Below are 72,089 nucleotides of genomic sequence, written 5' to 3' on the forward strand. Positions count from 1 at the left end.
CCTGGAATGCTCTCAAGCATCAGGCAATTCCCTAAGCTTAATTCAGGTACATATAGTTCCAAGCTCATAAGGTTTTAGACTTGGTGTCATAGAATCAGAACAGAAAATGAAAATACTGCCATATAAACAGAGCTAGTGTTTCAGCCACACATCTCCCTTTTAGGAGAGTATATGGGGATGTAGAGAGGAGAACAATTCTCAGATATATAGCCCACCTAGGTAAAGCACTTTCAAATGTACTTCATTTATTTATTTTAGGCCGTTTTTGGCTTAAAATTATGCAAAATTACTGTCTCTAGTTTCATTCTGCTCTTTTGAAATACTCCAGATTTTGTGCTAAGAGTTTAAAGCCACAGCGAAGAGCTAGGCCAAGAGGGAAAGCTTTTGAAGAGTTCTCACAGCTGTGAAAACACAGGCCTCAGGCTGTGTGTAGAGTTACTTCAAACAGCTGCTTCAGGTGACTAAACACCTTGAGTCTCATTCATCAAGTGTTGTTTATACTGGCTGACAGACCAGACTTGGAGAATTAACTCAGAGAAAAAAGATGTACTACATACCAAGTATGGGAAAGGAACCTCAGTTCTTTAAATCTGAAGCAAAGAAAAATAATAATAACTTGAGTAATTTAAAACCAAGAAGAACAGGAATTATTTTATTTTATATTAATACTCCTTGTGATATCCTTTGCATCTTTACAGTCAAAGGGGAAATAAAACCAATGGTTTGCCACTTTTTGATTCTGCAAATAAAACTGAGGAGGAGAGTCCTACACACTGGGAAACACCTTGAATACATGGCCACAAAACTTCTCATTAATTATCAGTGAGCACAATATTGAAACAGTAGGTAGAAATAATGCATTTTCATTATTTTTAAAAAGGAAAATATGGTTTTCTTCTTGCCTGTGTTCACTGCTTATCACATACATTGTCTCATGAAGACTTGGCCATAGGGTTCATCAACCAGTATTAAAATATTCTTTCATCTGATCTAGTCAAAAAGGTGACATGATAATATATTTTAAACCATGTAACTATTTGCATGGATCAAAAGAAGAATGAAATAAAATGACATGAGTCAGTGTCAGGCAAAGTGTTACTAGTTAAGTAAGCTTTAAATATTGAAAGCCAGTTTTAATATTTCCTTTTAATCTAGAAATATGTCACTTGGTAATTCTTTCTTTATAACATCAGGTGGTTACGAACATCTACCATGGCTCCATTTGGCACTAAGCTGGAAATTCTAGCCTAGCCTCTCTTTTGTCATGACCAATGTTGTTGACTGTCTCTTCTACTGGCAATTTGTCATTTATACTGTGGCAGGTTGCAAAAGTTAGACTTCTTTTTCAGCACTCCCATTCACTAGTTTAAAAGTGATATTTAAATATTGCCTCTATTTTTCTGATTTTTAGTTCAAAAATGACTTTCAATTTTTTTAATCAATGTGCTTTAAAGCATTTCTTTAGCTTTACTGTACACACAAAGGATCTGAGGAAATGCAGATTCTGATTCACCACATCTAGGGATGGCCTGAGATTCTGAATTTTTATAAGCTCTCCTGTGAATATACAAGCAAGAACCACACCCTGAATACTGAAGAAACATTAACAACCTTAGACATGCAGATGATACCACCATAATGGCAGAAAGTGAAGAGAACTAAAAAGCCTCTTGATGAGAGTGAAAGGCTAGCATGAAAAAGATGGCTTAAAACTTGTTCAAAAAATAAAGATCATGGCATCTAGTCCCATCACTTCATGGCAAATAGAAGGGGAAAAAGTGAAAACTGAGACAGATTTCATTTTCTTCGGCTCCAAAATCACTGCGGATGGTGACTGCAGCCATGAAATTAAAAGATGTTTGCTTGTTGGAAGAAAAATTATAACAAACCTAGATAGCATATTAAAAAGCAGAGACATCACTTTGCCAATAAAGGTCTGTGTAGTCAAAGCAATGGTTTTTCCAGTAGTCATGTATGTATGTGAGAATTGGACCATAAAGAAGGCTGAGCACCAAAGAATTGATGCTTTCAAACTATGGTGCTGGAGAAGATTCTTTAGAGTCCCTTGGACAGCAAAAGAGATCAAACCAGTCAATCCTAAAGGAAATCAACCCTGAACATTCCTTGGAAGGACTGATGCTGAAGCTGAAGCTCCAATCCTTTGGCCACCTGATGCAAAGAGCTGACTCACTGGAAAAGATTCTGATACTGGGAAAGATTGAGGGCAGGAGGAGAAGGGAGCAGCAGAGGTTGAGATGGTTAGATAGCATCACCAATTCTATAGACATGAATTTGAGCAAACAAACAATAAAAGTCAAGAATTACAGAGCAAAAGAAAGTAGGGAAAGCATAAAAAGGGAACATTTACTGAAAATCTACCAATCTACAAATAGAATCCTTTGAGGCAGCCATTGCATTCATTTTATAGATAAAGACATGAGTCCCCATAGTATTAATAGATTATTTATGTAAATACAGGTAATAACTATCAGAGATTTAAATCCAGTACCAGTTAACTTTAAAATCTATCTACCATTGTCTTGTCTCTTAAAAATTTGACAAAGGACAATGTAGGTGTTAAACAGGTAGTTGATACTAACACTGTACTAAGAAAAACTGAGAAATCAAGTAATATTCGGATTTTGAGAAGGGTAACAGAAAGTCAATTTGAGAAGTGTAGTAGGAAAGAAAGATGATCAGGGAATAAGTGATGAGAAGTAGGAAATGGGTGCTGAATGGTAAATGTTCTGCAAAATGGATAACACACACTGGTTACTGAAAATTAATTATATAAGGTATGGTACTAGCTTTTCAGATCTGGGCCATTAGGTATGTTCCCATTTAATCTCAGCTACTTTATATAAAATATCAGACCAGTCCATTCAAATTATTGAGTACTTATTATCCACCAGTTACTGTATCAGAGACTGAGTTAATGAAACTTTATATGGTTCATCAAAATATATTTGCAAGAAAAACTGGTTGGCAAAGAGATTCTTGATGATATTAAAACAGCTTCACAATGAATGCTTAAATTAATTGAATCATTCTTACAGATCAGTTTAAAGATAAGAGTGTTTCTGAATTACAAAAATACCATATTTCTCTTGCCTGTCTTGTGAGACAAAGACATAAGTGTTTTATGTACAATACAGAAATACAATATGTAGGATTAAATTGTAAAAAGAAAGCCATGCATATTTAAGAATGACCTAGACACCCTACACGAAATTTGTCTCCAGGGACAAATCTCTTTCTGCCCAGTTACAGATATAAGTAAGGCAATAAAGCACCACAATAATCAGACTTAATCAGCTTTGATGATTTCACCATATAAAGGTGAGGGTAGCACATGACACCAAAACCAGACAGACAATCAAACTATTCCTCATTAAGGCATCTCAGGAAATGATAACATTGCTGAACAGAGAATGGTAGTAGAGGGCGTGTTGCTGCTACTATCTTGTGAGGTCAGTGGGGCCAACTGCCTGAGATGGCCTCTGCATTTCTGTGTTTGTAACATACACAATAGTCCATATACTTTGGTTCTCTTTGCCAGATGGCAGAAAAATAAAATAAAAATCTGAATTGTACTATATCTAATTTCTTTTAAATAGCTCAGTTGGAATTCCATTACCTTAACTCAATGGACATGAGGTTGAGCAAGCTCTGGGAGATGGTGAAGGACAGGGAAGCCTGGCGTGGTACTGTCCATGGGGTTGCAAAGAGTTGGACACAACTGAGCAACTGAGCAACAAATATCTAATTTACTTTTTTAAGGTATGAGTTTCTTCTCTAGAAAAATGAGATTTGTTTTACAAAGTTAAAAAATAACCTAAAAAGGAGGATATTCACAAAAATCCTCCTGAGGAGAGTCCCTGAGGATCAGAGGGTACTCAGCCATCATCCACTTTAATGTACATTTAAAATATGTATACATATATATACTTAAGTATAGTTAATTTACAGTGTTGTGTTAGTTTCAGGTGTAGAGCAAATTGATTCAGTTAGATAAATATATATATCTATTTTTTCTGGATTCTTTTCCATTATAGGTTACTAGAAAATATTGAGTCTAGTTCCCCAGGCTATACGGTAGGTCCATTTTGGTTATCTATATTATATACTGAAGTGTGCATATGTTAATTCTAGTCTCCAAATCTACTCCCCTACTTTCTCCTTTGGTAGCTAGAAGTTTGTTTTCTGTGTCTGTGGATATATTTTTGTTTTGTATATAGGTTCATTTGTATCATTTTTTAGATTCCACATATAAGCGATATCATGGTATTTATCTTTCTTTTTCTGAGTTACTTAGTATGATAATCTCTAGGTCCACCCATGTTGCTGCAAATTGCCTAATTTCATTCCTTTTTAAGGCTGAGTAGTATTTCAATGTGTATATACATTCACCACATTCATCCATTCATCTATCAAAGGACATTTAAGTGGCTTCCATGCCTTGGATATTGTAAATAGTGCTGTAGTGGACATTGGGGTACATCTATCTTTTTGAATTTGGTTTTCTCTAGAAATATCCCCAGGAATGGGACTGTAGGATCATTTGGTAGCTCATTCTTTTTACCCTTGTTTCAGTTCAACACAGGATTTTCTTTCTGCTTTCCTAACCTTTCTATGTGTGTCAGGAGGCAATTTTGAAACCATATATTCTTCTCCTTCCCTACTTAAATTCTTACCAAAAGTTAATTTGCTTGTAGAATTTATATTCGACAAGAGAGTAAGTCTCAAGAGAAGCTGTTACGATTACCTGCCATTGAAAATTTTAGGAATTATAGACTAAACAAAATTGGGAAGGGATATTTCTGAGGGGAGGGAGGGTGTGTTTACATGACTCCTCCACCTAAAAACAACTGCTTAAACCATATGAAAATTTGTGCTCAAATCTACTTGCCTACTTTTATTTTATGGCATTTCTTCTCTTTGTTTCATTCTCTCTATGTATACTTTCCTCTGCCTGTGTACCTAAGAATGCCGAGTATACCACTGAGTAAATCTTCCAAGACTGCTGTGAGTATCCTGTACTCACTGCTTCACAGACTGGCAGCCAGTAGCTTACATGTGCTTCTGATTATGTTAATGAATTAGAGGTCAGGCCCTTTGACTCTTCAGTTGAAGCAATCTGAATCCAGTTAAAGGTAAAATTAAACTAGAAAGAGTTTTGGTTACCTCATAATCTCACCAAAAATAGCTAGTTTAATATGTAGAGAAATCTGGCATAAATGAGAGTCTCTTCTTTGATCTGTGCACAACAAAGCTAGAAAATATAATTTCCTCAACTCTAAGAATGATAATAAAATATATATTTTACTCACTGAAGCAAAGGCAATTACTCATATTTTCCACCTAATGCATGGTGGTAAATTCCATCACAACTTCACAAGGTGAAAATAGTCAAATATGGACAAACTTGGCTCCAAGTTTCAATCTGCTGCTTTGAAAGTTTGGAAAGACAGCTGCCGAGTATTCTAGCCACCTCCCGTTAACATAGAGCAATAAAGCATGGGGTAGAATACTACTTCCCAGAATGGGTTTCTGGGATAAATGGGCTCTACTCACATACCAGGAAGTCAACACGGGGATTATTGGTGGCTCCCAGACTCAATGGAAATATTTTATTTGTGAATATGTATGAGTTCAACATAACTGAGAAAAAGAAATAGAATAGAAAATATATATTTTTTTAAGCCATAGGCAACCAGTGATAAAAGCATTTGCCCCTCTCACATTTCTCAGAGCCAAACCTACTTGTCCAAATACATGAGCTATGGGAAGAGAAGAGGATCATAAGCATCTAAATTTCAGCCATGGATTTGCAAGTTAAAGCAGATGGGAAAGGCCATATTCTTTAATAAAAGTCGTTCCAGAAAGACTTCTCCCATGAGAAAAGAAATGATAAGCTATGGTATGGAAACAGAGATCCATATCCAACATAATATTTTCTTTCAAAGATCAGATTTAAAAAGACAAGGCAGATTAATTTTACTAATCATGAGGACTTGATAAAATATTGTACAACTGATTATTAATTCAAGTAGATTTGTGGTAAAATGTTATTAGTCAAGATTTATTAAGCATGGCAATGGCCTAAGCACTTTATATGTTTGAAATATTAATGCCCACACCTGATGAAGCAGTCCTATTATTATCTGCACTTCACAGATGAGAAACCTGGAGCAGAGAACTTAAGTAACTTTCCCCACAGCATATAACTGGTAGGAAGAGGAGCCATAGATACACCTAGGCTGATCCGAGTCAGCATTCTTAACCAGTGACCACACTCAACTCTAATTATTTCTTGAAAGTGTGCTTTTTATATTACTATTACAGTAGAGAAGAATGAGATCTTTAAATTAAATAAAATTAGATCCTGAAATTAGGTGCTGGTCTTGCTTTGACACTAACTAAATTTTGGTATCATTTAGGTTTCTATGAGCAGCTCACCAACTTATCACAAGAAATAGCAGACCCTCTGAAGCCAAGGGAATAAGAGTTAAGGGAAATGAGACTTTACATTAAGCCATGAGAAACTTACTGAAACTATAGTTGCCTTTATCCTGTGTCAGCTTAGTCTGAACTACATTTGCAGAATTTCTTTTCCTAAAAGTGACTGAGTCAGAGTTGGCCACAAGAGAAATCTGTGTGAGATTTGCAAGGCAGAAGCAAAGAAGCAGGCATATTTATGATTTAAGACATGAACAGGGAAGACCCTATTGGCATTCACTTAAGTAACTGTTTTTGCTCTCACCCATCTTGTTGGTAGAGACACAGCCAGGCTTATTGGACATCTTCCTTCAATATCCAAGAAACATGGGCAATGCACATGTGCAGAAAGGGTGCCAGCCCACCCTACAAATCACCTGCATTATTGGTGCTGGAGGCAGTGAGAGACAGATGTGGTTCTGGGGTGCCCTCACGGGTTCCTATTATTCCTTTGTCTGTCCTACTTGATTTCTTTCTGCCCTTCGCAGCTGATGCCTTTGCTGATACTAGACCCATCAGCAGATGCGGGTGTGGCAAGCTGATATAGACTGCTCTTCCAGACTTGGGTAACAATCACTTAAAAAATTTTCTGATTCTGTGTCACTCCTGGTGGATCTTCTCTTATTGAACCCTGAGCAGTATACCAGTTGTTCCTTGTGGATTGCTCTTAGCCAACTTTTAGAATTTGGGGTTGCAGATGCCATCAGTGATAGCCTATTATAGGGAAAAAAGTCAAAGATCAGAAAAATGTAATATTTCCTTAAAACTGGAGTGGGGAAAAAAGTACAATTGGGACAAAGAACATGCAATATACAAATAATTAAATAAAATATAGTATATAATATTTATCAAGTGAATTTTACTCCTCCCATCCTATCTAGTCATATGTCATATAATGTAAGCATGCCATCATTCTTCATGGCAACACAGCAACATGGAATTTCTGAAGTAGGAACTGTCTTGCTCATAGAAACATGGAGATAACTCTGTTGTTGTTGAGTCACTCAGTTGTGTCTGACTCTGAAACTCCATGGACTGCAGCACAACAGGCTTCCCTGTCCATCACCATCTCCCGAAGCTTGTTCAAACTCATGTCCATAGAATTGGTGATGCCATCCAACCATCTCTTCCTGTGTTATCCCCTTCTCCTTTTATCTTAAATTTGTCCCAGCACCTGGGTCTTTCCTAATGAGTCAGCTCTTCCCATCAAGTGGCTGAAGTACTGGAGTTTCAGCATCAGTCCTACCACTGAATATTCAGGATTGATGTCCTTTACCATTGACTGCTTTGATCACCTTGCAGTCTACGGGACTCTCAAGCATCTTCTCCAATACCACAGTTCAAAAGTATCAATTCTTTGGCTCAGCCCACTTTATGGTCCAACACTTACATCCATAACTGACTACAAGAAAACCATAGGTTTGACTATACAGACCTTTGTTGGCAAAGTAACAGGTCTGCTTTTTAATATGCTGGCTAGGTTGGTCATAGCTTTTCTTCCAAGGAGCAAATGTCTTTTATTTCATGGCCACAGTTACCATCTGCAGTGATTTCAGAGCCCAGGAAAATAAAGCCTATCACTGTTTCCACTGTTTCCCCATCTATTTGCCATGAAGTGATGAAACTAGATGTCATGATCTTCATTTTTTGAATGTTAAGCTTTAAGCCAGCTTTTTCACTCTCTTCTTTACTTTTATCAAGTGGCTCTTTAGTTCTTCACTTTCTGCCATAAGGGTGTGTCATGTGCATATCTGAGTTTATTGATATTTCTCCCAGCAATCTTGATTCCAGCTTGTGCTTCATCCACCCAGTATTTTTCATGATGCACTCTGCATGTAAGTTAAATAGGCGGGGCAACAATATACAGCCTTGACATACTCCTGTTCCAATTTGGAACCAGTCTGTTGTTCCATATCCAGTTCTAACTGTTGCTTCTTGACCTGCATACAGGTTTCTCAGGAGGTACATAAGGTGGTCAGGTAGTCCAATCTCTTTAAGAATTTTCCACAGTTTGTTCCAATCAACACATTCAAAGGCTTTAGTATAGTCAATGAAGCGGAAGTAGATGTTTCTCTGGAATTCTCTTGCTTTTTCAATGATCCAGCAGATGATGGGAATTTGACCTCTGGGTCCCCTACCTTTCTAAACCCAGCTTGTACATTTAGAAGTTCTCGGTTCATGTAATGCTAAAGGCTAGCTTGGAGAATTTTGAATATTACTTTTCTAGTGTGTTAAATGAGTGCAATTGTACAGTAGTTTGAACAGTCTTTGGTACTGCCTTTCTTTGGGATTGGACTGAAAACTAATTTTTTCTAGTCCTGTGGCCATTGCTGATCTTTCCAAATTTGCTGGCTTACTGAGTGTAGTACTTTAACAGCATCATCTTTTAGAATTTTAAATAGCTTAGCTGGGATTCCACCACTTCCACTAGCTTTGTTCATAGTGATGATTTTTAAGCCCCACTTGACTTCACATTCCAGGATGTCTGGCTCTAGGTGAGTGATCACACCATCGTGGTTATCTGGGTCATGAAGGTCTTTTTTGTATAGTTCTTCAGTGTATTCTTGTCACCTCTTCTTAATATCTTCTGCTCCTGTTAGGTCCAGACCATTTCTTTCTTTTACTGTGTCCATTTTTGCATGAAATGTTCCCCTGGTCTCTCTAATTTTCTTGAAGAGATCTCTAGTCTTTCCCATTCTATCATTTTCCTCTATTTCTTTGCATTGTTCACTTAGGAAGACTTTCTTATCTCTCCTTGCTATTCTTGGAATTCTGCACTCAGATGGGTATATCTTTCCTTTTCTCCTTTGCCTTTAAATTCTCTTCTTTTCTCAGCTATTTGTAAGATCTCCTCAGACAACCATTTTGCTTTTTTGCATTTCTTTTTTCTTGGAGGTGCTTTTGATCACTGCCTCCTGTACAATGTTTTGAACCTCAGTCCATAGTTTTTCAGGCACTCTATGTATCAGATCTAATCCCATGAGTCTATTTGTCACTTCTACTGTATAATTATAAGGGTCATACATGAATGGCCCAGTGGTTTTCCCTACTTTCTTCATTTAAGTCTGAATTTGGCAATAAGGAGTTCATGATCTGAGCCACCGTCAGCTCCCGGTCTTTCCCCTCTCCTTCCCCCAACTGTATAGATAACTCAGTGTACCTGGCACCCCACTCCAATACTGTTGCCTGGAAAATCCCATGTCTGAAGGAGTCTGGTAGGCTGCAGTCCATGGGGTTGCTGAGGGTCAGACACGACTGAGCAACTTCACTTTTACTTTTCACTTTCATGCATTGGAGAAGGAAACAGCAACCCACTCCAGTGTTCTTGCCTGGAGAATCCCAGGGATGGGAGAGCCTGGTGGGCTGCCATCTATGGGGTCACACAGAGTTGACTGAAGTGAGTTAGCAGCAGTAGCAGCAGCAGCATTTATTCAGCGATTTGTACTTGGTTGCAGACCTGGCCTCCACATGAGTATAACTACATATTGAATAATGGCAGCAATAAATTTAATTTGATGTCATCAAACTAGCTAAATTCCATCTGAAGCGACCCTTAATAAAAATTAAATTTTCTCTAACACCACCTAAACACCACCTACCCACAAAAAATGAACAAAGACAGCCTGGGGCATTTGTGTCCATACTAGCTGCCAGAATCAAACTACATGTAATGACTAATACTAGTTGGGAATAAAAAAAAAAAAAAAAAAAAAAACTTCGAAGAGTTAAGACACTTAATGAATTAAGCACATTCAACTCTGAAAGGTAAAAGGAAATTCACAGCAAATTTAAATACATCTAGGTTAGCCATATGGCCTGGTTTTCTCCGGATACCCAAGTCTATACTTGATTTACCAGAGAAAACATTTACAAACTTCTCTTTCATTCTCAAATATATCACAGTTTTGACAAAAATTATCTTTTACCCTAGTATCAAGCCAATCACATGGAGAGTGAAAATCAGGTGAAATAATAAAAGTAACTAACATGTATTGAGTCCTAGTATATGATAGGCATTGTCCTATGAAACTTAGCATATTCCTTATTTAGTCTTAGCAAAGCCCTCCACCATGAGGAAAGTATCATTAGCACTCTTTGTTAAGATGCCTGAGTCACATGGAAATTAGCAACTCATCAAAGCCCATGTGGTTTTAAGCAGTAGAGCAGAGCAGAGGCCTTTGCTGTTATGACAGGCTACAATAAGAAGGACAGGGGATAGAAATCCCCTAGGTCTGCATAAAGATGATCTCCCCAGTTTCTGCCCCTCCAACGTGCTTCAGTTTCCCCATACAGTTGCTACTGTTCTCCAACAAACATTTGATGGTTGATTTTAGGTGTTAACCTGGCCAGACTATGGTGCCCAGTTATTGGGTTACACACTACATGTTGCTGTGAAGGTATTTTGTAGATGTGATTAACATTTAAAATCAGTTGACTTTCAGTGAAGGAGATTACAGTCCATAAGTAGTTCCTTGCACTGAATAAGGGTAGGCCTTGTTCAATCCTTTGAAGACCTTAAGAGCAAAACCTGAGATTTCCCAGATAAGAAGGAATTTGGCCTCAGGATCATACCACAGACATCCTGCCAGAGTCTCCATTTTCCTGGACTGCCCTGTAGACTTGGTGAAGACTGTGACTTCAGTTCTTGCCCGAGTTTCTAGCCAGTGCATCTGCCCTACAGATTTTGGATGTGCTGGCCTCCACAACTGTGTAAACCAATATCTCTTGAAAATATCTCTTTCTCTTTCACATCAGGAGCAATATTACTCTTTTTCTCACTTTACAAGTGAGAAAACTGAGATGTTAAAGATACTGAGTAACTTAGTCAATGTTGCATAGTTACACAGTGATAAAGTGCAATATTTACCCAAACCTGTCTGACCTCAGAGATGTTATCAGTTCAGTTCAGTCACTCAGTCGTGTCTGACTTTTTGCAACCCCATGGACTGCCACATGCCAGGCTTCCCTGTCCATTACCAACTTCCAGAGCCTACTCAGACTCATGTCCATCATGTTGGTGATGCCATCCAACCATCTCATCCTCTGTCATCCCCCTTCTCCTCCTACCTTCAATCTTTCCCAGAATCAGGGTCTTTCACAGTGAGTCAGTTCTTCGCTTTAGGTGGCCAAAGTATTCAAATTTCAGCTTCAGCATCAGTCCTTCCAATGAATATTCAGGGCCGATCTCCTTCAGAATGGACTGGTTGGATCTCCTTGCAGTCCAAGGGACTCTCAAGAGTCTTCTCCAACACCACAGTTCAAAAGCATCAATTCTTCGGTGCTCAGCTTTCTTTATAGTCCAACTCTCACATCCATACATGACTACTGCCATGCTTAGTCACTAAACTACCTGCAACCAACCCCCAAAAGTCAATAAAACAGGGTGAAAAAAGTCATACTTGAAGTCAAGTCTCCTAAACTTTAAGTCAAGTTTTAAAATCTACCAACAAAATGCTCTTGAGTTCCCTTTTTATGCTCCAAAATTTCTGTCTATAAATAGAGTTAAAAAGCTGCCAATAACTTTGATATGAAGATAACAATATGTCAATACATAAAACTTTAAGCATTATTTAAATTTTATTTTCTAGGTAAGCATTGTATCCTGGACTCTTTCTCCCACTGACCACAAATGTCCTAGGATATTGAACATTAAAATAACTCTTGCATCAGAAGTCCTAGAACATAGCACCCAGTGTCCACACAATCCATTTAAATTCATTGACATTAAGACAAAGAACACCAGAACATTTTATCAGCATAGAGCTTTTGACATAGCACCAATTCTTTTCTTAACCCTTTAAATCAGTATGTATGTGTGCCAGTACATATTCACTTTACATTTTAAAAAGGTAAACATTGAGGATTTGAACATTTGTAAAAAGGAAATGAGTAAAAATAGGATGAAATGAGTAAAGCAATTAAAGTGGAAAAAAAACCTGAAAAAGCAATAAATATTAAAAGGTTGATAAAATGTTAATGTTTGATGAAACAAAATGCCAATTAAAAATCAAAAAGAACACTATGTCAGACATTGTGACACAGCAGATAAATGATAAATCTTAACAAAATCAGAAAAAAAGCCTCCTTGAAGAAATTTGCCAAATGTTGTTTTAAAAAATCTTTCATGATGTACTTACTTTGTTCAGAATATTTCAAGTTCATGTGAAAATCAGTATTCACGATACTGCATTTTCATTATTCTTAGAGTAAAGATGTAATAGTTTCTTTACTTAAATAGTTCAGAGTGTTTTTCTTTAAATGAACAGCAGCAACAGATGTAAGGTGTGTTTATTCTCAGCAGGAGGAAAGGTAAGAATCCAGAACCAAGAATGACCATAGGAGAAATGAACAAAAACATCAAAGAAAAAAAAACACATAGAGGAAGCCAAAACAATGAGGAAAAGGCAATTTATTTTAGCAATATGGTGAACTGAGAAGAAAGAAATGGACAGTCTAATATGGCAACTTGCAAAGACAAATCCAAGTGAGCTTATTGGGTCATTTTATGTGTAAGTCAAATCATAACTAATAAGTTAAAGCACTGAAATCCATTTGGCATATTGTATATGTTAAATGAAATTGTCTGTTTTGCTTCCCTAGGGTCAAGATACTTGGGAGAAGATCAGATAAACGGCTGCATATACCAGAGGGGTTGTTAATTTTTTTATTGGTACATTGAGCCAGCTTAGCTAATTCTACAAATTCAGACTCTAGACCCCTTCAATGTACCCTCATTCACTGATGTTAATAGGTAAAGGGTCTGTAAGAGAGACAGATGAGAGTTAAGCTGGGAAAGAAAATTCAGCTATCTGTCTTTGTTCTCAGGACAGGATAGAATGATATACTAACTAGTTTCCTCAGCTCATTCTGTAGTCATGTTTTTCAGACCTTAGCTCTTTCCTCCCTTTTCTACTACAAAGAGAGCATACGGCACCACAGCCTTGCACACAGAAAAGAAAACATGGTAGTAAATTATCTTAAATACACCTGAACTTACGAAGTCGAGTCAAGCTTCCCCTAAAAGGGTTTGTTTTTCACATAATTATAGATTTATTTTGCCATTTAAAAGTTTATTTTGGCTAGAGTCAAAATTTAATTTGTTCTTCAAAGAAACATAACAATGGACATACAAAGAGGAAGCTTTTGTTCGCTCCCTGGGAGTTCTGAAAGGTAATAATTATAAAATGATAAGATTCTAAAGGAAAATGTCACTTGGAACGGTTGAGGTTGACAGCAGCACAGACCTGTGTGAAAGGAAAAAAGTCACATTATATTCATGAACATAAATATAACCAGATGATGTAATTTTACATCTTTTGATGATTTATTATATAAATGTTTCATACATTTGAAATAAAATCTTTTCTAAAAATAAATGTTCATTAGAAGTCACAGAAAATCCTTCTTTTGAAGAATAGTCCTTATGAGCTAATATTATTAAGAGAATTAATAGTAGATTGATAAAATAGCATAAACTAAAGAAAATTGATACACATGTACACACATTGATTCCGAGAATAAGGTGTTATGACAGATACTTTTACATATTTCCAGTCATGTCATTCAGTCTGCATTGAACAACAGACCTCATAGCCACTGCATTATGGTTTCACTTGTTCCTCAGAAAGACACACACACACACACACACACACACACACATCACATACATTAGGCAGGGTTCAGGAGAATGACTAACTTATCAAGACATGTTTCAGTTTTACCTTTCTAGGTTTCTAAAATGTGTGTCACTTGAGTCATATGTTAGAAAACTGGATGGTACATTCATCTACACATATGAATAGATGCACACATGTGGGTGCATACACAGATGTGTCTTAACAACCAAACTGGTCAGTTCCCTGGACATACAAACCTCCACCAAAACTCTACTAAAGGATCTCTGTGAATTTCACAGAGTGCTAATCTGATGTGGAAGCAGCAGCAGGGCTGGTTTCCTAATACTGTTACTGTCTTTTGAGTTGTCACTTGATATCTCTGCATGAAATAACTGACACAGGGATGTTTCTTCCAGTCTGATTGTTTGATAGATTTCCTTATACCAGAGAGAGACTCACTTCTCTGTATATTTCTATTGTTTCCCTCATCTGTATACACAGCCTTGACAAATCAAGTGTGTATGTTACCGGCTCCCTTTTGTCTGTGGCCCTGGCCCTCAGCTTTAATCAAACTCCTTAAACATGAGAGTTCCAGTTAACATTTATTGAAATTCAGTTCAGTTCAGTCATTCAGTCGTGTCTGACTCTTTGCAATGCCATGGACTGCAGCATGCCAGGCTTCCCTGTCCATTACCAACTCCCAGAACCTACTCAAACTCATGTCCATCGAGTCAGTGATGCCATCTAGCCATCTCATCCTCTGTTGTCCCCTTCTCCTCCTGCCTTCAATCTTTCCCAGCATTAGGGTCTTTCCCAAGGAGTCAGTTCTTCACATCAGGTGGGCAAAGTTGTGGAGTTTCAGCTTTAGCATCAGTCTTTCCAATGAATATTCAGGACCGATTTTATTTAGGATGTACTGGTTGGATATCCTTGCAGTCCAAGGGACTTGCAAGAGTCTTCTCGAAAACCACAGTTCAAAAGCATCAGTTCTTCAGCACTCAGCTTTCTTTATAGTCCAACTCTCACATCCATACATGACTATTGGGAAAACCATAGCTTTGACTAGACAGACTGTTGGTAAAGTAATGCCTCTGCTTTTTAATATGCTAGTTGGTATAACTTTCCTTCCAAGGAGTAAGGGTCTTTTAATTTCATGGCTGCAGTCACCATCCCCAGTGATTTCGGAGCCCCCCAAAATAAAGTTTGTCGCTGTTTCCACTGTTTCCCCATCTATTTGCCATGAAGAGATGGGATTGGATGCCAAGATTTTAGTTTTCTGAATGTTGAGTTTTAAGCCAACTTTTTCACTCTCCTCTTTCACTTTCATCAAGAAGCTTTTTAGTTCTTCTTCGCTTTCTGCCATGAGGGTGGTGTCATCTGCGTATCTGAGGTTATTGATATTTCTCCCAGCAATCTTGATTCCAGCTTGTGCTTCATCCAGCCCAATGTTTCTCATGATGTACTCTGCATGTAAGTTAAATAAGCAGGGTGACAATATACAGCCTTGATGTACTCCTTTGCCTATTTGGAACCAGTCTGTTGTTCCACGTCCAGTTCTAACTGTTGCTTCCTGACCTGCATACAGATTTCTCAGGAGGCAGGTAAGTGGGTCTGGTACTCCCATCACTTTCAGAATTTTCCACAGTTTGTTGTGATCCACACAGTCAAAGGCTTTAGCATAGTCAATAAAGCTGAAGTAGATGTTTTACTGGAACTCTTCCTTTTTTGATGATCCATTGGATATTGGCAATTTGATCTATGGTTCCTCTGCCTTTTCTAAATCCAGCTTGAACATGTGGGAGTTCCCGGTGTGTAGAGTATGAGAAACATTGAAAGGAAATGTTGTGACTGTTGTGATGGCAAACTTCATGTTCTTGAAAAAAATAGACAAGTTGAGATAATATAAAGAGGGATCATCTGCAGTTGCACAGAATTCCCTGAAATTTAGGGAGCTAAAACAGACAATTTTCCATTCTGAATAATGTCTATGGAAATGTCATTATTTTTTAAGAAGGAACATCATTCTCTAATTTAACCCTGTGAACAATTAACTGAATTTTTCATATTATATGATTTTCAAATTTAAACAAGTATCTATGACAGCATTTAGAATCCAGTGAAAACAAAAGAGGTGAAGGATCAAATAATTTAATAAATATTTTCACTATATCATTTTAACATCAATTGTAGATTTGCCTCCAAATCAACTATACAAAAAATAATTTTTATGTCAACTTACCAAATAACCAATATCCATATCTGAACCAGTTCAATTTTAGTCAATATCCTTCCCTGTCATGTCAGATATATTTGTTTAACCTAATTTTATTGGTATTACATTAAATATACTTTATTCTTTAGATGTAGGAGGCTTTTTTTAAGAAATTATAGCATCTTAGATATTTAGAACTAAATGTCAGTGATCATGTCATAGTGCTGCCTCTTTTCACTGATGGAGAAGCTCATTACAGAAGATTTAAAGTAATTTCTTTATCCCTACAGCTAATTAATGACAAGACCAAGACTAGAACCTTGGTTTCTGTCTCCCAACTCAAAAGTTCATTATATTACTCCATACTTCCTAGCCATATTTTCAAAATTTTTTGCACTTAGTAGAAATTATAAAACTTACAGAATATGAGGAGTAGTGGTTAAATGAAAGGACTTTAATTTCTTTATTAATAAAAAAATCTGGTTTTCAGTTGGCTCTCTATACATGTTGAAGGTGTGATTTGGGGCTACTTGTTTATATTACTGTATTTTCCATCTCTAGAAAAATTACATTAAGGCTTTACAGGCTCATTCTAAGAATAAAATCGTATTTTGCATTTAGACCATTTACCTCAGTACCTGGCAAACAACAAGTGCTCAATGAATGTAAGCCATTAGTACAGCCCAAGTGTTGGAAACTTTTTTTCTATAAAGGATAAACTGTAGATATTTTAATCTTTTTTGAGGTGTTGTAGGGTGAAAACAGACATAGCATTGTGTAAAAAATGGGCTGTGTTTCAATAAAATCTTGTTTTTAAAAACAAGTAACTGGTTAGATTTGGTCCATGGACTGCAGTTTGTTGATGCCTTGTATGATCCACAGGTGGGGCTAGTGGTAAAGACCCACCTACCCATCCAGGAGACATAAGAAACACAGGTTCAGTTCCTGGGTGGGGAAGATCTCCAGGAGAGCATGGAAATCCACTCCAGTATTCTTGCCTAGAGAATCCTCATGGACAGAGGAGCCTGGCAGGCTACAGTCCATAGGATTGCAAAGAGTCAGACACAACACGTAACTTAACACACACACACACACACACACACACACACAAACACGTGATCCACAACTGTCAAATCAGGCTGCTGAGAATTACAATTCTTCCTTGTTTTCTCACGCCCCACCCCCTCGCCATGGAAACCCATGTGGAAAAAGATGTATACCTTGACAGTGAGAGAGTAAATCCCTAGGCAGGTTGATAAGAAGTCTGGGGGTCCCTGAGGAGATAGGGATCTGGAATTCTCAAGGAGGAGGAAAGGACCAAGTTTTTTTCTTTCTTTCTTTCCATTCCTTAGTCTTAGTCACATAAAATGTTTTCTTTAAACCCTGAACTGTGATTACACAAAAAACAACTCAGTTTAAATTCTGTACTAGAGTTATAGAACAACAATGAATCCTGCTTGAGGACAGTTTCTCCTTCCTGAAAGCCTTCTGACTAATCCTGATATTTTAGAATGTATATTATGGGAGGATCTTTCTATTGTTTAGTTCTAATCCTGTTATCCTAAAATGTAAATTGTGGGAGTGGGTCTGGTAAAATTTTTACAACCTTGAGATATTCTTTTGATTTGTTGTAATATCTAATTTTAAAAGTATATAATTCCTTTGCTAAAGGCTAGTGAGTGAGGCACTCTCCATTCCCCTCCTGACATCTATGTCAGAAACTTTCTCTGTCCCTTTCTATATTTTAATAAAACTCTGCTACACAACAGCTCTTGAGTGATCAAGCCTGGTCCCTGGTCCCAAAGCTAAATCTTCTTCGGAGATCATGAATCCAACACCGTTCATTGTAAGCTGTCAACAAGATGCACATAAAAGGTCTGAAATCACTTACGTCATTACTCTCAAGGATGCGTTTAATGTGTTTTATGGTTGCTTATTCAACCTGTCAAGATAAATACACAATGAACAGAAGTTCATATATCTAACCCAATAAAGATGCAAGCATGGACCTCATTGAAAACTCCATGCATGTTGCTTGCTGGTCACAGACTTAACAGATAAATGTAGTAAGTGACACATGTTCTGAGGACGGGGTTGTTCTGTTTCTGTTGACAAAGAGAAGTTCAAACATGTGAACCCCTAATGTATGTTATGATATGAAAGAGGACTTGAAAGAGAGTCAAAGATTTCACCTTGAAAATCTATGCCACTTGCATCTTCATAGCAAATCACTTAGATATAGTACATAAGGAATTCTAAAGAAAATTTACTAACCTGTCTACAACTCATCCATTTTCCTGTTGGAAAAGACACTTCTGGATTCTGGTCTTTTATTTATGTCTTTAATTTATGTGGGGTTTATTTTTGTACATGCTGTTAGGAAATGTTCTAATTTCATCCTTTCATTTCCATTCTTTTAAATATATCTGTCCAGTTTTCCGAGCACCATTTATTGAAGAGAAGCCACCCTTTATTATAATGTAAGCAACTCTTACTCCCTATGATAGGAGGTTAGCTTGTACTATGATTGGTCAGTTGGTAAGTTGTGTTTGACTCTTTGTGACCCCATGGACTGCAGCATGCCAGGATTCCCTGTCCTTCACTATCTCCATGCTCAGACTTGTGTCCATTGAGTCAGTGATGCTATCCACGATCTTATCCTCTGTTGTCCCCTTCTCCTCCTGCCCTCAATCTTTCCCAGCATCAGGGTCTTTGCCAGTGAGTCTGTTTTTCACATCAGGTGGCCAAAGTTTTGGAGTTTCAGCTTCAGCATCAGTTCTGCCAATGAATATTCAGGGTTGATTTCCTTTAGGATTGACTGGTTTGATCTTGCTATTCAAAGAACTCTCAAAAGTCTTCTCCAGCACCATAATTTGAAAGCATCAATTCTTCAGTGTTTAGCCTCCTCTATTGTCTAATTCTCATATATCCATACCTGTTCAGTTCAGTTCAGTCACTCAGTCGTGTCCAACTCTGTGCGACCCCATGAATTGCAGCACGCCAGGCCTCCCTGTCCATCACCATCTCCCGGAGTTCACTCAGACTCACATCCATCAAGTCAGTGATGCCATCCAGCCATCTCATCCTCGGTCATCCCCTTCTCCTCCTTCCCCCAACCCCTCCCAGCATCAGAGTCTTTTCCAATGAGTAAACTCTTCGCATGAGGTGGCCAAAGGACTGGAGTTTCAGCTACAGCATCTTTTCTTCCAAAGAAATCCCAGGGCTGATCTCCTTCAGAATGGACTGGTTGGATCTCCTTGCAGTCCAAGGGACTCTCAAGAGTCTTCTCCAACACCACAGTTCAAAAGCATCAATTCTTTGGCGCTCAGACTACTGGAAAAACTACAGCTTTGACCATATGGATCCTTGTCAGCAAAGTGATGTCTCTGCTTTTTAACATGCTATCTAGGTTTGTCATAGGTAGTCTTTCAAGGAGCAAATGCCTTTCGATTTCATGGCTGCGGTCACCATCTGCAGTGATTTTGGAGCCCAAGAGCAGAGAAGGCAATGGCACCCCACTCCAGTACTCTTGCCTGGAAAATCCCATGGATGGAGGAGCCTGGTAGGCTGCAGTCCACGGGGACGCTAAGAGTTGGACACAACTGAGCGACTTCCCTTTCACTTTTCACTTTCATGCATTGGAGAAGGAAATGGCAACCCACTCCAGTGTTCTTGCCTGGAGAATCCCAGGGATGGGGGAGCCTGGTGAGCTGCCGTCTTTGGGGTTGCACAGAGTCAGACACGACTGAAATGACTTAGTAGCAGTAGCAGCAGTAGGAGCAAGAAAATAAAACCTGCCATTGTTTCTACTTTCTGCCCATCTACGTGGCATGAAGTAGATGCCATGATCTTAATTTTTGAAATGCTGAGTTTTAAGCCAGCTTTCACCCTCCTCTTTCAACTTCATCAAGAGGCTCTTCAGTTCCACTTTGCTTTCTGCCATTAGGGTGGTATCATCTGCATATCTGACGTTGTTGATATTTCTCCCAGCATTATTGATTCCAGCTTATGATTCATCCAGCATGGCATTTTGCATGATGTACTCTTCGTATCAGTTAAATAAGCAGGTGAAATATGCACATCCTTTGCATACTTCTTTTCCAATCTGGAACCAATCCATTGTTCCATGTCTGGTTCTAACTGCTGCTTGTTGACCTGCATACAGGTTTCTCAGGAGACAGGTAAGGTGGTCTGGTATTTCTATCTCTTTAAGAATTTTCCACAATTCATTGTGGCTCACACAGTCAAACGTTTTAACATAGTCAGTGAAGCAGAAGTAGACCTTTTCTGGAATTCCCTTACTTTCTCTATGATCCAAAGGATATTGGCAATTTGAACTCTGGTTCCTCTGCCTTTTCTAAATCCAGCATGTACACCTGGAAGTCCTAGGTTCACATACTGTTGTAAACTAGCTTGAAGAAGTTTGAGCATTAACTTCTAGCATGTGAAGTGAGCACAATTGTTTGGTAGTTTGAACATTTTTTGGCATTACCTTTCCTTAGGATTGGAATGAAACTGACCTTTTCCAATACTATGGCTGTTGCTGAGCGTTCCCAAATTGCTAGCATACTGAGTGCAGCACTTTAACAGCATCATTTTTAAGAATTTTAAATAGCTCAGCTGGAATTCCACACCTCCACTAGCTTTCTTCATAGTAACACTTCCTAAGGCCCACTTGATTAACACACCAGAATGTCTGGCTCTAGATAAGAGACCACACCATTGTGGTTATCTGGGACATTAAGACCTTTCTGGTATAGTTTATTTTGTATATTCTTGCCACCTCTTCTTAACATCTTCTGCTTCTGTTAGGTCCTGATGTTTCTGACCTTTATTGCGCCCATCTTTGGATGAAATATTCCCCTAATTAGTATCCCTAGTTTTCTTGAGATCTCTAGTCTTTCCCATTCTATTGTTTTCTTCCATATGTTTGCATTTTTCACTTAACAAGCCTTTCTTATCTTTCCAAGCTATTCTCTGGAACACTGTGTTCAGTTGGGCTTATTTTTCTCTTTCTTCTTTGCCTCCTGCTTCTCTTCTTATCTCAGGTATTTGTAAGGCCTCCTCAGACAACCATTTTGCCATCTTGCATGTCTTTGGGATGACTTTGGTCACCACTTCCTCTGCTGCTGCTGCTGCTGCTAAGTCGCTTCAGTCATGTCTGACTCTGTGCGACCCTGTAGATGGCAGCCCACAAGGCTCCCCCATCCCTGGGATTCTCCAGGCAAGAACAGTGGAGTGGGTTGCCATTTCCTTCTCCAATGCATGAAAGTAAAAAGTGAAAGTGAAGACACTCAGTCGTATCCGACTCTTAGTGACCCCATGGACTGCATCCTATCAGGTTCCTCCATCCATGGGATTTTCCAGCAAGAGTACTGGAGTGGGGTGCCATTGCCTTCTCCATCACCACTTGCTCTACAATGTTACAAAACTCCATCCATAGTTCTTCAGGCACTCTGTCTACCAGATCTAATCCCTTGAATCTATCTGTCTCCTTCTCTGTATAGTAATAAGGGATTTGATTCAACCATGGTCTAATGGTTGTTGCTACTTTCTTCTTTAAGCCTGAATTTTATAATAAGGAACTCATGATCTAAGCCACAGTCAGTTTTAAGTCTTGCTTTTGCTAACTGTATACAGCATCTTCATCCTCAGCTGCAAAGAATATAATAATTCTGTATGATGATTGGGTTAAGTCAGTTGGTGAGGAGCACTCTCTTAGCCATGGGCATTGGTTCAAAAACGTATAAATTTCCAGACAGAGGCATTAAGATAAGGTTCCTGAAATGCCTGGGAAGGAAAGAGGTGTCCTTTTCCCTGAAAAAAAAATATATAGCAAATGGGATAGCTGTCATCTTCTTCTTTTCAGATAATCTGAATGGTGGGGACAATGCCTGACACCCTAGGGCCAGGCAATAAGGCATGAATGATATAGAGACTTTGTGCTGTTGCTAAGTCACTTCAGTCATGTCCGACTCTGTGCAACTCCACAGACGGCAGCCCACCAGTCTCCCCCGTCCCTGGGATTCTCCAGGCAAGAACACTGGAGTGGGTTGCCATTTCCTTCTCCAATGCATGAAAGTGAAAAGTGAAAGTGAAGTCGCTCAGTGGTGTCCGACCCTCAGCGACCCCATGGACTGCAGCCTACCAGGCTCCTCCGCCCACGGGATTTTCCAGGCAAGAGTACTGGAGTATGTATAGAGACTTTGTAGACAATACTTTGTACTTACCAAGTGAATGCCTTTTATTATCATAATTCACTGCAATTTTGAAAATCCTCAATGATAAAATATTCTCTCCATTGAGGGTAGACCACTCCAGAGAGGGCCCCACCTTTTTGGTACCCACTGTCTTCACACAAAGCAATAAACTTTCAGACAAAGGCTGAGAATAAAATAAATCTGATCTAGGTGATATCACAGAGTTCTGGATTTGGTCATGCCAAAGACAAGCTTCTCAAAATTCTGTTGGAAGAGAACCAAGATTTCTTTTCTTCAAACACCTGAATCTTAAAGTTTTTGTTTCTTATTTTAAAGTTTTTGTTTCTTGTTATAAATCAAAATTTTCAGGTATCAAACTCATCAGTACTTTTATACTTTACTAACTGTTAACCACTTATAGGGCTTCCCAGGGGGCTCAGCAGTAAAGAATCCACCTGCCATGCAGTAAATGTGAGTTTGATCCCTGTGGTTGAGAAGGTCCTCTGGAGAAGGAAATGGCAACCCAACCCATATTCCTGCCTCAGAAACCCCATGGACAGAGGAACCTGGATATAGTCCATGGGGTGGCAAACAATTGGACACAACTGAGTCACTGAGTGTGCACACACATATACATACATAGCAGTTACTGGAAACATGAAATTTCAGTGCTAAAGCTCACTGTGATGCCTTTCATTAGAAATGCTAGAATTAGCTATGTCCAGAAGACTTTATTTCATATATTGTGGCTTGTTAGTCTTAACAAAGTAAATAAATAAAATAGCTATTTTAATCCTCTCTATCTCACTGTTCAACAAAATAATGTTATACACACAGGTACAGTATGAATATGACTAACCTAGACAGAATATTAATAAGCAGAGACATTACTTTGCCAACAAAGTTCTGTCTAGTCAAGGCTATGGTTTTTCCAGTAGTCATGTACGGATGTGAGAGTTGGACTATAAAGAAAGCTGAGCGCCAAAGAATTGATGCTTTTGAACTGTGGTATTGGAGAAGACTCTTGAGAGCCTGTTGGACTGCAAGCAGATCCAACCAGTCTATCCTAAAGGAGATCAGTCCTCGGTGTTCATTGGAAGGACTGATGTTGAAGCTGAGACTCCAATACTTTGGCCACCTGATGTGAAGAGCTAACTCATTTGAAAAGACCCTGATGCTGGGAAAGATTGAAGGCGGGAGAAGAAGGGGATGATAGCAGATGAGATGGTTGGATGACATCACCAACTCAATGGACTTGAGTTTGGGTAAACTCCAGGAGTTGGTGAGGGAGGAAGATGGTCTGGCGTGCTGCAGTCCATGGGGTCCCAAAGAGCTGGACATGACTGAGCAACTGAACTGAAGAGTATAAATATATACACATGCATATATGTACAATGTATACACACACACACACACACACACACACACACACACATACACACACACACATTTGGTTGGTCCAGACATTTGGTTGGTCTAGACTTTTTATCAGGCTCCTCCATAAACTTTTTTAAAACAGTACATACTTGCATTTAGGCTTCATCTCTACAAATATCCTGCAAACAGAATTATATGTTCTTGTTTTATTTAGGCAGCAAATATAAACATGTGTTCCATTTTGATTTTCAGCTTAAATTTGTGTAGATATTGGAAGAAAATCTGTGATAATTCCCCTTACCCTCTAAAGTATATTTTTAATGACCTACCCTGAATAGAGAAGGAAGAGTAAAAGATGGTCTGTTCCTCCTAACCCCCATTATAGCATCAGTCTTCTGATAGTTATCGTCATCCTGAGGAAGCTTGGTTTTAAGTTTCCCTTTGAATCCTGGCTGATGCATGACTATTAGCAACATGCCCTTTGCCCATATTTGACTTTCTCTGAAATATATACAACGACAATTAATAACCTTTTCAAAGTGCAATGAAATTAGCTTTCTGATTATGTGACTTAATTGCTACAGTAGTAAGACCAGGTCACTTGCACTGCATCTTCATAGGACAATCTGATCTAATGTACTGAAGGACATAGGATAAGAGGGAACGTGGTGACCGAAACTAGAAAGAGATAATCTGTATTTTAACAAAGTCTGAAATGAAAAAAGTGATTACACATATATATCCTAAAATTTTTACTACTGATTAGTAGATATTCTTCTGATTGTACAATACAGATGGTAAGTTAGAAAACATTTTTATTCAAAGCTTTATTAATGGCAAAGTATATATAGTATGCCTGATTTGCCAACAACTATTCTAGGCACCTACTTATAATAACTAAGTAAATTACTGTCAGGAAGATACTATTATTATCACTGTTCCCTTTAAAAATATGAAAACAGGCTGAAAGAGTGTAAAGAATCTGGACATGGTCTACAGTTAGTAAGGCGTAGACTGAGCATCTGAACCGAGGCAGTCTGGGTCAGAAACTAATGTCCATAAAAATCACTCTGCTGTTCCTCAGTAAGTATTCAAGGATTGTACAGTGATACAATTGCACTAAGGAAGAACCTATTTGGGTTTCTGTTCCAGGTTAAGGTGCTGTAAGCACACTATCTATGACAGAAAAGAAATATAAACCCTGTACAGAAGCTATGGTGGTGGTAGTGGTTTAGTTGCTAAGTCGTGTCTGACTCTTGAGACCCCATGGACTATAGCCCTCCAGGCTCCTCTGTCCATGGGATTCTCCAGGCAAGAATACTGCAGTGGGTGGCCATTTCCTTCTCCTTTTATAGTAACTCTAAAAATGTATAGAGTACTAGGGAAGGTTAGTGGAGGGAAAACTGAAGTATCAAATGAGCTGGCAGTGAGTCTGCCATTTTATTTTTCCTCTGGGTCTCCCAACCTGATTTTAATGCACCCAAAACTGGAAGTAGACACTGGGCTCTAGTCAAAGAGAGCTCCAAGGAAAGTCTGGTGCTGGTTCGGAAGTTAGGAAAGGGAATGCTAATGCTGGGCCCAGTGTAGATACCCCTCATGTTCATTTTGATGTATCTTTTTTTTTTCCATTAAAAAATGCATCATTTTATTATACATGAGCCCCCAAGCAATCCAACGATGGTAGTAACAGTATGAGCAGTGGAGGGCCAGTGGAGCCGCAGCTGAGAAGAGGGGGAATCTTCCTCTCTGCTTAAGAGAGATGTGGTCCCAAGGAGGGAGCAAGCGTATGATGCTTTCAATATCTCTCTCGCTCACTCTCTCTTTTCCTATCTCCCTCTGTCTTCCTACCTCTTTGGTCCAGATGTCAGCACCATCCTAAAAGGACACAGCAGAACAGGGCAACTAAATCCTCCAAAACTCACACGCTATTAAATTGGTAATCTTAATACTTTGAGAGCTATTAAAGAAATTGTATTTATAACTTAAAGCTTTCCATAAAACCTATCACTAAACCTAAACAATTTTTCTGGTGAATTCTACCAGATTTTCAAAAAAGAGATAACACAAATTCTACACAATCTCTTCCAGAATATAGAAGAAAGAACATTTTCCAAATTGTTTTGCAAAATTCCATTACCCTGATATTCAAATTATAAGAAAACATTTTATAAAAAGTACTAATCAGGCCTTTCTGGTGGTCCAGCAGTTAAGTCTGCCCTTGCAAATCTGGGGACACTGATTTGATCCCTGATCTGGGAAGATGCCACCAGGGAAGCCTGATTAGTACTTTTTAAACCCACATGCAGCAGAGCAACTAGGCTGGTGGCAACTAACTAACCCTTGCAAGCCTCAACTACTGAAGCCCACTCTCCCTAGAACCTGTGCTCTACAAGAGAGGGCACTGCAATGACAAGCCCGCACACCACAATGAAGAGCAGCCCTGCAACTGGAGAAAGCCCGTGTGTAGCAACAAAGATCTATCACAGCCAAAAATTAAAATAAATCAATCTTCAAAATAAAGTACTCATCAATCCCTGATGAACTCAGGACATGACCAAGTCATGTTTATCCTGGAAATGCAAGGTGTGGGAAATTTGAATATTCAGATATTAATCAATCTGATACCCCCATATTAATAGTCTAAATTAGAACACCCACATGATCAGATCAACGGATGGAAAAGAATTTTTAAATTTATGATTCTTTTATAAATCATATAAAAACTTTTAAAAACTCTCAGTAAATAAGGAGTAGGAGAGGATCCTCATTTTGGTGAAGAATATCTACACAAAACAACATGCTGAAAAATGCATGCTTTCTTGCAAAGATGTTCTCCAATTTCACTGTTCCTATTCAACATGATACTGGAAATCCAAGGTAGCACAGAAAGAAAATCAGTCTCAAGATCAAAAGGAAAAAACAAATCCATTTTTATTCAAAGACAACATTATCATCTACACATAAAATTCTAAGAAAACTATGAAAACATTCCTAGAACTAGTAAGTGATCAAGCAAGTTGGCAGGATGCAAGGTCAACACAGAAAAATTCAGTTTTTTTACAGGAAGCAATGTACAATCAAAAACCCAGATCAAGTGATCAATACCCCAAAATATTAATATCCATTTACCACGGTAACAAAATAAATGTATATACCTCTGGTCATATAAAGACTAGACCTGTAAAACAAAGACAGTTTTGTTCTTTTTTCCTCAAAGAATTAGGGGGCCATCTCAAAGATATCAAAGGACTGACACAACTATTTACCTATGTTGGAATGTTTTTCTTTCTCTCATTTAGCTTAGGGGAGAAGCCCCACATCCCAAATTCCTATCATGTAAATATCAGCTATGGTGGATTTAGTTAGACCCATTTACAAACACTTTTGTGGATTATGCTGGGGTTTAAGAAATTCTCTAATTAGGACTATCAGTTGGAACTTTGATCTGAAGAGGTTTCCTACAGCTTCATGTGGTGTCATTTATGAAAGTAACCATGTAACAGTGTCTTCAGAGTGGAAAAGAATTCAGATTACTATGATATGTACTCAAATAAAGAAAGAGGGAACCAGTAGTTAAAATTTTAGGTACCTTCCATATCATTAATCTTGCACTAGTCTTCTACAACAAACCTGTCAGTTGAGGCAATTACGGGATTCTGAAGCCTTTGGGAGTTTCTGAATACCAATTAAAATAGGTACAGTTGTTTAAGATAAATGCTCTTTAAAATTATAACAATTCAGATGCTTCTGCAATTTAAATGATCCATGGAGCTAACCCTATATGTATTTTTCCCTGCTAATCTAATTTTCAGTTCAGTTCAGTGCAGTCGCTCAGCCGTGTCCGACTCTTTGCGACCCCATGAATCGCAGCACACCAGGCCTCCCTGTCCATCACCAACTCCTGGAGTTCACTCAAACTCATGTCCATCGAGTCAGTGATGCCATCCAGCCATCTCATCCTCTGCTGTTCCCTTCTCCTCCGGCCCTCAATCCCTCCCAGCATCAGAGTCTTCTCCAATGAGTCAACTCTTCACATGAGGTGGCCAAAGTATTGGAGTTTCAACTTCAGCATCAGTCCCTCCAATGAACACCCAGGACTGATCTCCTTTAGGATGGACTGGTCGGATCTCCTTGCAGTCCAAGGGACTCTCAAGAGTCTTCTCCAACACCACAGTTCAAAACTATCAATTCTTCGGTGCTCAGCTTTCTTCGCAGTCTAACTCTCACATCCATACATGACCACAGGAAAAACCATAGCCTTGACTAGACAGACCTTTGTTGGCAAAGTAATGTCTCTGCTACTGAATATGCTGTCTAGGTTGGTCATAACTTTCCTTCCAAGGAGTAAGCATCTTTTAATTTCATGGCTGCAATCACCATCGCCAGTGACTTTGGAGCCCGCAAAAATAAAGTCTGACACTGTTTCCACTGTTTCCCCATCTATTTCCCATGAAGTGATGGGACCAGATGCCATGATCTTAGTTTTCTGAATGTGGAGCTTTAAGCCAACTTTTTCACTTTCCTCTTCCACTTTCATCAAGAGGCTCTTTAGTTCTTCTTTACTTTCTGCCATAAGGGTGGTGTCATCTGTATATTCTGAGGTTATTGATATTTCTCCCAGCAATCTTGATTCCAGCTTGTGCTTCTTCCAGCCCAGCGTTTCTCATGATGTACTCTACATAGAAGTTAAATAAGCATGGTAACAATATACAACCTTGACGTACTCCTTTCCCTATTTGGAACCAGTCTGTTGTTCCATGTCCAGTTCTAACTGTTGCTTCCTGACCAGCATATAGGTTTCTCAAGAGGCAGGTCAGCTGATCTGGTATTTCCATCTCTCTCAGAATTTTCCACAGTTTATTGTGGTCCACACAGTCAAAGGCTTTGACATAGTCAATAAAGCAGAAATAGATGTTTTTTCTGGAGCTCTCTTGCTTTTTCCATGATCCAGCGGATGTTGGCAATTTGATCTCTGGTTCCCCTGCCTTTTCTAAAACCAGCTTGAACATCTGGAAGTTCACGGTTCACGTATTGCTGAAGCCTGGTTTGCAGAATTTTGAGCACTACTTTACTACCGTGCGAGATGAGAGCAATTGTGTGACATTTTGAGCATTCTTTTGCATTGCCTTTCTTTGGGATTGGAATGAAAACTGACCTTTTCCAGTCCTGTGGCCACTGCTGAGTTTTGCAAATTTGCTGGCATATTGAGTGCAGCACTTTCACAGCATCATCTTTTAGGGTTTGAAATAGCTCAACTGGAATTCCATCACCTCCACTAGCTTTGTCCATAGTGATGCTTCCTAATGCCCAGTTGACTTCACATTCCAGGATGTCTGGCTCCAGGTGAGTGATCACACCATCATGATTATCTGGGTCATGAAGCTCTCTTTTCTACAGTTCATATGTGTATTCTTGCCACCTCTTCTTAATATCTTCTGCTTCTGTTAGGTCCAGAAAATTTCTGTCCTTTATTTAGCCCATTTTTACATGAAATGTTCCCTTGGTATCTCTAATTTTCTTGAAGAGATCTCTAGTCTTTCCCATCTTGTTGTTTTCCTTTATTTCTTTGCATTGATCACTGAGGAAGGTTTTCTTATTACTCCTTGCTATTCTTTGGAACTCTGCATTCAGATGCTTATATCTTTTCTTTTCTCCTTTGCTTTTCACTTCTCTTCTTTTCCCAGCTGTTTGTAAGGCCTCCTCAGACAGCCATTTTGGGTTTTTTGCATTTCTTTTCCATGGGGATCATCTTGATCCGTCTCCTGTACAATGTCACGAACTTCCGTCCATAGTTTTAGGAAAGAAAAATATTTACCACGGTTATTTTCCATGAGATCTGGCAGGCAGAGGTCCAGAAGACTGTGGTTTAACCCAAGACTCAAAATTATTTTGGAGTGTCAAAAGAACCCCAATTTGGCCATCTCAGGGCCAAAGTTCCTTTCCCTCCCAATTAAATACTAGCAAGCAGTACAAAAACCCATCTGGTATTCCCATAGGTAGTTCTTTGCAAGTGAGCTGTTTGGCTTTTGAGACACTATTAATACCATGGGGTAATGCAGCATGCGATATGATCTGAACAACCCTCTGTGGATAGTGTAATGTATCGCACAGAGTGACGCTTCTGAGTCTAGTACACCAAGGAGTTACCCTTGGTCCAGTTCCCTTCGACTTCTGTGTGGCTTGATTTCCCCTTGCAAAAGCCTAAAACCACCTGGGTGCTCAGAACACCAGTTTATCTGCCTGTCTTGTCACAGACTAGAAGACTTGGGGGAGCGCATCATCTTGCAAGGACTAATTCTCCGACGCTCTGCAAGCTCTTCAGACGTTCCAAGAGGTCCTTAGTCACCTTTATTTTTCCATTTATTCTGAGTAACTCAGTCTCTTATTTCACCAGCAGTAGTTTTGTTTGGACCATATATCAACATTTTTTTTTTTTTAATGTAAGTCAAATTTAACAAAAAATCAGTCACTCGTGATTCCCTGGGCCTCTTGTCCTGACCCCTTAGGCCCACCTAGGATATGCAGTGGTGGCACTTTAAGACTCCAAGTCTGAAAAGAAAACCACTTAAAATATTTAGGATTATCACCCAAACAGTGAAATCTGAATACCAGAAAAACTCATGGGAACGTCTAAGGAGCTTTGAGAAGCTTTTTTGAGCTCAGAGGACCCACACTGGCACCAAGCATCATCCCAGATGGACTCCTGGTGACTTCTGACCAGTGTCTCTGATATCATACCAGTTGTGCCAAGTATATGTCATTGAAAAATTAATCAGTCGGTCTAAGAAAGAAATGGAAGATTTTATTCAGGCCAAATTGGAGGATTATAATCTGGGAAGAGCACCTCAGAAAGCTTCCAGAGCTATTCTGCCCATTAGAAGTGAAGGTACAGTGATAATAAGTTTCTTTGACAGAGAGCTGTACACTAAATGATATATTATTGACAGTTTGCATGCCTGCATGCTAAATTGCTTTAGTCCTGTCAGACTCTTTGTGGCCCCATGGACCTTAGCCCACCAGACTCCTCTGTCCATGGGATTTCCAGACAAGAATACTGGAATGGGTTGGCATTTCCTCCTCCAGGGGCTCTTCCTACCCTGGAATTGAACTGGTATCTCCTGCACTACAGGCAGATTCTTTACTGCTGAGCCACCAGGAAGCCCACTGACAGTTTACACAATCCAAATCTAAGCATCACTGTGGCTCTTTACAAGATTAAGAAGGAACGTTGTCTTTTAAGGAGTTGTCAGTGCTAGGAGTGTGTTGTATTGCTCTTTCTGGTTGAGCAGGTGTTCCTGCTGATGGGAGGTTCGGTCAAATTATAATGCAGGTACAGGATTCACAGTGGGCGTAGAGAGGAGACCAAAGGGCAAAGAAAGGATTTATATTTAAATTTTTCTTGTGTTGACATGAAATATGAATGCTATTTCATAATAATAAAACTACATATATATAATTAGTATAAAATGCTATATATGATGTATTGTTGTTTAGTCACTAATCTATGTCTGACTCTTTGTGACTCGATGACCTGTAGCCCACCAGGCTCCTCTGTCCATGGGATTTTCCAGTCAAGATTACTAGGGTGGGTTGCCATTTCCTTCTCCAGGGTATCTTCTGGACCCTGGCATTGAACTGGTATCTCCTACACTGCAGGCAGATTCTTTACTGATGAGCCATTAGCCCCCATACATAATGTATATTAGTATATCATTTTACACATAGCATAAAATTAGTGTTATGTAGTAATACTACATATATATTAATTTCTTATTGTATTATAAATCTTGTAATAATATTTAAAATCATTTTTGAAAAGTACATTTATTTTCTATAGGCTTCTTTAAAATATTCTATGCCTAAGAAATATAACAATTACATTCAAATATCAACAGTTAGTCAAATCTTATACTAGTATCCATTTGATTGCTTCCAATAGCTCCCTATAAGCCACTTTGAGCCACTGAAGTTTCAGTACCGAAAAATACGGGGAGAGGGGGGGAGGGGGGTTCAGGATGGGGAACACGTGTATACCTGTGGCGGATTCATGTTGATGTATGGCAAAACCAATACAATATTGTAGAGTAATTAACCTCCAATTAAAATAAATAAATTTATATTTTAAAAAATGTGTAAAAATGTCTCACGTAACTGTTTCATTTATATATGAGGAAAATGATATCTGGAAGTGTTAAGAAACTTTTCCAAATTAGGCCATAAGTCCAGATCATTTTGCAAGTTTAAATACTCTGACCCTAAACCAAATATTTCCAGTTGAGTTTCTTTTCTCCTTTCCTCTATTCTGTAACATACAGCGACATATTTTCTGTTAAAACCCAGTACTCCTTTCCCTGAAATACTTCACAGGCCTGCCTGATTCCTCAGAGTCCAATAAGCACAATTTTATTTTTATTTCTCTCTCTTAAATTTAAAAATCTGTCACTGAATTATTTAATACAAAATATATCTCAATTTTTTTTCTTGAGCATATAATATTTTCAAAAGAGATAATAAGCTTCTTGAAGACAGGAGTTAAATTGCATTTGATTTGGTTACCCTACTGTATATAACATATGGTCTTGCAGACATTATATCAAAAACATTCAATATAAAAAATACTCAATAATGCTTGTCAATTTTAACAACAAGCAATTATTGTGATGGTGAAAATTGTTTCTTCTTATTAAAAGAACACATTCCAGAAAAAGACATTTGTGAAAGATATATATGTGAAAATAAGCTATGTAGGTAATACATTGTTACATTTGTTTAAAAAGAAGCCTTAGGCATTCTCCCACACTCTTCTCACCATTATCTCCATCTGTAATAATAAAACATATCTTCTGATTACAGCTATTTCTGTTATCTCAAGCCTGAATCTAATTTATTTGCTATTCAACCTTACTTTTCCTGTTACAAGATTTGTTTTTCCTGTAATGCAATCCAAGTTTTCGATTTAAAAGGTAGAAAGCATTTTTTTACTCCAAAATGTGATATTTTAAATTAAAGGGGAAAAATAAATTTAAAATAGGTTGGAAGTATTTCACAACCAAAACATCAAACGAATTTTAATTTAAAGACAGTAATTTTTATTTAAATGTGTTTTAGAATAGAGGAGTCCTTTGGGGAAATACAGCCATATATATTTCTGCCAACCAGTAGACATCTCAAAAATGCTTTCCTAACAAAACTTTTGAAATACTTATTTACAGAGAGCAAAGGATTTCTTAGAAAGCCTGTGTTATTTCTGAAGTTGCATTATATTTCCAAAGCTATGAAATATGATGTTCCTTCTATGACACCATCATTAAAATGTAAAAGGCTAATTTAGAAACCACAAAACTATCAGGTAGATTTTCTTAGAGACTTGTTCTCTGGATACTGTCATTTGCTGGCTTACTTATTAGCAGAAACATGAGTTTAATTTGTTATACCCATATACATGCTCATACCACACACGGCAATAAATCATGCCATTTCCTCACTTACATTTTACCCAGAGGGTGATTTCTCAACATCCACTTTTCCCCTAATAGTAGAAATATTGCTTTTCCTCTCGACATAAGATATAACTTTAATTACTGGCTTAAATCCTTTGGTGAAATAGTTATACTTTTGGGCATCTACACTAAACTCTGGAATTTGAACACTGATGAGGTTTTTAGAAGATCTAGATTAAGTTAATTTTTGAAAAGTTAAATGATGTATCATTAAGGGCATTTAAAAACACAATTCAATGTCCTTAATCAGAAATTTAGGAACTAAATTCATAGAAGATAATTTTTAAAAAAAAATTCTAATGAGAATGAAAAAATGTGATTCTCAGCCATGCACTGGGCATCCAAGTAAGTCATAAACTCCTTTTGTGAAAATGAGTTTCTATTTTGAGAAAAAATGAATTTTGTCTCTTTTCTATAATACTTTTTTCAAAGTTTATAAATCAAAAACAAAATAGTATTTAAAAAATTTGTAGAAAAATACATTTTTTTTTCCATGAACACTTTTACCCATTGAAAAGCCTTTTAATCTCTTTTTCATCAGTTTCAGCATGTTACAGGTTCTTTTTGAGAGTAATGTGAAATTGCATTTGTTTACTCTAATAAATTGTTAAACCTGCATAGGAAATCAAATCTGAAAAATTAGCAAGAAAAGCGATCTTTTTCCACTGAATTACCAAGTTGATATATCTAAAATGGTTTCCCTGGAGAGAGCTGGTTTGAAATTTTACCTTAAATGACTGTTCTAAAACCTCAGTACACTCACTTAAAATAACTCTGAATTAGGAAAATAGCCAAAGGCACAAGAAAGCACTTTACAGACTTAGAGAGTTAATCTCATTTAGCAAAAAGAAAGCAAATTAAACAATAAAAAAGAACGAAAGTGTACACATATGAGTTGCACTTTCACCAGAATTCTCCTTTTTCTGTGTCCTATAAATTTGGAAAACAACCAACAGCTCATTCTCACCATTTTCTTTCTTCTCTCTTTTCTCATTTTCTTCTGATTTATTTAGCTCAAAATGATACTCTCTTTTTTATCACTATTCACTTCTCTCCATTTGGAATTTAAGTATTTCCCTATGCTGTTCTTATTCCACACCCTCTGAGACAAGATAGCCCCTTTCTACCCTTAAACTTACCATAATTCCTTTCTCTAGAGAGTTTTCTGCTAAAATGAAATTGAGATATAACTACTAGAAAATCCCTTTAGAATGTGGAAGTCTATGTACTACCTCCTTGCAAACATGCATTTTTGTGTCTAGGTAGCTTTACCTGGGATGGGAATTTAATATTCATGTATTAAACTATCCAATCTCAAAGAAGCATTTTATAATATACTCCAATGTTGAATAATATACTTCAACATCAACTATTTAGCTGTCAAAAGTATAAAAGCTTTCTCTGTGAGATCAATTCCTCACCTACCTCCAGTCTGTTGGTACTGAGATAGGGACTTTTCTGGGGCATGATTCTGATTCTATAAACTATAACACTGATCCCTTTTCAAATTTTAAGTCAATAGTCACATTTAAGAATTTTGAGGTTTACAGAGCTTGAAAAATTACACAAGTACAATTTCCTATCTATAAGAAAGCTAACTTTCAGTAGAATACCAACGATCAATAACCCAAACAGAAGAAGCTATAAAAAATTAAACATTCTAGAAAATAGGCTGAACATGTTAGTCACTCAGTCATGTCCGACTCTTTGTAACCCCATGGACTGTAGCCCTCCAGGCTCCTCTTTATATTGAATTCTCCAGGCAAGAGTACTGAAATGGGTAGCCATTTCTTTCTCCAAGCAATCTTCCTGACCCAGCGATTAAACAGGGATCAAACTCAGGTCTCTCACGTTGCAGGCAGTTCCTTTACCACTAAGCCACAAGGAAATGTCAACTACTCCAACTAGGAAATATATGTAAATATCCACATAAATCTCTGTCTCTCTATCTCAGTTTCTATCTCTAGATATAAATATAGATGTCAATAGATAATCCATCAGTCTAGTAGAGAGACAGGAATCATATCTACATTTTTAATAGAGGTTTTCACAGATAACGCATTGTTGAAAGTGAAAGTGAAGTCGCTCAGTTGGGTCCCACTCTTTGCGACCCCATGTACTGTAGCCTACCATGCTCGTCCATCCATGGGATTTTCCAGGCAAGAGTCCTGGAGTGGGTTGTCACTTCCTTCTCCAGAAGATCTTCCCGACCCAGGGATAGAACCTGGGTCTCCTGCATTGTAGGCAGACATTTAACCATCTAAGCCACCAGGGAAGTATTGTTAAATAACTATAAAATTGTTAACCAGACAGCTGAAAAGCCAGAAACAGTACATGAAGGTAACAGCATGGTAACAACTATAGGAAGCAGCTAAAACTCTGGTATGGTTTGAATGTTTGTGTCTCCCTAAAATTCAAATGTTGAAACCTCATCCCCAATATTACAGTATCTGGAGATGAGGCCTTCAAGAGTTGATTTCATTCTGAGGGTGGAATCCTCATGAATTAAATTAGTGCCCTTATCAAAGAGGCTTCAGATAGATCCCTTGTGCCTTTGGACATTTGAGGACACAGAGAGAGAAGGCTGTGAACCAAAAAGCAGGACTCACCAGATGTCAAATCTTCAGCATCTTGACCTTGGGCTTCCAAGGCTCTGAACCCATAAGGAGAAAATTTATTTTGTTTATAAGCCAACCAGTCTATGGTACTTGTTATCGTACCACAGTACCAACTAACAAACTAAGGTAGACCCTTTTACATAAGAGCCATGATGACAAAGAAATTAAAACACTTTTCAGGGGAAATGATTCAGGGGAAAACAAAAATGTGTGTTCTCCTACAAGCTTTTTAATACTATTTTGTTTCTAATATATGTACTTTTTAAAACTCAGAAGAAAAATGAGTCAATTCTCCTATTTCTGTTTTCATGAGCCTTGTAGCAACACTGAAATAGTTCCAGTTGTTTCCCATATCAGCAGCTGAATCCAGTTAAAGAACCCACCTGCCAATGTAGGAGACATAAGTGATATAGATTCAATACCTTTGTCAGGGAGATTCCCCTGGAGGAGGACATAGCAATCCACTCCAGTATTCTTGCCTGAAGAATCCCATGGGCAGAGAAGCCTGGAGGCTACAGTCCATAGGGTCTCAAAGAGCTGGACACAACTGAAGTGACTTAGCAAGCAGGCACAAGCAACTAAAATGAAAATAAAAAATAAGGAAAGATAATATCAGAGATAAAGGGTATGAAGCAAATAAAATGGCAATAGTATAAATCATAGAAGGAATGCTATATACATTGATTCTGAAAGGCCCTCTCAAAGAGACAACGTCTGATGTAAATGAGGGGGAAAGTCAGCTTTGTAATAATATTTCCAAAAACTGAATAATCAGTGTAAAGGCTGAGACCCTGAAGTGGCAATTGGAAGGCATGTTTAAAGATGAGTGTGTAGGTCAGTGTGGCTCTTGTAGACCGAGCAAGTGGAGACACTTGTAAGAGCTGAGGTTAGAGAGGTGGGCACGAGCGAGCTCTGGGGAACCAGGGAGGGTTCTGAAGTGCACTATCCTGAGTTGTGGGGTTTGTTTTTGTTTTGGTGGGAGGAACAGGATGGTTGGGGGGGCGGTGTGAATCATGGAGAGTTTAAGCAATGGGGTGATAAAGTCAGACTTTCATTTTAATATTTAAAGGCAGCCAGTCCATCAATACATTTTCTGTGCTTTTCTTGTTCTAATATGATGTGCATACTAAGGCAGGTGTACAGTTCTGGCTTTATAATAACCTAGAGTTACTGAGTTGGAATCCAAATTTAATATTGTTAAACCAGAACTTTAATGGTGCTACTCAAATGGAAGATCCATTTTCAAGACTCACTCCAAGAAGGAAGTGAAACTTGTTTCTAAGTGTAATCTTTCCCAAGGTACAAAAGAATTATGAATCTGATAATGATACAAATATTGCTATAGAGAATTCTTATTTTGAAAAGTTATATTTATAGCATCACATGATCAATTTAGACATCATATCAGAATGAAGCAAAGCTTTTCCTGAAAGGCCATAATAAAGTACATTTGAAACAATTGTTTAAATAAAATCTAATCCTAGTAATGAGAAACTCTGAAGTGAAGAGCAGATGTCACAACATAGTATCACAAATAGATAAAGGAGAAAACAGAACCACAGAAAAGGATTAAGAATAGTGATTGTTCCCTTATGACCATGTTGATTACAGGTTATCACTACTATTTCTCCAGTGTTCCAGGTAAAACTGGCAGACTAATATATGAATCATCTCTAAACAGGACAAAACTCATAAGAGAACAAACTCTTTATAATAAGTTTTATTCATTTTTACCTTCAAAATATTTATAAAACTTCTTTTATATGCCAGGACTGCTGTGGGTACAGGAAATATACAGGTGAAAAAGATTGTAGAAAGGCTTACATTCATGAAGGTTTATGGTTTTGTATGTGTTATAGCAAACTAAATTGAGTTATCATAACAAATTGTAATATGTCATTTTCAATAAATTATATGGATATATATCAGAGATGGATTCATGGAGGTGTTGCAAGTTGGGATGGGGAAAGCAGGTAGTGGGAGAGATGAGACTCAGAGATGGAATCATAGCTAGTGTTTATAAGCAAAATGAATCTTTTAAAATTTAATGGCTATCCAAAGTATGTTGTTATGGAAGAGATACAAAAGTTATACAGACTCAAACAAAATATTTGATGGCAATGAGCTTGATCATAATAAATAAATAAATAAATATATATCATAGTTGGGATGAGAATTCACTAGGTTCCAAAGCCTGTTTACATATTGTTAGTTTAAGAATAAAAGAAGGTTATAAGGGAAGGAATGATAAAAGGAAGAATGAGAGAAGGAAAAAATAAGAGAGAGAGAGAGAGTGGAGGGAAGGAAGAGAGAAAGGAAGGGAGGTTGGAAATGAGGAGAGAAACTTACATCCCCATTGATTTTCTATTCTTAGGCACAAAAGAATTGTGCCTTGATCCAAGTTGGTCCAAGTTGATGAGACCTGTCCCATATGCTTATCACAATATTCCCAAATACTTTGTTACTTATTGTCAAATTAGATTACAGATCTTATTTTTATTTATAAAAATTATGCTGTTGTTTTGTTGCTAAGATGTGTCCAACTTTTTACGACCCCATGGGCTGTAGCTCGCCAGGTTTCTCTGTCTATGGGATTTCCCAGGCAAGGAAACTGGAGTGGGTTGTCATTTCCTACACTAGGAGATTTCCCTGACCCAAGAATTGAGTCCACATCTCTTGAATTGGCAAGAAGATTAACCAGCTTTCAGTTCAGTTCAGTTCAGTCGCTAACTCATGTCTGAATCTTTGTGACCCCATGGACTACAGCATGCCAGGATTCTCTGTCCAGCACCAACTCCCAGAGTTTACTCAAACACATATCCGTTGAGTCAGGGATACCATCCAACTATTTCATCCTCTGTCATCTCCTTTTACTCCCACCTTCAATCTTTCCCATAATCAGAGTCTTTTCAAATGAGTCAGTTCTTTGCATCAGGTGGCCAAAGTCTTGGAGTTTCAGCTTCAGCATCAGTCCTTCCAATGAATATTCAGAACTGATTTCCTCTAGGGTGGACTGGTTGGATTGCCTTGCTGTCCAAGAGACTCTCAAGAGACTGCTCCAAGACCACAGTTAAAAAGCATCAGTTCTTCAGTGCTCAGTTTTCTTTATAGTCCAACTCTCACAACCATACATGACTACTGGAAAAACCATAGCTTTCACTGGATGGACCTTTGTTGGCAAAATAATGTCTCTGCTTTTTAATATGCTGTCTAGGTTGGTCAAAACTTTTCTTCCAAGGAGCAAGCATCTTTTAATTTCATGGCTGCAGTCACCATCTGCTGTGATTTTGGAGCCCAAGAAAATAAGGTCTGTCACTGTTTCCATTGTCATCTATTTGCTATGAGTGATGGGACCAGATGCCATGGTCTTAGTTTTCTGAATGTTGAGTTTTAAGCCAAGTTTTTCACACTCCTCTTTCACTTTCATCAAGAGGCTCTTTAGTTCTTCTTCAGTTTCTGCCATAAGAGTAGGGTCATCTGCATATCTGAGGTTATTGATATTTCTCCTGGCAGTCTTGATTCCAGCTTGTGCTTCTTCCAGCCCAGCGTTTTTCATGATGTACTCTGTATGTAAGTTAAATAAGCAGGTTGACAATATACAGCCTTAACGTACTCCTTTTCCTACTTGCAACCAGTCTGTTGTTCCATGTCCAGTTCTAACTGTTGCTTCCTGACCTGCATACAGATTTCTCAAGAGGCAGGTCAGGTGGTCTGGTATTCCCATGTCTTGAAGAACTTTCCACAGTTTGTTGTGATCCACACAGTCAAAGGCTTTGGTGCAGTCAGTAAAGCAGAAGAAGATTTTATTTTTTCTGGAACTCTGTTGCTTTTTCAATGATCCAACGGATGTTGGCAATTTGATCTCTCATTCCTCTGCTTTTTCTAAATTCAGCTTGAACATCTGGAAGTTCCAGGAGTCTACAGTGGAGGCATGGGTCAGTGGTGGCTTGCTGCAGGGTTGGGGGCACTGATTGTAGCAATGCATGCATGATTCCTTTTGAAGGAGGCTATCTTCATTACCTCCACCATAGTTTGGCCTCAGGTCAAATAACAGGGAGGGAACACAGCCCTGCCCATGGACAGAAAGTTGGATTAAAGATTTACTGAGCATGGCTCCACCCATCAGAACAAGACAGTTTCCCCCTCAGGTAGTCTCTCTCATCAGGAAGCTTCCATAAAGGCCTTATCCTTCTCCATTAGAAGGCAAACTGAAAACCACAATCACAGAAAACTAAGTAATCTGATCACATGAACCACAGCCTTGTCTAACTCAATGAAACTATGAGCCATGCTTTGTAAGCCCACCCAAGATGGATGCGTCATGGTGGAAACTTCTGACAAAACGTGGTCCACCGGAGAAGGAAATGGGAAACCACTTCATTATTCTTGCCTTGAGAACCCCATGAACAGTATGAAAAGGCAAGAAGATAGGACACTGAAAGATGAACTGTCCAGGTCAGTAGGTGCCCAATATGCTACTGGAGATCCATGGAGAGTAACTCTGGTAAGAATGAAGAGATGGAGCCAAAGCAAAAACATCCAGCTGTGGATGTGATGGGTGATGGAAGTAAATTCCAATGCTATAAACAGCAATAGTGCATAGAAACCTGGAATGTTAGGTCCATGAATCAAGGCAATTTGGAAGTGATGAAACGAGATGGCAAGAGTGAACATCGATATCTTAGGAATCAGCAAAATAAAATGGATGGAATGGGTGAATTTAACTCATATGACCATTATATCTACTCCTGCGAGCAAGAATCCCTTAGAAGAAATGGAGTAGCCGTTGTAGTCAACAAAAGAGTCCAAAATGCAGTACTTGGATGCAAGCTCAAAAATGACAGAATGATCTCTGTTCATTTCCAAGGCAAACTGTTTAATATCACAGCAATCCAAGTCTATGCCCCTACCAGTAATGCTGAAGAAGCTGAAGTTGAATGGTTCTATGAAGATCTACAAGACCTTCTAGGGCTAACACCTGAAAAAGATGCTTTTTCATCATATGGGACTGGAATGCAAAAGTAGGAAGTCAAGAAATACCTGGAATAACAGGCAAATTTGGCCTTGGAGTACAGAATGAAGCAGGGCAAAGGCTAATAGAGATTTACCTAGAGAACACACTGATCTTGGCAAAAATCCTCTTCCAACAACATAAGAGAAGACTCTACACATGGACATCACCAGATGGTCAATATTAAAATCAGATTGATTATGTTATTTGCAGCCAAAATGGAGAAGCTCTACACAGTCAGCAAAAACAAGACCAGGGGATGACTGTGGCTCAGATCATGAACTCTTTATTGCCAAATGCAGATTTAAATTGAAGAAAGTAGGGAAAACCAGTAGACCATTCAGGTATGACCTAAATCAAATCCCTTATGATTTTACAGTGGAAGTGAGAAATAGATTCAAGGGACTGGATATAATAGACAGAGTGCCTGAAGAACTTGCACAGAGGTTCATGACATTGTACAAGAGGCAGGGATCAAGACTATCCCCAAGAAAAAGAAATGCAAAAAGGCAAAATAGTTGTCTGAGGAGGCCTTACAAATAGCTGAGAAAAGAAAAGTGAAAGGCAAAGCAGAAAAGGAAAGATATACCCATTTGAATGTAGAGTTCCAAAGAATAGCAAGAAGAGATAAGAAAGCCTCTCTCAGTGATCAGTGCAAAGAAATAGAGGAAAACAGTTGAATTTGAAAGACTAGAGATCTCTTCAAGAAAATTACAGATACCAAGGGAAAATTTCATGCAAAGATAGGCACAATAAAGGACAGAAATTTGCTTTATAAAGGGATATATGCTCCAGATATACAATCACAGCCATTCAGAGACAGGCAGGTGTTTTAAGGATACACAGCTCACTGCATCTTTGTTCCCTATATGCATTGTTTTACTATGTCAACTTTATGATTATTTATGTTTTATATCTAAGTTATAATTTTCTTAATTGAAAACCTGGAAAATGTTTGGATTAAGTATATTCAGTTTACAAAGCTTTCATATTAACTGTACCCGTATATTATATACATTGGATGAGGACATGAAATGAAGAATCCGTCACATGTTGTGGAAATGGTGTTCCACAGAAGATTATATAAAGAATAATGCAAATTATTATATACAATCATGACAACAATCTCAGTTTAGAACTGTGGAGTCCTATTCTTTGAACCTTATTTCCTTCAGAGAACAAGGTTAGTGTCCATTCTTATAGAAATGCAGACGTAAGGTATCACTGAAAGCCCGGTACTTACATCTGTGGAAAGGTTCACTTTTAATTTTCTAACTTATGTACAAAAGATAAAGTCATAGTGAAAGTATAGTTTCTGCATAATATTTTCTGAGTCAAAAATAAAGAATCAAATTCTTAATAAATTACTTTAATCTAAGCCAGGATCACATGTTACTAATTATTTTTAGGATTCAAGTAATTAAGAAGCAAAAGCAAAGTAAAGTGAGGTCTGGAACTGCTCCTGTGGCTCCTCAGAAATATTTCTCTCTACATTGTACATGTACTCTGTATATAAAACCTGCTGCTGCTGCTACTGCTAAGTCACTTCAGTCGTGTCTGACTCTGTGCGATCCCATAGACAGCAACCCACCAGGCTCCCCCGTCCCTGGGATTCTCCAGGCAAGAATACTGGAGTGGATTGCCATTTCCTTCTCCAATGTATGAGAGTGAACACTCAAAGTGAAGTAGCTCAGTCGTGTCCGACTCTTAGCGACCCCATGGACTCCAGCCCACCAGGCTCCTCCATCCATGGGATTCTCCAGGCAAGAGTGCTGGAGTGAGGTGCCATTGCCTACAACATATTTACTGTATAATAGATGAAGCCTCTGTAAATTGTGTTTGTCATCTCACTCAACAAAGAGCACTGAAGTTATGAAACATATCCATTTTAACTCTTTTATATAATCTTAGTTCTGTACAGCTTTATCACATTCCCCAGAAAACCATGACTTATAAGTACATAGATGTGTAAGGTTGTTATTATTGCTCTTGCAATAAGCAGTTCTCAACCAGGGATATCCTGCTCAAAGTATTCCATAGGTAAGGATTCTGTTCTTAAGAAGTGCCCAGAGTCCAGGGCACTGGCCTTCATTTTTCACTTCTGGAAGCACTTCCTCACAATGTTGTTGCTGTTGTTTAGCTGCTGAGTCTCTTTTGCCTCTTTGTGACTCCATGGACTGTAGCCAGCCAGGCTCCTCTGTCCATGGGGTTTCCCAGGCAAGAATAGTGTAGTGGGTTGTTATTTCCTCAGTCAGGGGACCTTCCCTACCCAGGGGTCGAACTTGCATCTCCTGTATTGTTACGGGGGTACTTTACCTCTGAGCCAGTGAGGCTTCCTCCTCCCCCCAATAATAGAGGATAAATGAATCACACACAGATTAGTTGCTTTAATTTCTCTCTCCACGTATTTAGACAATGGTGCTTTACAAAAGAGAAAAGGGAGAAAAAACTATGCTTATTAAAAGGAAATTTGTAATCCTATTAAAAAGTAAAGGGTAAAGTTACCTATTGGATTGTCACCATAAGTTGCCTGCTGATCAGACAAATTTCCTGGATATCAGGCAGATTTTGCCTTCCTTAATGGAGACAGTGTTGCTGTGGAAGTATGGTTTACATTCATTGGGCAAAATAGCTTTACTTTTAGAAAGGACACAAGCAGCTTCTCAAAAATATCTGTCTGGTTTTAAGAGAGACAGCATTTTTCCCAAATGTGGATAAAACTTGCCACTTTAAAAAAGCTTTTAAAATTAGGGAGCAGGTATTTTAATTTTAATAAAAATAATTGCAGATAAAAATATATTGGCCACCATTTTGATGATGTCAGATATAACAATCTTACTGAGTACATCATTTTTTGTCAGATTTAACTTGAATTTCTTTTATCCTAAATCCTGAGGAGAAATTGAGGATTCTTGGTAGACAATCTATTTCTATTTTTAATATTTTGATCTCTCAGTATTCAATAATTTATATTTGAATATTTGAAGTTAAAAGAACCCAGAAAAGCAATTTGTACATATAGCTATGTTCAAAACAATTGTAATATTATTATACCCATTTCACATCCAAATTAAACATAGCTGAAAGAAACTAACAGATATGGCTGCCAACATAAAGCTAGTTGTTAGAGGCAGGGCGGGCAGAATACAGTTCTTTCTTTCCTAGTGTTGGAAGAAAAATATAAATTTGCCTTGCACTTTCTGTGATCCAGGGACTGTGCTAAGTACATTTTCCATAACCTTAAGCCTTTAATATTATTATTCTTTATTTACAGAGTAAAAATCTTTGAACCTCAGAGAAGTTAAAATAAAAATTTCATGATCACATAGCTATTAAGTTATATAGCTTGGATTCACACTCAGATTAGACACCAAAATGATTCTCTTCTCACTCAAGCCATCAATATCTTTTTTTTTTTTTTTTGCACAGTGCATATTGCATTAGTGCTTCCCTCATAACTCAGCTAGTAAAGAATCCACCAGCAATGCAGGAGACCTGGTTCAATTCCTGATTTGGGAAGATCTGCTGGAGAAGGGAGAGGTTACCCACTCCAGTATTCTTGGGCCTCCCTGATGGCTCAGCTGGTAAAGAATTCTCTTGCAGTGTGGGAGATCTGGGTTCGATCTCTGGTTTGGGAAGATCCCCTGGAGAAGGGAACAGCTACCCACTCCAGTATTGTGGCCTGGAGAATTCCATAAACTGTATAGTCCATGGTATCATAAAGAGTCAGACATGACTAAGCATATTGCATTGGCCAAACTAAAGCCCAGACCAATAATGTTCTAATACAACTGTCCAGTAGGAATATGATAAAATGACAAATACTAGCTAATATGTAACTTTAAGATTCTAGTAGTCATATTTAATAAGCAAACACAAACAGTTCAACTTAATTTTTAAATTATATTTTATTTAAATAAAAATGTCATTTTACATGTACTAATGTAAAATTGTTAAAGAGCTATTTTACACTCTTGGTTTTGTATGTAATCTTCTAAATGAGGTATGCATTTTACATTTACAGAACGCCTCCATTCAGACTAGGCACATTTCAAGAGTTGTAACAGTTAGGTTTAAAATAAATAAATCTGTGACTAGTGGATACTGTTTTGGGCAATGCAATTTTAATACATATGGGAATGTTTACTTTCAATTTAAGACTGTTTTCCTTTTTATTATTCATTAGGGCTTCTGCCTTTATGTATACATTTAATACATCTTACTGGACGGGGGCCAAAGGATCAGAGTAGGCAGGTGCTGTGCCAGTTTCATTATTCAGTTCTGCTGAAGTAGTCAGAATTTAGTGGGCCACCATCCTTAACCCCATTCCTTGTCCCCACTTAAGTGGTCCACTAAAACAAAAATATGATTATTACCACATCTGAAAACCAGAAATCCAATCAAGATGTTTCAGAAATAGTAGCCTTTCTATGGTAGGTGAGAGAACCAGTATATAAACTGGAGTTTTCAAACATTATTCAAAACTTCTCTCCATGATATGTATAGTTCTAATTTACCTAAAGTAGTTATTTCTATGTCATTTATGATGAAATAGCAAAGTTTATCATTTTCTGTTATGTTTTTTCATACTCATAATATGTATGCTGTATATATTGCTGTTGTTCAGTCACTAAGTCGTGTCTGACTCTCTGTGACCCCATGAACTGCAGCACACCAGGTTTCCCTCCCCTTCACTATCTTCTGAGTTTGCTCAAGCTCATGTCTGTTGAGTCAGTGAGTCCATCCAACCATCTCATCCTCTGTCACCCCTTCTTCCCTTGCTCTCAATATCTTCCAGCATCAGAGTCTTTTCCAGTGTGTCAGTTCTTCACATCAGGTTGCCGAAGTATCAGAATTTCAGCTTCAGCACCAGCCCTTACAACAAATATTCAGGGTTTATTTCCCTTAGGATTGACTAGTTTGATCTCATTGCTGTCCAAGGGACCCTCAAAAGTCTTTCTTCTCCAGCACTACAGTTCAAAAGCATCAGTCTTCAGCACTCAGCTTTCTTTATGGTCCAGCTCTCACACCCATACATGACTACTTGAAAAACATTAGCTTTGACTATACAGACCTTTGTTGGCAAAATGAGTCTCTGCTTTTTAATACACTGTCAAGGTTTGTCACAGCTGTTGTCCCAAGGAGCAAGCATCTTTTAATTTCATGGCTGCAGTTACCTCTGCATTGATTTTGAAGTGCAAGAAAATGAAATCTGACGCTGTTTCCACATTTTCCTCAAATAGTTGCCATGAAGTGATAGGACCAGATGCCATGATCATAGTTTTTTGAATGTGAGTTTTAAGCCAGTTTTTTCACTCTCCTCTTTCACCTTCATCAAGTCTCTTTAGTTCCTTCTCACTTTCTGCCATTAAAGTAGTATCATCTGCATATCTCAGGTTGTTGATATTTCTCCAGGAAATCTTGATTCCAGCTTGTACTTCATCCAGCTGGCATTTTGCATGATGTACTCTCCATGTACATTAAATAAGTTTTAAAATCTTTTTTTGAATCTTCCTACTCAATTTGCTTCCCTATGTATATAGTCTCCTGCTTAGTTGTCATCATATATTTAAAAGCATGGTAATTAAATAAGCAAGTGCTTGTGTCTTCACTATCATTGAACTTTGCTAAGTATTTGCTTAGATCTATTTCAATAATTTTCCCTCATGTCTGGGAGGGTCTCTGAACTGTGTGATGTGTGTGCTCAGTCATGGCTGACTCTTTGTGACCCCATGGACTGTAGCCTGCCAGGCTCCTCTGTCCTTGGAATTTTCTAGGCAAGTTTTCTTGCCTGGAAAGTATTTTCCTGATGCTGACTCTGACTCTTTCGTGGTGCTGATTTCTGACTCTGATGCTGGGAAATATTGAAGGCAAGTAGTATTTCTTACTAGAGGGAATCTTCCAGACCAAGGGATCAAATTCAGTCTCATCTCCTGAATTGGCAGGCAGATTCTTTACCACTATACCACCTGGGAACTTCACAATACTGTAAGACAGAGATTTCTCTATTTTCCAAATGAAAATAAACCCCAATTCTTTAACTTCAGATAGTAAATGTTTTGTTTCCCCACCTACACCATGCTATTCTCCATCTGTATGTTGCAGAGACAAAAATGACAAAAGTTGACCTCTGAATATTTCTTCTTTAATGAGGACCATGTGTAACTACCATTGTGTGTGGCCACACATGATTATTGGACCAAAAGGATAATGGAATTTCTGGCACTGGTGCAGACTCTATATGAAATAGATTCATAAATCCACTCTTATGCTTAATGGAATTGTCGTCTCTAAATCCTGGGTCCTGAAAATACTACAGTGTCCACAAAAGGCAAGGGCTGGGGCTTAAACTCTTTCATTCTTTTGTAATACCTAAGAATACACAGAAGAACTATACAAAAGAGATCTTCACGACCCAGATAATAATGATGATGTGATCACCAACCTAGAGCCAGACATTCTGGAACGCAAAGTCAAGTGGGCTTTAGGAAGCATCACAACGAACAAAGATAGTGGAGGTGATGGAATTCCAGTTGAGCTATTTCAAATCCTAAAAGATGATGCTGTGAAAGTGCTGCACTCAGTATGCCAGCAAATTTGGAAAACTCAGCAGTGGCCACAGGACTAGAAAAGGTCAGTTTTCATTCCAATCCCAAAGAAAGGCAATGCCAAAAAAATGCTAAAACTACTGCACAATTGCACTCATCTCTCATGCTACTAAAGTGATGCTCAAAATTCTCCAAGCCAGCCTTTAACAGTGTGTGAACCATGAAATTCCTGATGTTCAAGCAGTTTTTAGAAAAGGCAGGGGAACCAAAGATCAAATTGGCAACATCTGCTGGATCATGGAAAAAGCAAGAGAGTTCCAGAAAAACATCTACTTCTGCTTTATTGACTATGCCAAAGCCTTTGACTGTGTGGATCACAACAAACTGTGGAAAATTCTTCAAGACATGGGAATACCAGACCAACTTACCTGCCTCTGAGAAATCTGTATGCAGGTCAAGAAGCAACAGTTAGAATTGGACATGGAACATCAGACTGGTTCCAAATAGGGAAAGGAGTATGTCAAGGCTGTATATTGTCACCCTGTTTATTTAACTTATATGCAGAGTACATCATGAGAAACACTGGGCTGGACAAAGCATAAGCTGGAATCAAGATTGCTGGGAGAAATATCAATAACTTCATACATGCAGATGACACCACCCTTATGGCAGAAAGTGAAGAACAACTAAAGAATTTCTTGATGAAAGTGAAAGAAGAGAGTGAAAAAGTTGGCTTAAAACTCAACATTCAGAAAACTAAGATCTTGGCATCCAGCCGCATTATTTCATGGCAAATAGATGGGGAAACAGTAGAAACAGTGACAGATTTTATTTTGGGGGGCTCTAAAATCACTGCAGATGGTGACTGCAGCCATGAAATTAAAAGACACTTGGACTTTGGAAGGAAAGTTATGACCAACCTAGACAGCATATTAAAAAGCAGAGAGATTACTTTGCCAACAAAGGTCTGTTTAGTCAAAGCTATGTTTTTTCATTAGTCATGTGTGGATGTGAGAATTGGATTATAAAGAAATCTGAGCACCAAAGAACTGATGCTTTTGAACTGTGGTGTTGGAGAAGACTCTTGAGAGTCCCTTGGACTGCAAGGAGATCCAACCAGTCCATCTTAAAGGAAAACAGTCTTGAATATTCATTGGAAGGACTGATGCTGAGACTGAAACTCCAATACTTTGGCCACCTGATGTGAAGAGCTGACTCATTTGAAAAAACCCTGATTCTGGGAAAGATTGAAGGCGGGAGGAGAAGGGGATGACAGAGGATGAGATGGTTGGATGCTATCACTGACTCAATGGAGGTGAGTTTGAGTAAACTCTGGGAGTTGGCAATGGACAGCGAGGCCTGGTGTGCTGTAGTCCATGAGGTCACAAACATTCAGACACGACTGAGTGACTGAACTGAACTAAACTTCCAGCAGCCATTATCATGTTACCCCTCCCTGCTTTTAGATCTCTGTTCAGATGTTCTCTGTTCACCATAGCTGAAGTGAGATTTCCTATCTCTTCCACCTCTGCTTTTTCTTTAGAGTAAAAATCATTATCAGATGTATTGTATACTACGTATGCATTTGTCTATGTTTTGCTGTCTATGTTTCCCAAAAGCTCACTATGATGGAGGCACCATGCATAGGAGTTGTTTGAAAATGTGCTTTCTAGTAATGTATGACTCATTTCCCTTAATGAAGATAATAAGTACTGCCATGTATCAAATGCTTATTTGAACAAGATACTCCATTATGTCATATACTGGAATTTAAAAATGTATATTGCTTTGAAAATGCTATGAGCAGATAGTATAATCTCTATTTTATAGAGGAGGATATTGAGACCAGATGCAAACCTTATATCTTCTTTATTTCTGTACAATATAAGACCTTAAAAAAATTGTTTTACCTTTATTCATAGTCATGGAGATAAAGGAGGCCTGTATGCAATTCTGTGGTAGTGATTTAGGTGCTATGATAGGCACACAGAAAACATACTTTTAGACAGGCGTGTCTTTAATCATCCAACAAATAGTATCATTTACACGACTACTTTCTTAGCCTGCCACCTGTAACAGTGCCTCCTGAGAAAAGTCTTTTTTTTTTTTTTTGTAATTGTACCATTTTTAAGAGACTTGTGTTTTGAATCTAGTCCTTTTACTCCTGCTTCTGAATCATTATTCTAAAATTAGTTCCCTTTGTCTTATTGTAGCTGTCATTCTTACCTCATGGTTTTAAAGGAACGCAGTTGTTCAGGCTAATACCTGCATTAAACCTGCCACCTAGATTAGCCATGTTAAGCTATGTTCTCAGCTCACCTGTATTATCATTGGTCCTCACCCCTGAAACACAGCCCCTTGACAACAAGCTTCATCTACAAATATATTTAGAAAATGGTGAGGATGTCAAATATTTATTCCTTTTAAAAGGTTTAATATGTTCTCTTGGGGCCTGATTACAGAATATCTTAATGCTTACAAATTTCTTCAGAGGAACAGTACTAGTTTGTCTCCTAGGAAACAAATGCACTTATACTGCAGTGCACACATCTTTAATCACTAAGTTCTGTCATTTCTTTGTGAGTGTATAATTGCTAAAAAATTGTTTGTCTTTATAGGAGTTACCAGCTACAATATCACTGAGGGTAAATTTAAAAATACATTATCAGTTAAAGATTATTTCAATTTATCCTAAAATATGAGAGAGAAGTTCAATGAATTAAGCTTAAAATAAAAATGCATATTCTTTTATGGCTGAGTTACATGCATAACTCTGAAGTGAGTTTGAAAGACATATATGCTTGCCTCTCTTGCCATCCCCAGTCCCATTCTTTTTTTCACAGAAAAGATAAGTTAGTAATTTCTCCATTCAAGAAACTGGCTTGGATTTGGATGTCTTTCTCTGCTAACCAAATATTAACTGAAAGCTATTAGGAGCCCACGGAAGGGACAATGCATTTTTAAAGTGACATTTTAGCATTCAAGCCGTTCATATTTCTCGATGTGAATATAATTTTTATCTAAATGATTTCAGAGGAAAATGGATTCATTTGACTACAGTGCTTCTAAGACCAGTAGGAAGCTCATCATCTTAATATTGAATCTGTAAATCCTTTCCACTAGGGATGATTAACAGCTTTGTCAAGTGTTTATTTTACTTTAAGAAGAATATGTAATTTCCTGGTATAATGCAGACAGATTTCAGACTATTTCTCCCTTCGCATGTCACATTCATACCATGGACTGACACGATCTAGCTTACCTCTATTAGACTTCCATTTTGCACAGTAAGATGATAGCCTAACAAGTTTTTATAGTTTGATGAACATACATCAGTCTGTTCTATGATTCATTTTTATTTGATAAAAAAAAAAAAGAAACCCTCAACAATCCTGACAAGAAGCAATAATTGTGAATAACTTCTAGATGGCACTTTTGTTGTGCTACACATATGGTCCAAGCTACCCATGGGATAGAAACTTCTATTAGTGCAGAGATGGACCAGTCATTAATTTTTGTATTCAAAGCCTTGGTGACCTGTACTTAGTATAGCTCCAGCCATTAAGCACATTGGAAATAAGTACCTGTAAGAAATTTGCCTTCTTGCTTTATTCACATGATACCAAATCAACCAGCAAACAAAAGCAAAAATGGAGAACAATTCACTGTACACAGGCTCTTTATGAAGACATGATATAGATGCCTTCCTTGGAGCATCAAACTGTTAACAGATCCATAATCAAATGGAATCAGCTAGGAAAAAGTCAGTGAAAAATCTTAGTGTTCAATCTATTTTCTGAAGTAACAGTGAAATTAACCACATTTCTTGGCTTAGGAAAAAAACTGAGGATCTAGGACATTGCTGTATTTAATCATAATATATTCATTTTTTTCATTGAATATTGAGTAAAGGAATTTCAAACAATCAAAACCCTCAGATAATAAGATTAAACAAATTTTTTTACACTTTTTGTGAGGAGGAAACCAGTAATTAGGGAAAGGAAGCTGATTGAGCAGTTGGTCCAAAAGTAGCTTCTCAGTGTCCTTGAGTTACTGCATTTACAGCTTAATCCTTTTCGTCTAGTTCTCAGCAATTATAATTCCTGTTCAGGATGGTGATCTTGAGGTACAATAAAAAGAATGAACTACAGACATTGGATTGAATTAAGTTCAACATATTAAGTTAGAAAAACAAATATGTTTTTAAAAATTCTATGACTAAGATTCAATTGTATCCTCATCCTAGTTTAATCAGAAAATCAGTTAACCAGAACACAACCCAGAAACTGAGAATTCTTTTTATTGAGATCTAATATGTTTTAAATCTTGTACTGAAAAAGGAAATATAAGTACATTTCAATTTAATCATTCTGTTCATGAAAAATGAGAGAAATAGAAGCCAAAACCATAGCCAAAAGAGTTTATTTTCTCATATCAAAATGATCTTTTTAAAATATAATTTTATTTATTTATTTTTGGCTCTGCCAGGTTTTTGTTGCTGTGCAGGCTTTCTTCCAGTTACCATGCATGAGCTTCTTACTGTGGTGGCTTCTGCTGTTGCCAACCAGGGGATTTAGGGCATGTAGGCTCCAGTAGTTGAGGCTTCCAGGCTCTTGAGCACAAGTTTAATAGTTGTGGCCCGTGGGCTTAGTTGCTCCATGGCGTGTGGGATCTCTCTGGATCAGGAATCAAACCTGTGTCTCTCACACTGGCAGGCGCATTCTTTACCACTGGGCCACCAGGGAAGCCCCAAGTGATCTTGAAATTTGTAAAGTTGTATGCATATGTCCAACATCACCTGGTTTCAAAATCTAAACCTCCTAATACAAATCTATATGGAAAGATCGCCTAAGTATTGGAAAATAACGTACATTTACTGTATCAGAATTTTCAAAATGACATTGAATTAGTGGCAAATCATGTTGAATTATCTTTCTTTATAAATATATGGTGAGGACACAAGTGTCTTAATAATCCAAGATCCGTGACTCTATTCAGCTTTTGAAATAGTATCAAGTATTTTCAGAGAGTAATATATGTTATTTATTTTTAATTTCCTGGTCAAAGTCTAAAATATAAATTGCAAATTAGAAAATCCTTTGAGGATAGAGTTCAGCAAAGGAACTGTTTCAAGGTAAGTTTTATATTAGTTTCACTCAATTTAATGAGCCTTTGTTAGAAACCAAACAAGCAAATACTCTATGACTGAAGAGTTACATGCAAGCTATCTTTTAAAGAAACCATCATAAATCAGAACCTCTAACTGTATGCTTATATTATCAGGTTGACACAACAAAAGCATAAACTGATAGCTAGATGAGATAGCTTTTATTAAGAAAGAAAATGAGGCTTCAAATTTGAATATCAGCTTAAATATCAGGCTTGAAATAGGCTAGAGACACCCCAATTGACAATACATTTCTATTGAAATTAAAAATTGACACTGTTCTTCAATATATGATATATAAAATGGATTGAGGAAAATTTATTTTTAAATATGGACGTAAGTTGATAAAAAGCATACACATGAGTGCACATACATACACACACAAGACAATGGTAGAAAAATATTTCATTAATCAGTGAGAACTAGATGAGCCACTTTAATCCCTAGGAAGCTTGAAGGTAAAAAAAAAAAAAAAAAATTTGTATTCAAGGGGCTAATTTTTCTCAGTACTTGCTAACCTTGGGCTGTCTGCTTAAAACTACAAGTTGTCCTTAGCTTGAAAAGAGCCTTTTAATATTTAAAATTATTGGTCTATAGTATCCATGTAATTTCTTCAGCTATGGGGCTTCATTTCCTTTGATGTGTATCAAGGTTCCAACTGATATTACTACTATTCCTGCTGTCTCTTGGCCCTGAGAAATGTTTCTATCTCTCTAAAACTGATAGCAATGTTTGGTCTCCACTCTGAGAGGGAATTTTATCCATTTGTATACTACTGAGGCTCAGATGGACATGGTACTCTTCTGAATAAGTTTGATCATTATTTTATCACTTTTAGCTTGTTGTTTTTTTTTTCCTCCAGGATTAAAGGTATCCACAACAACTGTCTCTAAAAATAAAATCACATTAAGTCTGGAGATACTAGTCTAGGCAGATTTAGGATCTCCTTTATAGTTAGATAGATCTTATATACACACAGAAGATAAAGTGGCAGAATACATTTTATTCTCTGTTGATCTAAGATTACTCAAATATGTTTCCAAGAAAACAAGCAAAAATTAAGAAAACCTCCAGCTTAACTTGAAAAAGAGCACTATATGCAAAAATGTAGTAATTTGGTAATGTCACAAGTACTCACCTTCAACTGAGTTTTAAATGTGGTAATAAAAAATCAATTGAATTTTAATAGATCCAAAATGATACTGATATATAAGACTAAAGCAGCTGCTCTGTTACCTTTATTTTTTCAAACATGAACTATTTTCAAATTTCCACTTCTTGAAGCTGCATTATGATGAAAACATTTATTTTTCTCCACCACTGATACCTAAAATTATCTTTTAAAATCATCTGTTCCTGACTCGTAGCTGAAAGTTGTTAGAGTACAATGAAAACTTTTGTTTTACAGAGCTCTTATATGTAGACATATTCCAATGTCTTTAACATTCATCTTGATGAAAGTGAAATACACCAAACACCTAAAAAGTCAATATACTATAAACCGAGATTAAAATGAATTTAAAACAGATTTTGAATAAAATATTAAAAAACAGAAACAGATTGATAAATAGATTTCTGAGGTTAGAGCCATAAAGTAAAGGCACTTTTATTCCACATGATCATCAGGTGAATTTTGGCAACTCTAATAATACTGTGTCCCAAGAATGAAGAATTGGTGGTAATTACTTTCATCAAATACAAAGAAACAAAGCCTTCAATCTCATAATCCAAATAAGACCCTGAAGAACTCAAAGATGCCTTGAAGTCAATCCTTTAGCTGACGAGAAATCAATGGATGAATAAGATTTCTGTGATAACTCTGGTGCCACTTCATTTTGAATTGGAAAAGGACTGGAACATTTTGCACCATGTAATGAATGAAATGACTGTTGGCAGGGTCAGCAGTCAATATTTAAATAATCAGTGTTTGGGGGACAAAATGAATTAGTCATTCTTCATAGCAAGTCAAGTAATAATAACATAATATGACTAATATTAAAATTTATATACTACAACTTCTTTAATACTGGAGATAGAGGATAAAGAGGAAGGTATAAATAACAGATGCAATCAATTGTTTTATTTATACCTGTTATTTTTTGAAAATATATATATTGAAAAATATTAGTACTTCATGTGTGTGTACTAAGTTGTGTCAGTCATGTCTGGCTTTTTGCAACTCCATGGACTGTAGCCAGCCAGACTCCTCTGTTCATGGGATTCTCAAGGCAAGAACACTGGAGTGGTTTACCATGCCCTTCTCCAGGGGAATCTTCTAGCCCCAGGGATCAAACTCACATCTCTTATGTCTCCTGCATTGACACATGTCACCTGGGAAGCCTATATATGTGTATGCATGCTCAGTCACTTCAGTAGTATCTGGCTTTTTGTGATCCTATAGACTGTAGCCATCCAAGCTCCTCTGTCCATGGTATTTTCCTAGGTAAGAATATTGGAGTGGCTTGCCACTTCCTCCTCCAGGGAATTTCCCAACCCAGGGATCAAACCTGCATCTCCTGTGTATCTTGAATTGTAGGCAGAATCTTAACCTGTTGAGCCACCTGTGAAGCACCCCCTCATATATATGTATATATATATATATATATATATATATATATATATATATATATATGACATCATATATATGTATATATATATGTGTGTGTGTATATATATATATATATATATATATATATATATATATATATATATGATGAGTGGGTCATGGTGGAGAGGTCTGACAGAATGTGCAGAATGTGGCCCACTGGAGAAGGGAATGGCAAATCACTTCAGTATTCTTGCCTTGACAACCACATGAACAGTATGAAAAGGCAAAATGATAGGCTACTGAAAGAGGAACTCCCCAGGTCAGTAGGTGCCCAATATGCTACTGGAGATCAGTGGAGAAAGAACTCCAGAAAGAAAGAAAGGATGGAGCCAAAGCAAAAACAATACCCAGCTGTGGATGTGACTGGTCATAGAAGCAAGGTCTGATGCTCTAAAGAGCAATATTGCATAGGAACCTGGAATGTCAGGTCCATGAATCAAGGCAAATTGGAAGTGGTCAAACAGGAGATGGCAAGGGTGAACGTCAACATTCTAGGAATCAGCAAACTAAAATGGACTGGAATGGGTGAATTTAACTCAGATGACCATTATATCTACTACTGCGGGCAGAAATCCCTCAGAAGAAATGGAGTAGCCATCATGGTCAACAAAAGAGTCTGAAATGCAGTACTTGGATGCAATCTCAAAAACGACAGAATGATCTCTGTTTGTCTCCAAGACAAACCACTCAATATCACAGTAATCCAAGTCTATGCCCCAACCAGTAATGCTGAAGAAGCTGAAGTTGAAGTCTCTACAAGATCTTTTAGAACTAACACCCAAAAAAGATGTCCTTTTCATTATAGGGGACTGGAATGCAAAAGTAGGAAGTCAATAAACACCTGGAGTAACAGGCAAATTTGGCCTTGGAATGCGGAATGAAGCAGAGCAAAGACTAATAGAGTTTTGCCAAGAAAATGCACTGGTCGTAGCAAACACCCTCTTCCAACAACACAAGAGAAATACACATGGACATCACCAGATGATCAACACCAAAATCAGATTGATTATATTCTTTGCAGCCAAAGATGGAGAAGCTCTATACAGTCAACAAAAACAAGACCAGGAGCTGACTGTGGCTCAGATCATGAACTCCTTATTACCAAATTCAGACTCAAATTGAAGAAAGTAGGGAAAACCGCTGGATCATTCAGGTATGACCTAAATCAAATCCCTTATGATTATACAGTGGAAGTGAGAAATAGATTTAAGGGCCTAGATCTGATAGATAGAGTGTCTAATGAACTATGGAATGAGGTTCGTGACATTGTACAGGAGACAGGGATAAAGACCATCCCCATGGAAAAGAAATGCAAAAAAGCAAAATGGCTGTCTGGAGAGGACTTACAAATAGCTGTGAAAAGAAGAGAAGCAAAAAGCAAAGGAGAAAAGGAAAGATATAAGCATCTGAATGCAGAGTTCCAAAGAATAGCAAGAAGAGATAAGAAAGCCTTCTTTAGCGATCAATGAAAAGAAATAGAGGAAAACAACAGCATGGGAAAGACTAGAGATCTCTTCAAGAAAATTAGAGATACCAAGGGAACATTTCATGCAAAGGTGGGCTCGATAAAGGACAGAAATGGTCTGGACCTAAGAGAAGCAGAAGATATTAAGAAGAGGTAGCAAGAATATACAGAAGAACTGTACAAAAAAAGATCTTCACAACCTGAATACTCACGATGGTGTGATCACTCACCTAGAGCCAGACATCCTGGAATGTGAAGTCAACTGGGCCTTAGAGAGCATCACTACGAACAAAGCTAGTGGAGGTGATGGAATTCCAGTAGAGCTATTTCAAACCCTGAAAGATGATGCTGTGAAAGTGCTGCACTCAATATGCCAGCAAATTTGCAAAACTCAGCAGTGGCCACAGGACTGGAAAAGGTCAGTTTTCATTCCAATCCCAAAGAAAGGCAATGCCAAAGAATGCTCAAACTACCACACAATTGCACTCATCTCACATGCTAGTAAAGCAATGCTCAAAATTCTGCAAACCAGGCTTCAGCAATACGTGAACCGTGAACTTCCTGATGTTCAAGCTGGTTTTAGAAAAGGCAGAGGAACCATAGATCAAATTGCCAACATCCGCTGGATCATGGAAAAAGCAAGAGAGTTCCAGAGAAACATCTATTTCTGCTTTGTTGACTATGCCAAAGCCTCTGATTGTGTGGATTACAATATATTAACTGTGGAAAATTCTGAAAGAGATAGGAATACCAGACCACCTGACCTGCCTCTTGAGAAACTTGTATGCAGGTCAGGAAGCAACAGTTAGAACTGGACATGGAACAACAGACTGGTTCCAAATAGGAAAAGGAGTACGTCAAGGCTGTATATTGTCAGCCTGCTTATTTAACTTATATGCAGAGTAAATCATGAGAAACGCTGGACTGGAAGAAACACAAGCTGGAATCTAGATTGCCTGGGGAAATATCAATAACCTCAGATATGCAGATGACACTACCCTTATGGCAGAAAGCGAAGAGGAACTAAAGAGCCTCTTGATGAAAGTGAAAGAGGAGAGTAAAAAAGTTGGCTTAAAGCTCAATATTCAGAAAACGAAGATCATGGCATCCGATCCCATCACTTCATGGCAAATAGATGGGGAAACAGTGGAAACAGTTTCAAACTTTATTTTTTTGGGCTCCAAAATCACTGCAGATGGTGACTGCAGCCATGAAATTAAAAGACACTTACTCCTTGGAAGAAAAGTTATGACCAACCTAGATAGTCAAAAGTAGACATTACTTTGCCTACTAAGGTCCATCTAGTCAAGGCTATGGTTTTTCCAGTGGTCATGTATGGATGTGAGAGTTGGACTGTGAAGAAGGCTGAGCACCAAAGAATTGATGCTTTTGCACTGTGGTGTTGGAGAAGACTCTTGAGAGTCCTTTGGACTGCAAGGAGATCCAACCAGTCCATTCTGAAGATCGGCCCTGGGACTTCTTTGGAAGGAATGATGCTAAAGCTTAAACTCCAGTACTTTGGCCACCTCATGCGAAGAGTTGACTCATTGGAAAAGACTCTGATGCTGGGAGGGATTGGGGGCAGGAGGAGAAGGGGAAGACCGAGGATGAGATGGCTGGATGGCATCACTGTCTCGATGGACATGAGTATATATATATGGAGAATCCTGTGGACAGAGGACTCTGGAGGGCTGCCATCTATGGAGTCGCACAGAGTCGGGCACGACTGAAGCAACTTAGCATGCATGCATGCATGAATGCTTGCATACATACATAAAATTAAAATACTCTACAATCAAAAGTTTGTTTTAAGTTCTGTTTATCATTTGGCCTCAATCTTGTCATCAGTCTTAACCTATAGATTGGCCATTAAATTTTCACTTAGCCACTCTTTGAAGAAAACAATATTCTTGAATATTGTTTATTACTCATTCTGAAAGTGAATATCTGAAGTGTGCTAATAAATATTTATCAACCAGATTTGGAAGAAAAGAAACAGCTTTGATATACAGCATTTGCCAATTTTCATGGTGTAAATACTACCAACATTACTAAATTCAAACTACCAATAGTTTAACATATGTCTTGAAAACTACTTCAAAATGTAACAATCAGTCCTTGAGATAGCACAAGCTGTGCACCACTAGCTGGTCTTTCACATACACACACACCCAAATATATATGACTTCCGTGGTGGCTCAGATGGTAAAGCGTCTGCCTACAATGCAGGAGACCCAGGTTCAATCCCTGGGTCGGGAAGATCTCCTGGAGAAGGAGATGGCAATCCACTCCAGTATTCTTGCCTGGAGAATCCCATGGATGGAGAAGCCTGCCAGGCTACAGTCCATGGGGTCGCAAAGAGTCAGACACGACTGAGTGACTTACTTTGGGCTTCCCTGGTAGCTCAGATGGTAAAGCGTCTGCCTACAATGCAGGACACCCGGGTTTGATCCCTGGGTCGGGAAGATCCCCTGGAGAAGGAAATGGCAACCCACTCCAGTGTTCTTGCCTGGGGATTCTCATGGATGGAGGAGCCTGGTGGGCTACAGTCCGTGGGTTTTCAAAGAGTTGGACACGACTGAGCAACTTCACTTTATATATATATATATATATATATATATATAAAGTCAGTCATGCTTGACTCTTTGCAACCCAATGGACTGTAGCCTGCCATTTTCCTCTGTTTGTGGAATTCTCCAGGCAAGAATACTGGAGTGGGTAGCCATTCCCTTCTCCAGGGGATCTTCCCAAATCAGGGACCGAACCCAGATTTCCCACATTGCAGGTAGATCCTTTAGTGTCTGAGCCACCAGGGAAGCTGGTTGATAAATATTTATTAGCACACTACAGACATTCACTTTCAGAATGAGGAGTAATGAAACAATATTTAAGATCTGTTTTCTTCAAAGTGTGGCTGACAAAATGAAAAATTTTTTATTTTTTATATAAATTTATTTATTTTAATTGGAGGTTAATCACTTTACAATATTGTATTGGTTTTGCCATACATCAACATGAATCTGCCACAGGTATACTCGTGTTCCCCATCCTGAAGTCCCTTCCCTCCTCCCTCCCCGTACCATCCCTCTGGGTCGTCTCAGTGCACCAGCCCCAAGCATCCAGTATCATGCATCAAACCCGGACTGGTGATTCATTTCATATATGATATTATACATGTTTCAATGCCATTCTCCCAAATCATCCCACCCTCTCCCTCTCCTACAGAGTCCAAAAGATAGTTCTATACATCTGTGTCTCTTTTGCTGTCTCACATACAGGGTTATCGTTACCATCTTTCTAAATTCCATATATATGCATTAGTATACTGTATTGGTGTTTTTCTTTCTGGCTTCCTTCACTCTGTATAATAGGCTCCAGTTTCATTCACCTCATTAGAACTGATTCAAATGTATTCTTTTTAATGGGTGAGTAATAGTCCATTGTGTATATGTACCACAGCTTTCTTATCCATTCATCTGCTGATGGACATCTAGGTCACTTCCATGTCCTGGCTATAATAAACAGTGCTGTGATGAATATTGGGGTACACGTGTCTCTTAAAATTTTTAAGAGTATCTTGCTAAGTCACTTCAGTCATGTCTGACTCTGTGTGACCCCATAGACGGCAGCCTACCAGGCTCCCTCTACCCTGGGATTCTCCAGGCAAGAACACTGGAGTGGGTTGCCATTTCCTTCTCCAATGCATGAAAGTGAAAACTGCAAGTGGAGTTGCTCAGTCGTTCTGACTCTTTGCAACCCCATGGACTGCAGCCCACCAGGCTCTTCTGCCCATGGGATTTTCCAGGCAAGAGTACTGGAGTGGGGTGCCATTGCCTTCTCCGAAGAGTATCTTAAAAATATGTATATTTACTTTGATCTCTCCATCTGCAATACACACATTTGTATTCCTGGCAGCCTTAAATTTTATCTTTTTCCCATCTATATTTTTCCAAGCCCCCACACCCACAATTGATGAGCTATGTCTTCTCCACTGTGAGGGCAAACCTCATCTGTGATTACATGACAATTCCAAAAACCACTGCAGATGACTATTCCATTATTGTGATTTGCATTTTTCTTTGACCCACAATTTTTTTTTCTTAATTTAATTTACATTACCCAAGTAACATCACTATGATAATCCTTGCCCTAGTTTCTGCTTTCCAGAAATCCTAAACTAGACACACCATTGGTAAGTGTTGTGATGGAAAGATAATCATTCACTATAAAAATAATGTTAATAATTCTAAATCTCTGATGTCCTGTTATATTTTTAAAATTAAAGAAGTTTGAGATAAATAAGATGGATGTATTTTTAAACCATTTTTTAACATATCAACATTTTTACTTTCAATAAATGTTTTTCTTGAAGCTTTATTATTAATAATATGTGATTTATGTATCATAATATTAACCCTTTTAAAGTATACAATTTTATGGCATTTAGTTTATTCAGAGTTGTGTAACTATCACTGCTCTCTAATTTTAGAGCATTTTCATCACCCCCAAAGGAAATCCCATACTTGTTAGCAGTCACTCTCAGTTCCCTCCTCTTTCTAGGCCCAGAGAATCATTAACCTGCTTTCTCAGCCTATGGGATTGCTTATTCTAGACTTTTCATATTGATGCCATCATATAGTACATTGCTGTTTGGACTGACTTATATGACTTAACATACTGTTTCTAAGGTTCATCCATGTTGTAGCATGGATGAAAGAACTTCATTCTTTTCATTGTCAAATAATGTTTCATATGAATATAGAAAATTTTTATCTATTCATTAGTTGACAAACATTATGCTTTGCCTACTTGTTGGTTATTATGAATGCTTCTGCAATTAATATTTGTATACAATTTTCTCTTTCAGTGATGTATAGTTAATTTCTCTTGTGTATAACTAGGATTATAATTGTGTCAAATGGCTTACATTTAACATTTTGAGGTGTTACCATTCTGTTTTCTAAGTGCTGTACCATTTTACAATATGAACGACAAATGAGGGTTCAAATTTCTCATCATCCTCATCAATATTTGTTGTTGTTTTCTATTTTACTCATTCTAGCAGGTATAAATCAGCCTCTAGTGAATTTCTTTCACAATTTCCAAATAATTTGTGATTCTGATTGTATTTTCTTGTGTTTGTTGGTCATATACATATCTTTTTGAGGGAAAGATCTAAAAAAATATACCCAGTTTTAGATTGATTATTTGATTTTTTATCATTGAGTTTTAGGAATATTTTGTATATTCTGTATGACATTTCTTTAAATGATTTATAAATATTTTCCCTCTATTTTGGATTCCCTTTATATTTTTTATTTGAAGCAAAGTTTTAAATTTTGATTTAATCAATGTATTTATGTTCTTAATATTTTATTTCATATTGGACTATAGTTGATTAACAATGTTATATTGGTTGCACATATTCAACAAAGAGATTCAGTTATACATTTATATGTATATATTCTTATTTTTTTACTGGAGTATATTTGCTTTATAATTTTGTGTTGGTTACTACTATACAATGAAATGAATTATATATATATATATATATATATATATATATATATATATATATATACAGCACACAGACAGACACACACACATATTATATATATCCTTCTCTCTTTTTAGACTTCCTTCTCACAACACCCCCATCCCACCCATCAAGGTCACTAAAAGGCACTGAGTTGAGTTCCTTGTCCTGTATAGCAGGTTCTCACTAGCTATCTATTTTACACATTAGTATATATATGTCAACCACAATTTTCCAGTTAATCTCATTCCTTTTTCCCCGCAACCTGTGTCTGCATGTCTGGTCTGTACATCCGTGTCTCTATACCTGCCTTACAAAAAAGTCATCTGTACCATTTTTCTAGACTCCACATATATACATTAATATACAATATTTGTTTTTCTCTTTCTGACTTACTTTATTCTCTATGACAGTCTCTAGGCCTATCTACTCTACAAATGACCCAATTTCATTCATTTTAAGTGGCTGAGTAATACACCATTGTGGATATGTACCATATCTTCTTTATCTGTTCATTTGTCAATGGACATTTAAGTTGCTTCCATGTCCTGGCTATTGTAAATAGACCTAGAGTGAACATTGGGGTGCATATGTCTTTTTGAATTATGGTTTTCTGAGGATATATGCCCAGTAGTGGGATTTCTGGCAATTTTATTTTTAATTTTTTGAGGAACCTCCATACTGTTCTCCACAGTGACTGTATCAATTTACATTCCCGTCAACAGTTCAGGAGGTTCTCTTTTCTTGACACACTCTCCAGCATTTACTGTTTGTAGAGTTTTTGATGATGGCCATTCTGACTAGTGTGAGGTGATACCTCTTTGTAGTTTTCACTTGCATTTCTCTAATAATTAGTGATATTGAACATCTTTTCATGTACCTCTTGGCCATCTGTATGTCTTCCTTGGAGAAATGGCTTTTTAGGTCTTCCAAACATTTGTTGATTGCCTTGTTTGTTTTTTGGATATTGAGCTACATGTACTATTTTATATTTTGGAGATTAATCCTTTGTCACTTGCTTCAGTGATAAATATTTTCTCACATTTCAGAGCTGTCTTTTTGTGTTGTTTATGGTTACCTTTTCTGTGCAAAAGCTTTTAATTTAAATTATGTCCCATTTGTTTATTTTTGGTTTTGTTTATGTTAGTCTGGGAGTTGGATTTAAAAAATTTTTGCAGAGATTTATGGCAAAGAGTGTTCTCCCTATGTTTTGATCTAAGAGTTTTAGAGTGTCCAGTCTTATATTTAAGTCTAGGAACATATATATCAATAATTACCTTAAATGTAAATGGATTAAATGCTTCAAACAAAAGACACAGACTAGCTGAATAAATACAAAACAAAACCCAGAAGCAGAAGGCAAGAGAGAATCAGAAAGATATACTCAGATGAGTGCAGAGTTCCAGAGAATAGCAAGGAGAAATAAGAAGGCCTTCTTCAATAAATAGTGGAATGAAATAGAGGAAAACAACAAAATGGAAAAGACTAAAGATCTCTGCAGAAAACTGGAGACACCAAGGGAATATTTCATGCAAAGTTGGGCACAATAGAGGACAGAAACAAGACCTAACAGAGGCTGAAGATATTCAGAAGAGGTGGAAGAATACACACAAGAACTATACCAAAAAGTCTTAATGACCTGGATAATCATGATGGTGTGGTCACTCCCCTAGAGATGAACATTTTGGAGTGTGAGTTTAAATGGGCCTTAGGAAGCATTACTACCATCAAAGCTAGTGGAGGGGATGGAATTCCAGCTATTTAAAAACCTAAAAGATGATATTGTTAAACTACTGCACTTAATGTGCCAGCAAAGTTGGAAAACTGAACAGTAGCCACAAGACTGGAAAACATCAGTCTTAATTCAGTCCCAAAAAATGGCAATGCCAAAGAATGTTCAAACTATGGAACAATTGCTTTCATTTCATACACTAGCAAGGTAATGCTCAGAATCCTTCAAGCTAGGTTTCAGTGGTACATGAACCGAGAACTTCCTGATGTACAAGCTTTGTTTAGAAAATACAGAGGAACCAGAGGTCAAATTGCCAACATCTGTTGGATCATAGAAAAAGCAAGGAAATTCCAGAAAAAAAACTTCTGTTTCATTGGCTATGGTAAGGCCTTTGACTGTGTGGATCACAACAAACTGTGGAAAAGTATTCAAGAGATGGGAATAACAGACAATATTACCTGCCTCCTGAGAATTCTGTATACAGGTCAAGAAGCAACAGTTAGAACAGTTAAACATGGAATGACAGACTGGTTCAAAATTGGGAGAGGAGTATGACAAGGTGATATATTGTCACTCTGCTTATTTAACTTATATGCAGAGTACATCATGCAAAATGCCATAATGTATGAATTACAAGCTGGAATCAAGATTGCCAGGAGAAATAACAACAACTTCAGATATGCAGATGATACCACTCTAATGGCAGAAAGTGAAGAGGAACTAAAGAGCCTCTTCATGAAGGTGAAGGATGAGAATGAAAAAGCTGGCTTAAAACTCAACATTCAAAAAACTAAGATATGGCATTTAGTCTCATCACTTCATTGCAAATAAAAGGGGGGAAAGTGGAAGCAATGACAGATTTTACTTTCATGGTCTCCAAAATAATTGCAGACAGTGACTGCAGCCATGAAATTTAAAGATATTTGCTTCTTGGAAGAAAAGCTATGACAAACCTAGACAGCATAATAAAAAGCAGATACATCACTTTGCTGACAAGTCCATATACCCAGAGCTATGGTTTTTCCTTGGAAGAAAAGTTATGACCAACCTAGATAGCATATTGAAAAGCAGAAACATTACTTTGCCAACAAAAGTCTGTCTGGTCAAGGCTATGGTTTTTCCAGTAGTCATGTGTGGATGCAAGAGTTGGACTGTGAAGAAAGCTGAGCACCGAAGAATTGATGCTTTTGAACTGTGGTATTGGAGAAGACTCTTGAGATTCTCTTGGACTGCAAGGAGATTGAACCAGTCCATCCTAAAGGAGATCAGCCCTGGGTGTTCTTTAAAGCTGAAACTCCAGTACTTTGTCCACCTCAGGTAAAGAGTTGACTCATTGGAAAAGACTATGATGCTGGGAGGGATTGGGGGCAGGAGGAAAAGTGGACGACAGAGGATGAGATGGCTGGATGGCATCACCAACTCGATGGATGTGAGTTTGAGTGAACTCCGGGAGTTGGTGATGGACAGGGAGGTCTGACGGGTTGTGATTTATGGGGTCGCAAAGAGTTGGACACGACTGAGCGACTGAACTGAACTGAACTGATGGTTTTTCCAGTAGTCCTGTATGGATGTGAGAATTGGACATTAAGTAGCTGAGTGCCAAAGAATCAGTGCTTTCGAACTGTGGTTCTGGAGAAGACTCCTGAGAGTCCCTTGGACTGCAAAGAGATCAAAGCCGTCAGTCATAAAAGAAATCAACCCCGAATATTCACTGGATGAACTAATGCCGAAGTTCCAATAACTAGTCCACCTGATGGGAAGAGCTGATTCATTGGAAAAGACTTGATCTTACAGAGACTGAAGGCAAAAGGAGGAGGGTGTGGCAGAGGATGAGGTGGTTAGATAGCATGACTGACACAATGGACATGAATTTGAGCAAAGTGTGTGAGATAGTGAAGGACAGGGGAGGCTGACATGCTGTGGTCCTTGAGGTTGCAGAGTCAAACATGTTTAGCAACTGAACAACAGCAAATATATATGCTGTCTATAATAAAAGAGATCCATTTCAGACCTAGGGTCACATACATACTGAATACAAAGTGATGGAAAATATATTTCATGCAAATGGAAATCAAAAGAAAACTGGAGTAGCAATACTCACATCAGATATAGTAGACTTTAAAATAAAGACTGTTACAGGAGACAGGAAGTACACTATATAATGATCAAAAGATCAATCCAAGAAGGCATAACAATTTTAAATATTTATGCACCTGACATAGGAGCACCTCAATACATAATACAAGAGCTAATAGCCATAAAAGTGGTAACTGACAGTAATATACTAATAATGGACTTTAACACCCCACTTACACCAATGGACAGAACACCCACACAGAAAATTAATAAGAAAATTCAAGCTTTAAATGACTCAATAGACCAGATAGATTTAATGGATATTTATGGGACATTGCATACAAAAACAAGCAGAATAAATTTTCTTCGAAAAAGCACATGAAACATTCTCCAGGACGAGATCACATCTTGATTCACAAATAAAGTCTAAGTAAATTGAAGAAAATTGAAATTGTATCAGGTATCTCTTCTGACCACAATACTCTGAGATCAGAAATTTTATAATTCTATAAAAGCACAAACACATGGAAACTAAACATTATGCTACTAAATAACCAAGAGATCACAGAAGAAATCAAAAAAGAAATGAAAACTACATAGAAACTAATGACAGCAAGATCACAAAGACTCAAATCCTATGGGATGCAGCAAAAGCAGTTTGATGAAGGAGATTTATAACAATACAATCCTACCTCAAGAAACAAGAAAAATCTCAAATAACCTAATCTTGCACCTAAAATGACTAGAAAAAGAGGAACAAACATAATCCAAAGTTAGGAGAAGGAAATACATCATAAAAATCAGAGCAGAAATAAATAAAATATAAATGAAGAAAACAATAGTAAAAATCAATGAAACTAAAAGCTGGTTCTTTGAGAAAATAAACAAAATTCAGATTTATTAAGAAAAATAAAGAGATGATTCAAATCAATGAAATTATAAATGAATAAGGAGAAATTACAACAGATACCACATAAATACAAAGTATTATAATAGACTAATACAAGCAGTAAATGGACAATCTGGAAGAAATGGCCAAATCCTTGAAAATGTACAGCCTCCTAAGACAACCAGGAAGAAACAGAATATAAACAGACCAATCACAAGTAATGCAATTGAAACTGCAATGAAAAGTCTTCCAGCAAACCAAAGTCCAGGACCAGATAGCTTCACAAGCAAAATTTATCAAGCATTTAGAGAAGAGCTAACACCCTTCCTTGTCAAACTCTTCAAAAAAACTGCAGAGGAAGGAAAACTTCCAAGCTCATTCTATGAGGCCACCATCACCCTGATTTCAAAACCAGAAAAAGATATTACATGTATCTATTTTTTTTCAAAGTCTTTCCCCAATTAGCTTGTTATAGCATATTGAGCAGAGTTCCCTGTGCTCTACAGTAGGTCCCTATTTTTTTCTTTTGTTACTTATGGTTTTGAAATCATCACTAAGAAACCATTAAATAGTATAAAGACATGACAATTTACTCATGGTTTATTCTAAGAATTTACAGTTTGGGCTATTACATTTATGTCTACAATGCATTTCAAATTATGTTTTTATATATTATTTAGCTAATAGTTCAAATATTTTTCTTTTGAATGTAGATATATATTTGGGTCCCATCTCTGTTTATTCAAAACACTGTTCTTTACCCACTGAATAATCCCTTCATCAAAATAAATTGACTAGATTTATTTCTGGTCTTATAGCTCTAGCATTGACCTGTATGTATATTTTTTGACCCCACAGACTTTCTAAAATATAATTAAAATATAAAAAGTTGCATATACAATATACAAAGTTTAATGCTTCACATATGCATACAGCCAGGAAACCTGCACAACATAGAACTGTTAATACTGGCAACATGTCATGCAGTCTTTAAATACTGACACTACCTTATAGAGCAGATCAGTTCAGTTCAATTCAGTCACTCAGTTGGGTCTGACCCTTTGCGACCCCATGAACTGCAGCACCCCAGGCCTCCCTGTCCATCACCAACTGCCAGAGTCTGCCCAAACCCATGTCCATTTAGTTGGTGATGCCATCGAACCATCTCATCTTCTGTCATCCATTCTCCTCCCATCCTCAATCTTTCCCAGAATAAGAGTATTTTCAAATGAGTCAACTCTTTGCATGAGGTGGCCAAAGTATTGGAGTTTCAGCTTCAACATCAGTCCTTGTACACTCAGGACTGATCTCCTTTAGGATGGACTGATTGGATCTCCTTGCAGTCCAAGCGACTCTCAAGAGTCTTCTCCAAGACCACAGTTCAAAAGCATCAATTCTTCAGTGTTTATATTTCTTTATATTCCAACTCTCACGTCCATACATGACTACTGGAAAAACCATAGCCTTGACTAGATGGACCTTTGTTGACAAAGTAATGTCTTTGCTTTTTAACATGCTGCCAAGGTTGGTCATAACTTTCCTTCCAAGGAGTAAGTGTTTTTTAATTTCATGGCTGAAGTCACCATCTGCAGTGGTTTTGGAGCCCAGAAAAATAAAGTCAGCCACTGTTTCCACTGTTTCCCCGTCTATTTGCCATGAAGTGATGGGACCGGATGCCATGATCTCAGTTTTCTGAATGTTGAGTTTATGCCAAATTTTTCACTCTCCTCTTTCACTTTCATTAAGGGGCTCTTTAGTTCTTCTTCACTTTCTGCCATAAGGGTGGTGTCATCTGCATATCTGAGGTTATTGATACTTCTCCCGGCAATCTTGATTCCAGCTTGTGCTTCCTCCAGCCCAGCTTTTCTCATGATGTACTCTGCGTATACATTAAATAGCAAGGTGACAATATACAGCCTTGATGTACTCCTTTTCCTATTTGGAACCAGTCCAGTTCCATGCCCAGTTCTAACTGTTGCTTCCTGATCTGCATACAGGTTTCTCAAGAGGCAGGTCAGGTGGTCTGGTCTTCCTATCTCTTTCAGAATTTTCCACAGTTTATTGTGATCCACACAGTCAAAGGCTTTGACATAGTCAATAAAGCAGAAATAGATGTTTTTCTGGAACTCTTGCTTTTTCGATGATCCAGCAGGTGTTGGCAATTTGATCTCTGGTTCCCCTGCCTTTTCTAAAACCAGCTTGAATATCTGAAGTTCACGGTTCACATATTGCCACTGCCTGGCTTGGAGTATTTTGAGCATTACTTTACTAGCATGGGAGATGAGAGCAATTGTGTGGTAGTTTGAACACTCTTTGGCTTTGCCTTTCTTTGGGATTGGAATGAAAACTGACCTTTTCCAGTCCTGTGGCCACTGCTGAATTTTCCAAATTTGCTGGCATATTGAGTGTAGCACTTTCACAGCATCATCTTTTAGGATTTGAAACAGCTCAACTGGAATTTTATCACCTCCACTAGCTTTGTTTGTATTGACGCTTCCTAAGGCCCACTTCACTTCACATTCCAGGATGTTTGACACTAGGTGAGTGATCACATCATCATGATTATCTGGAACATGAAGATCTTTTTGTATTCTTGCCACCTCTTCTTAATATATTTTGCTTCTGTTAGGTCCATACCATTTCTGTCCTTTTTTGAGCCCATCTTTGCATGAAATGTTCCCTTGGTATCTCTAATTTTCTTAAAGATATCTCTAGTCTTTCCCATTCTATGGTTTTCCTCTATTTTTTTGCATTGATCACTGAGGAAGGCTTTCTTATCTCTCCTTGTTATTCTCTGGAACTCTGCATTCAAATGGGTATATCTTTCTTTTTCTCCTTTGCTTTTTGCTTCTCTTCTTAAAAAAAATAAAAATAAAAATGGTATTCACATTCAGAAGTAAAGAATAGAGTGGTAGTTTCCAAGGGCTGCTAGGAGGGAGAAATAAGGAGTTGTTCAATGGATATAAAGTTGACAGGAATCAAGACCATCCCCAAGAAAAAGAAATGCAAGGAAAAAAAGAAAAGCAGATCAGTAGAACTTATTTATCTTGCTTAACTGAAACTTTATATCCATTGAACAACTCCTTATTTCTCCCTCCTAGCAGCCCCTAGAAACTACCACTCTACTCTTTACTTCTGAGTTTGAATATCATTTTTATTTTTTTTAAATTTTTTTCTGTAAGATCAGCATATTAACCTCACAAAATCTCTAAACTTTACTTTTAAATTTCCAAATTTTATTTTATATTGTTTATTTTTCTCTACTTATTGTCACTGTTTCCTTTATTTGTTTGAGATATCTTCCTAACATCTTAGTAATTTAATCATTTTATCATTGTAAAATGTTCTTAAGATTACTTTTTTTTTTAGGCCATGCTATGTGGCATTCAAGATATTAGTTCCTTGACCATATCAAATCCAGGCTCCCTGCATCGGCACCATGGAGTCTCAATCACTGAACTGCCAGTGACTAATAACCTTAATAATCTTATTATATATAATAATTATTCCTTTATAGCTCACTGAGGTCATAAGAGATTTATTTATTTATTTTTTACATTATTTCATATTTAAGTTTATACTGTTGTTGTGCTGTGCTCAGTTGTGTTCAGCTGTTTTTGACCCCATGAACTGTAGCCGTCCAGGCTTCTCTGTCCATGGGATTTCCCAAGCTAAAATACTAAAGTGTGGTGCCATTTTCCCTTCCAAGTGATCTTCCTGACCCAGGAATCAAACCTGTGTCTCCCATGTTGCCTGAACTGGCAGGCAGATTCTTTACCATTGAGCCAGCTGGAAAGGTTAACTCTGCAACTTTCCCATCTCCAGAGGGTGCTTCACAAGTTGTATTCTGTGGAGAGGCTGCTCCTTGGAATCTATGCAATATTCTATCTACATGTCCTCATATGTTATTCCTGCCAACTATCTATATCCTTGATGAAGTAGCATACTTTCTTTGACCATTAGCTTTCTAGTAAATAATATCAGTTGTTTAGACTGGATTATCTCAAAAGCCTTAGGACTCTGCCATTTCTGATTTCTAGAAAGCTCTTTTAATGCTGTTTAGAAGTGGAAAACCTGTGGAGGACAGTTCCATATAGACACACCTCGTTACCATGTCCTGAAATAGCATCAGTTTCAAAAAGCTACCTAAAAATCAATGAGGTAAAACTGTACATTTTAAATGAAAATTTTTCAAGATCTACTTATATCACAGAGGGCATTAAGATACTTTTCAATTTCCCTGGACACCCTAAACTGCTTATTAATGGCCACAACCCAGATTTATTGATGACGTCTAATGTCCCTGTGTGATCAAAGACTATAAGTATTTCAGTGGCTATTCTGGTTGTCTGTTACATGGCAGAGGCCACACCCACAGTTTTGTATCACATGTTCAGGTGACACCACCAATTTTTAGTGCCTGCTGGATTACATTGCTTAATAACTTACATGGAAATCCTGTATGCCAGTTCTAGCTGTTTCATATTAATAAATATTTTGGGGGCCATTTACTTATATTATGCTAAGAAAGAAAGTTGGCTCCTTGTGATAATTCATGAGTTTTTCACATGTTAAAAATGACTTATCCAGATGTTTAAGCATCTTTCCTTTTTCTATTGAAAATTGGCAGGATACACACACACACCCTTCTGTAAAATTCACAATTCCTCATCTTCTAGCTTGAAGATAGAAACTCTTGTTATTTGATTCATTGTCACTTTTGGTCTGTACAACTTATTAGCAGAGATTCATGCACACTTAATTGCTAAATAAATGCCTAATGCAAATTTTTTTTTTTTTTAATTTAAAAGAATGGCCCAGCCGTTATATTATGGCAAAGTGTCTCCTCATTGTTGAGATTACTAGCAGAAGTTGAATATGAAATGGCAAAACAGTATTGGGCATGTCTTCTGTTAATGGCATTCTCTAGTCTTCAAAGTAGTCTTATCAAGGATTGTGAAATATATTTTTTAATCTCAAAAAAATATTCACTCCAATGAAAAATAGTCTTATTAAACAGACCCAATATGTCTACC

Source organism: Capricornis sumatraensis, chromosome 3 (genome assembly GCF_032405125.1).
Source record: "Capricornis sumatraensis isolate serow.1 chromosome 3, serow.2, whole genome shotgun sequence".
NCBI classification, from domain to species: domain Eukaryota; kingdom Metazoa; phylum Chordata; class Mammalia; order Artiodactyla; family Bovidae; genus Capricornis; species Capricornis sumatraensis.